The following is a 71,745-nucleotide window of genomic DNA, read 5'->3' as shown; positions in this document are numbered from 1 at the left end:
TAATTTCCTCACCCTGTAAAGAGAATCCAGCACTGCAGTAAAGCCTTACTCTCCCATCCCCTTCATAGGCATGGCAGTAGAGATAGTAAAGAACTTACATTTTCCAGTCCCACAGTACCTGATTAATCTAAGGGTGTCAGATAGCACTGTCTATTCTTGGAGTTGATCAAACTGATTCAAAATGAACTTCCTGCCTCTCAAGCCAGTGGAAGCTTGGAATAGATTTTATGATTAAAGAAATAAGGAGATATAGCATTTCACACCTGGGTGCTGTGGAGTAAAACTCATACCACTGCTTATGATTATTTGGTTATGTCTTGTTTATGGAGGTTTTCATAGTGGATTGTCCAACTGAAATTTTAACACTACACCAAGGAGCTTGTCTATTTTAAGCATGTGTCTAAATAGAGACGGTCTTTTAGAGGTGGTTAATCTGTATTCCTGTGGCTCTTCCCAGTTTATGAAACATTATTTTTTGTTTCCTCCAATAATATTATAGGCAGGGCTCATTACCTTCAATTTTAAAGATGAAGAGACAGAGCCTCAGAGAGATGAAGGGACTATCCCAAAGTCACATTGGTGAGCAGTCTTCAGATGCAGACTTTGGATTCCAAGCCCTGAGTGTGATCTCAGCACAGATTGGGGCACAGCAGGAGGCTGTGATGCTGGAGTAGATGTTGCTAATGTTACGAACCCCATAGATTCAGCCCCATGCCCCACTCTGTGTAGTCGTGAGAAGTTCCGGCAATGGAACTTCCAGGCTGCCTTTTTTCAACTGGTACCAGAAAGGGTGGTTAAGGGTGAGGAATATCAGAACTGCCTCTCTTGTGGCCTCCTGTAGGAGAAATAGCTTTTTTATAATGAAAGTATAATTTATATACAGCAAAATGCAGATACTGAGTGTACACTTTGATCAGTTTCAACAAATGCAAATACTCATATAACCCACATACAATCAAGATGTAGAACATTTCCATCACTCCAGAAACATTTCCATCACTTGGTGTCTCACCTCAATCAACCCCTGCTCTCCCAATCAGGTTTTCCTGCTAAATAACCTCAGTTCTGGTTTCTGTCCCATAGATTCAGAGAACTGCTTTCAGATATTTCTGTTTTGGTCACCTATGGGAAGGGCTAGACTGGCAGCAGGGACTGTGTCATCTCTTTTGGTTGCCATGGTCATCCTGGTAGCAGGCTGCATGTGAGCCCCTTGGATAAAGCTGCCAGCTAATGTCACTAAACAGAAGCAGTGTCTCTGTGACAACAGCTCCCTTCTGCATTCACTAGGCAATGTGACATTTAAGCAGCTTTGAGACCTCGCCTGAGGCTCTTGTTGGTTTGCCCATAACATACCCTTGGAATCAAGTTATTTTATTGAGACAAAATGAAACAGCAGCCCCATCCCATTCTTCCTCTGGGGAGAGTGGGTTATAAGCTCATAATCTACTCTGGGGTTCCCCCTTAAGGGACCGATTCCCCTGCACACAGGGCTGGGAAGACTGAGTCATGCTCTAAAACCCATGAGCGAACATCATTGTCTTCAATGGCACCCACCACTACTCCCATTTATTTAGTGGTGACGCTGTGGTGATTCTGTCTAGGTGACCTGCCTATGGAGGCCGCTTCCTTTTGAGAAGGGAAATAGGTTTGGGAAATTGAACTCTACCCAGAAGGTGGCAGGTAACTGAGTGGACTCAGACTTTCTAAGGAGAAAGACCCTGCAGCCCAGTCCTGTGTCCCATACCCGAGCCCCATTTCTAGCCCGGGAAGCTCTCTCAGGGGGTGGGGTCAGCCAGGATGGCCCCCCTCCCACCTCCACAACTGTTCTTGCGAGTTCTTCGTCTGCTGTCTTCCCACACACAGCTTGAGTGAGGCCAGTTTGTACTTGGAGAAAGATCCAGCTCATGATTTTCCCATCCTCGGCTGAGACCACTCTCTGCCCTCATTAGGGAAGGTGCTGGGAGAGGCTGCAGTGGAGCACATTGCCCAGCCCAGCTGGAGGCAGCAGCCGGAGGGAGGGATCCATTTCTCTGGGAAGTGTCCACGACGTGCTCTTATTGGCCATGCCAGTGAAGAGCAGGGATGCGGACCAGTTCATCTGCACATTCCTGGTCATGAAAGAGAGAATGGATCTAGATTATAACTGGTTTTCATTTGTGATTGCTTATCTTTGCCTCCAACTGGAAAGCTAGAGTGGGGTTGGCACTCGGCCATGGCCGCAGGGACTCTCAGCCTTTTCATAAATGCGTGGAGAGATGGGGTATCACCATGGACAGGGGGCCACGGGTCAGGTGGGGCCCAAGGACCTTACGATTTAAGAAAAAGGTTTCAGATTCTTCTTATTTCCTTGCTAACTGATAAGTCAATTTTCCCAGTTTCTTTTCTATTACCCCCATCTTATTCAAAACTGCACAGATTCAAATAACCCCACTTCATCTAGACAAAACACATAAAAAGAAAAGACAGTCTATCAAGATTCTGCTTGATTAACATCTTGGGAGATAGCTCACATGAATCTTCAGGGAGGAAAATAAATGGCTCTGAGCCTGGGCTGTGTTTCTAAGGCCGACCTTGTCACTGCCTACACGGGGAAGGCAATGGAGGGGATGAGAGCTCTGGCCCCAGCGTGATTTCAGTTGTACCCTTTACAGGACACGGCCGTGTTTCTGGCATTCAATTATGTTTGCTGTGCATGCGTGCATACACTCACACACTCACGCACAGGGCTGGAATTGAAATCATCTCAAGTGAGAATTCTTGTGATGCATTTAAGGGGCCTTGCGTTTGACAGGTTGCTACCTAGTTATGGACTAAAATCTCACCAGGCACCCCCATAGCTTATCGCCTGTCATTTCAAAACAAAGACATCCTGCTTCCCCTTTCTGTGTCACATCTCATCGGCTCATTCTCAGCAGAATCTTACTTTCATTAGGAGCTCGGTGCCACCTCCCTGACTTTCATCAGATGAGAACTTGAAAAAGAAAAAGAAAAAAAAAACAAAAAAAAACCCCAAAACCCATTCCATGTTTTGACTTGGATTCTAGGTGTTATTCTCTCAGTCCAGCTTGAAAGAAAAAAAGCCCACCCCACGACGGGGCAGGCTGCTTTCCTGTCTTCTGCCACCACACAGCCTCTGAAGTGTGTGAAGAAGAGAGGAAGAGACAATTAACACTCAGCCCAAATCTGCATTTCCTTTTTAGCTGCCATTTACACGCTGCTCAGGTTTTGAAAACCAGCATTTCATGCTACTCCCCAGAGAGCCAGCACCAGCTTCAGCAGGATCCATCTGCACAGCAGTCACAGTGCTGAAATCTTCAGCCAACCCAGAATTCATCTATTTATTTTTTATTTTTTGAAAAAATGAGGGAGAGAGGGAGGGTGAGCCGCGTGAGCCAGCGAGCTGGGTGAAAAGAACAGATTAGAATCACATTTAACACATACACTTGACCAGTCCCTGCACTGGTCTAGGCAGGGGTGAGTCCGTGGAGTTTTCCTTTGATCACCTTCTAGATTAGTGTGAGCAGCAGATGAATGAATGAGGGCCCTGTGACAACAGGGGACAGCAGGCCGCGGGGGTCGAGGCAGGAAGGACACACTGTCTGAGCCCCTGCGCTGCTCATCAGCCTGCGTGTCAGCCGGCTCTCACTGATGGGAGGGAGTGGAGAGAAACACCGCCGTCCTGGGAAGTCGCTGCTGGTGTGGGACGAGTTACAGGATGCTTCTGGAGGAGGGAGATGTGTATCATCAACTCCTCAGATCGGGCCAACTTGCTTTATTTCCTCCAGCCTGTAAAGGGTTGAGAAGTGAAGCATCATAGCTTTGATAACCTTTGTTATTTTATCATTATTATTTTTTAAATTGAATTCAACACCACAGGAGGTCACAGAGTCAATGGTCACAGCTGGCTTTTAAAAAGGGGTTGAGTCATTTTGTGATTGGTAAAACTGAGATTCAGCCTGAGATGGGGGTAATCAAATTTCCTGCTTCAAGGCATCAGTTGATCACGACAGGGGTCAGAAAGAAGTGTTTTTCTCATACAAGTCCTGGCATGAATATCTAGGTGAAGCAAAGCGAAGCAAAAAAAAAAAAAAAAAGCCAACTTTTTTTTTTGAGAGAGAGCAGCAGGGCTGAAAAGCCCAATGAGTGCTTTAATTCCATCTAGCTCTGCTCAGATGGCAGTTGTGATTATAGTGTTACAGACACATTTCCCAACTAAGCAGGGTAAGGTGGTACTCTCTGCTTGGGCCCTGATTTCCCCATGGATGGGCACAGGTGTGCTCAGATGGGGGAAATACTTCAGGGCAGGAGTAGGACGTAGGGTGAGCACATGTCAGTTGAAATAGAAAGTGGTGAGTTAAAAAGAAAAAGGTTCATAGTAGCCCAGCGTGCTCCATGGGCGCCGTGACAGATCAGGTCCAGCCACGTGCTCTCGGGGGACGAGGGTGTCTGTGGTTCTCGCAGCAGCACAGATGTGTAAGTCGGCCTGCTCAGCCCACCAGAGGCGGCAAAAATAAGATTATGATAAACAGCGTTTGTTTTTCTGGCTGTGTCCTTACTAGGTGGGAACTCCAATCCTTCAAACTCTCAAAATAGTCTTTGGAGTCGCCCGTGACAAGGATGTCTCACTTCTGCTGTTCTGAATAATGCCACCAGAGTCAGACTGCGTGGGTTCAAGTCCCAAATTCATTCAGTCAAAGTACATTTAAAAGGAGGACCCGCTATGAATGGGATGCTATCTGCAGGCTGAGACACAGCAGTTCAGGTCCTCAGGTAATGCAGGCTTCTGTGAAGGAAGACACATGTAAATAAATAAATGACTGAGTCCATCGTATTCCAGACAGAGATCAGTGCTAGGGAGAAATGTGCCCTGGGGGGTGGTTGGGGAGAATGATGCTAGATCAACTAGGCAGTGAGGGGCTTACTTCTGAGGTGAGTTTTCAGTAGAGACTGAAAGGAACAAACCATCGAGGGGACAGAATCCTGGAGGAGAGGGCAGCAGGCATGAGGCGGGGGAGCGGGGGCAGGGCGTGCTCAGTGCATCCCAGGAAGGGCGAGGAGGCCAGCTGACTACACAAGTCTAGCTGTCAAAGGGGAGGTGGCGGCTGGACTTTTCCCCCAGGGATGATTGCAGCTAGAGAAGGGAAAGGACCTGAAGGCTGAAACCCTGGGAGATTCCTACATCTAAATGTTGAGGGAGACGAGGAGGAACAAACAAAGGAGGCTGAGCTGGCCAGCTGGTGAGAGAGCTGTGTTCTGGGAGAGAAGGAAAGGAAGCATTTTAAGAAGGAAGATGTGAGCCCCTGAGTCAAACGCTACTGGAAGTTCAAGTTAGGATGAGAATTTGCCAGTGCATTTAGCAATGGCTGGTCACTGGTGGCCTTGACAAGAGCTGTTTTAGTAGAATAAAGGGAACAAAACTCTACTTGACAGAAGAGAATTGGAGAGAGTGAAGACAACCATTTTGAGGAGTTTTGTCATGAAGGGGAACAGAAATGGGGTAGTAGTTTGATTTAGATGTGAAATCAAAGAAAGTTTTTTGCTTGTTTGTGTTTTTGATCAGAGAAATAACATCATATTTGTGTACGGATTCAGTAGAGAAGGAAAAAGGGACAAAAGCAATGGAGGGTGGGCACGAAGGGGATGGGCACAGTGCAAAGTGGAGGGGTTGGCTTGAGGCAGAAGATGGACAGTTCACCACAGCCACAGGTGGGAAGGTAAAGTACGTGGACACAAGTGCAGAAAAAATGTAGATGTGATGGTAGAAACTTGTGTAAATTCTTTTTCTGATTGCTTGAATTTTCTCAGGGAAGTGAAGTTATCTGCCAAGGTAATTCCCAAGGAGGAGGAGAAGGTGTTGGAGGTTTGAGGAGAGAGAGAACAGGTGTAGTAGTTCCCGGTGGACTGGAAATACAGTGACTGCCAGGTGGCACTGGGGACCCACGTGGGGCTTGTGATAACCACTAAAGTGAGACCAGTCATCAAGGTTGTTTCCTTCGGTCCCGTTTAACCGCGCAAGTGCAGGCCTGGAGAAAGGAGAGAGTCGGCTTGAATGAGGCCAAGGGTTTTGCCAGCTGAGTACATGAAGGGAGAGCCGGCTGAGGCTGTTGAAGGTACATGCAGGGAGTAACACAACAATGGAATCTAGGCTAGGAAAGAGGGTGAAGGGGAAGGGAGGGGTGAGAGGCTAGTCACAAGGTGCCAGGAACCGTGTCTTGTCCATCCTGGTATGGTCCAAGAATTGTTGGAGCTGGGAGCCCAGAAAAGATGAGCTGGCAAGAGAGGAGGCAGCGGTCCCAGAGGGAGGTGTTGGAACAGAGTGCAGCTGCGTTGCAGTTGGTGATGTCTAGGCGGCGGCCTGGACACGGGCTCGCTGGCCGAGGTGGGTAGCAGCGAAGTCGCTGGAGCAGAGGCGCTGAAAGAGTGCAGGACTGGCACTTGGGGAGGAGCATCTCCCTGCCAGGCGGCTACCCCTCGAGGCCCCCTTCCTGCTGTGGTTTACATGGGTGGTGCCTTCTAGAGCCCAACTCCCTGAAGTTTACTTGGATGTTGAAAGCACCAAGAATTATGGTAGAAGTAGCTTTGGAAATAGTCCAACTAATTAAAATCTTCAAGGAATGTGTGGGAGGGAGGCAGCGGTCAGTAATCAGGAGGGGAGAGGGCCAGTAAGGAGGAAGCCCAGATCACCGCCTGCCTGGGGACTCTGGAGGAATGGGAGGGAAGACAGACTCCACTTGGGTGGCTGCTTGTTCTCTGTGTGTTTGTATGTGACTCTGGGGGAATTGTTTAACTTCTTTATGCCTCAGTTTCCCCAAATGTAAAATGGAGAAAGTAACTGTCCTTTACAGTTACATGGAGTCGTCCTGAGGATTCAACGAGGTAATGTATGAAATGTGATTATCGTGTGGCATACGGCCCTGAGTGGGTTTTTTTTTCTTAATTGAAATAGTTTAATCAGTTATCTGGGTCACCAGACCCCAGTATTTTTGAAGGGACAGAATGTGCACTTGGTGGGTTCTGGGGAGCTTCTCAAAGAGAGCGAGACGCAGGCTGAGACTGGACGAAGATGCCGACTTAGCCATGAGAGGTTCAGAGGGGAGGGTGAGAAAAGCAGGCCCGCTGCCAAGACGGAGCAATTAAATATGTAGAGGGCTGAGAGGCTTGACAGAAAAAATGGAAGTAAAGCATGTTTCTAATCAGAGCTGCGATGAGGGCTGCCTGGAGGCTCTATTGGTAATTGATGTGCCTCTGACAATAATTAGAAACAATTTCTGGGGACTTACACGGTAGAGTCACCTAGTGGTGTTATTTACCACGGAGGGCAGTGTCTGGAGTGAAAATGGATGTTACTGTTTCCTCAGAACCCATTAAAAGGCGACTTCATGGTGAATAGATTTTTCAAGATATTTGACGTTCACTGACTTTCTTTTTAACTCCTCTCAGTCACAGAGGCCATTACTGTAATGACAACACCTGGATTTATCTCTGTTAATGGCAGGAGACATGTGAGAGATAAGTCCTCCCTGTGCGGGCCCCAAGCTCATGAATTTAACCGTCTGCCTCCCCGAGCCGCTGAGCCCTGAGGGTTCTGGGAGTGCAGGTGGCCTGGAGTGCAGCCTCAGACCAAGAGTGACTCACCCTCAAAAGGCAAGGATTAGCATGAGTGGTGTTGCCTTTTTCCAGTGTGACCTTTATTTTATGTCACTTGGGATTAAGTGAGATAATGTATGTGAAGTGCTGAGCTCAGAGCCTAGCACAGAGCAAGCACTCAGAAAGTGTTGACTCATTAATTGTTACTTTTCTGTTTTATTCTGACAAGGCTTAGGGGCCTTCCATATTTGGCTTTCTTCCAAGCCCTGAGGGTGTGGGAGGAATTAGGGGTGAGTCAGTGGCATTATTGGGCCATGAAACTAGTGGGTTATATTCTCCTGGGGAGGCCCAAGTTTCAGTGGCTTGAGTTTTTCCTTGCGTGGGCTTTTCTTGGGGCATCAGCCTGTAGGCGAGATGCCAAGTGGTGGTTCACCAGCAGGGGTGTCACATGGGAGTTTGAAGTTAAAGCTTTCTATGTCAGACAATGTGCATTTGTCTTCTGCCCTCTCTGCACTGGCAGCCAAGTGAGAGCAGTGATGTGGTGCTCAGGGAGCGGGGCATGGAGTGCGACACCTGCAACTGTAACCCAGGCTCCAGGCCAAAGGAGCAAAGCCCACTTCACCAGGATGGGAAACAATAGTGAAGGCTTTTTGAGGTCTAAACCCTACAGATGGTTCTCAAAAAGAATGTTACTGGCATTTCGGGAGGGACGGTTCTTTGCTGGGTGGCACTGCCCCAAGCAATGCAGGATATATGGCGCCTGTGGCCAGCTGCCCAGAAAATGTTAGGAGAAGCTCTCACCTCACAGGTGCTGCAGTAACCAAAAAGGCCCCCCACCATGTCTTAACCTTCTCAGGATGGGAACCCCAGTATGAGGGACAACATGCCTAGTACATCCTCTCTGCATTACACCTGCACACCAGCCTCCCGGCCTTGGTGGGGCCCCTTCCTGCTCCTGGGTCTTGAATAGGGGAGGCTAACTGCGCGAATCTCGTGGTTGAACAAATATTTAAAGATTGCAAATGCTGACTGTCTCCTCCTTGGGGATGTGACCCTCTCTGAAAGGACTGTACTAGTCACCCTGCCCCCAGTGGGACATGTAGGTGTCTCACTTCATTACATGCCACCAGCAGAGGGGAGGATTGACTTTGAGGCTAATGAAGCTTAAGATCTGGAGTCTCTTCCAAGGCCCATGTATGGCAGAAATTTGATAAAATCCCCACATTTCAATCCTAACATTTATATGACATTATGATCATTTGAGAAGTTTGGCTGTGGGATTGAGACAGGAGGGAAAGGGGCAGGGACAACCATTAAAAGAATGACACAGCAGTGAGCACCACGATGGCAGAAGACTCAACCCCCAGTAGACCTTGAGCTGCATTATACGCTCATTGTAATACGTCAGCATGGTGAATGGCACTCCCATGGGTGCCATGACAGTTCTGAGGTTACCCATAAAAGGTCATAAAGTGGGTGGTGGCCCAGTACCTGGGAATCCCAGCCCCTTCCCCAAAGTCGTTGGTATGATCTTCCCACTCGTTAACATATGAAGTTACCAAGCCCGTACAAAGGAGCAACCCCTCACCTTGTGTCCACTCTCCCTTCTGAGTAAAATGGCCTGCATCCTGCCTATGGAACGTGTATCTCCTAGGCCCCTCTGTTGCTCTCTCTTGTCCTGGGAGATGACCCACACTTTGTCTGTGGACTGTGCATCTCTCTTAATTCACCCTACTATGGCTGGCTCTAGAATTCTTTCTTGCACGAAGCTAAGGACCCTCACTTGATGGGGCTCGTCCCAGGGACTCGGACACGGCCATCCTCTTGTGCCCCATTTTTTCCTTCACCAGAATGATATTAAGAATAGCTACAAATTATTACCAAATTATGGTGTGCCAGGCACCATATTCAAGAGTCCTGTGAGTTCATTTTTTTCATTATTATCTTCTTTACGATTGAGGATTGAGATGCAGAGAGGTTAATGCCTTGCTTAAGGTCACACAGCCAACAGGCTTAAGAGTCAGGATTCGAACTCTGACGTTTCTGATTCCAAAGCCTCTGCATTTGGCGACATGCCTCTCGAGCGGGGGAATAATTAATACGAGGGGCAGGTCAAGCAAAGAGAAGAGCCCAGGTGAGGGGGACAGTGGACATCGGCCTGAGGGAAGGTGAAGAGTGTGGCAAGTCCAGCCCAATCTGGAAGTGACTCTGTCTGAAGACAACAGCGCTGCTGCCGTCCTCGTGCTGACCAGAGTGCATGAAGCTATCAGACCCGCCGGCTCAGGAGCCAGGCAAATAGACGGAAAAAGCAGCAGCCAGCATTTCGCCCAGGGTACAGGAGGGGACCGCTGTTTGAGAAGAGTTGTTGGTAAAGATTCGGTACTTGGAGTACACGTGGACAAGCACAGGTATCAAGAGTGCACAGTTTCAGGAAGCAGTAAGCAAACTCCCGTACACAAGAAAGATACACCCCAGCGTGGACTCATATGAGGCAAGAGCAGTGCCCAGCAAAGAAGAGAATTCCAGAGAAGCCAGAAACACGTTTTCTTACCCACGACAAACAAAGGTATTTCTCCAGTTTCTTGGTGGGGAAGAGTTTGAAATGTACAAACCCCTTTAAATCATCATTCAGTGTGGTGTACAATTATGCTTAAATAAGCTATGTGCAATGTTCATTACATAATGTAGATTTATTATCAGCAACCCCCTTTTATGTCATCATAAAGAGCCACTGAGTAATTTGACAATTAGCAAAATGAGAAATGGACATGCTCTGTGAGCCGCTTGTTGGAATGTGTCTTACAGAGCCACACGCTTGGGCACAAAAGCTATCTGGACAAAGATATTTAGTATAGCCTTGGTTGAATAAATGATGGTTTAGCAGACAGTGGATAATTATGCAATTAGTAAAAAAGGTTTGAATAGATGTTATATCAAGTAAAATAAAGCAACAGGTAAAATACTCCTATTGTGCAACATGAAACACAGTCTTCTTATTTTAAAACCATTGTTTCGGTAAGTATATGCCCGCACATATTTGTGTAAACATTAAAGAAAAAAGTCTGGCAGGACCTTTGGGAGCTGAAGTCAGAAATAATAAGGAATTTTCAGTTTTTACTTTAGTCCCTTACTCAAAAGGTAGACATGATAGAATTGTGGGTGATTTTAATTTCCTTTTTGTGCCTTTTCTGTGTTTTTCCAAATTTCCTATAACGAACCTGTGTTGCTTTTATGATTGAGCTTCTTTTTTTGTGGGGGGGGATTGGTTTTTTTTTTTGATGGCTTAGGTGCATTTCATTGGTTTTCTTTCAGAAGAGATTGATTTTTATATATTTTTTGTTTTATAATTACATAAAATACTTACACACCTCAAAAGTCAAGTTTACAAGACATAATCAAAAAGTCTAGCTCCTGTCCCCATTCCCTTTACCCTATTTCCTCCCTCCCTTTTTAAGTAACTTTTCATTTAATGGTTTACCCTGCCATTGTATACAAGTGCACCTCGCTTCTCTGATAAATGATAAAGTATCTGCTTTTCTCCACATTGCTTTTTTTCACTTAACAGTACATCCTAAAGCTACTCCTCATTCCTTGTAACAGCTGCATAGAACTGCATCATGTGTTGGTACCATAGTTTATTCTACTAGTCGAGCTTCATATTTTGAAGCTTGTACATCATGAAGCTACACCTTGAAGATGTACAGGCTAAGCATATGGGTCTGGAGTCAGATCACCTGGGTTCACATCCCAGCTCTGCTGCTCTGTTGTGGATGCTGACCGTGCTGGGTGAGTTCACCTCTCTGGGACACAGTTTCCTCATTAGTAGCATGGAGATAATAAGTGTGAACGCCATGAGATTGTTGGGAGGATTCAGTGAGACCCTTTATGTAAGGGGTGTGATCAGAATTTGGGAAGTGCTGGCCATTACTGTTGAGTGCAGACCTCTCTACAGGAAAGATCAAGCTCGGAGACGCAGACAGGTACGTTGATGTTGAGCAAAGGGCTATGCTTTGCCGTCTTCATCTACTATTGGAGGGACATGACCCAACTGGAGGCTGAAACTCACCAATGAGCAAATGAAAGGCGGCAGGACCTTGATCAAGGTGCTTTTCTTCTCTCAATAAAGCCACAGGGAAGAGGTCCAGATTTGTTTGGGTTTTTCCCCACCTTTCTTGTGGTCCAGCAAGGTTTTCCTTCCTCCTGTAAGCTTCATTCCAATCTGATTTTCTGCAAATAAAGTCTGAATGTTTTCAAAGAGGACCTGCCCTTTCCTACTCCACTGGGAGACAGGGACAAGGGGAGTCCACCTTTCCCCAGGATCTGCAGTCCCTTTAGCAAATCTGGCTGCGGCTAGACCTGTCGCTGAGTCTCTCTTCAACTTTCTTCATTCTGACGCTTGAATAAATGATCAGGCTCTAGGAGCAGGTTCTGCCCATGGTGGAAATTGGTTTCTTAGAATTTACTGTTGAGCTCTAAAGCTGTGGATATTGAAAACAACTCATGGCCCTCTTTAAGATTTCTTTCAGGGAAGTCATAAGCCAGATGCGTCCACATTTTGACTGGTCAATGTAACAGGGAAGCCTCCGAGTCACTGAAAATGGTCACTTGTATGCCATCTAAGGACAACTACATCCTGAAAAATAACCCAAAGCATGAAGCTCCAGGTCCGAGGGTGGCCCTCCCTCTTGTTGGGTTAGACTGTGGCCATGCCAGTCTGCCTCTTGAGAGCCCTCACAGCTCTGAGAATACAAGGGCAGGCGCAGATGGCCAAGTGCCTCACAGTATGGCTCCAGTCATGACAGCCAGCCTCTCCTCCCGCCAACTTCCCTTCCCTGTGCTCCGCCCCTGCCCCCTAAGCTATCGCGAGAGACTCGCGCTTCTCTGACATCCTAGTCGTGTTTCCCTCTCCAAGCCTGCTCGTGTGCACCCACCCAGAGTGTTTTGTGTTGCTTCTCTGATTGGCTAATTCCAGTGCATTCTGAATGACCCAACTGAACTGTAATATGCTCTGTAATGTCTTTCTAGAGCCTTCTACACAGAATTGATTGTCTCCACTTTGGTGTTGCCTAACACTTTGTTCATATGTATCTCTCTTATTTTCTTTTAAAATTTATTAATATTTTATTTACTAATTTATTACATGATTTTATTATCTACATGTATTTATCTTATCGTGGTGGGTTGTATAGTTAATCAGCACTCCTCAAACCTCAGTGGGCAAAAGATTTAAAAGCAGCAGCTACAAGAACAATCTATTGAACACCTATGGTGTGCAGGCTAAGAACTGGAAAAATCGTGGACTACCAGATAGACGGGGCCCCAGTGTGTACCTTATGGTATTGTGTCCCCTTTCCCAGATGGGACCTCTGATTAGGTAGCTCTACCACGGAGTCTGGGAGTCTGCGTGTATTAATTAACTATAACCCCACTTGCTTCTGATTCAAGTGGTCAGAGAGACACACTTTGGGTAACAGTGTAGTAAAGTTACAGCTTATATGAATGTATTGAGTATCATTTATAATATAGCTTTGAATCCAAGTGTTTTGAGCCTGGTGTGTGAGACCAGTCAATAGCTAGTGAGTGAAGCTAACCAACCGCCTAGGACCCTCATCTCACTGATGGTTTGCGGTTCTCTTCCAGTCTTTGAATAAATGGCATAGCAGTCCCTATGCAATTCCTAAACAAGTACATGGGGGAACTCGATTCTGCAATACATGGGAAAATGTGTTAGGTGCTCTAATTGCAGAATAAAGAAAGTACTATTGGGCAACAGAAGAGGGAGAAATTAATTTTGAGTGGAATAATTAATTTATAGCTAGCAGTTGAATCAAATGCCAAAAGCAAACAAACACACACAGGTGTTCAGGATTGTTTTTCTGACACCATTTGCTAGTCATTTTTGTGCTGCCTTCCATGAGCAGGGTGCAACTGGAGATCTGTGAATGCCAATCTTTGAGACAAGGAGCTGCCAAGGAAGACTCTGATATGGTCAGAGAATTTTATTTTGCATTTCAGAAAGCTCATTACAATTATACCTGAATAGACAATATTGCAATATATTCAATTCCAAGCCCAAGAAAATCACAGTTTGGGGATAAGGCTTTGCAGAGATTTCACAATGACTTACTTTTAGAGAATCTTGACATTCCCCATAAGAAGAATGAAGTCATGCAAATTGTATGTAATCAATCAGTTCTAGAATAGTCTATTTGACCAAGCAGTGGACTTTTGGCAAGTCTCTCTCTTCCTGTAGCGGTGCTTTGGTGACTGGCTGAGGATTTAGTCACAGGAGCTAGAGAAAGACCCTGGGATTTAGCAAGAAACAACCACATTTAAACCAGATGTATTCATTGAATGTATGTATTCATTAACAAATTCTAGAACTATCTGTTGCACAACTACTATATGTCAAGCATAGCGTTAAGCACCAGGAGTCGTTACTCCACAAGACAGGCCCTGACCTCACGCTCTCGTGTACAGCCTGGGAATCTGCATGTATTCAACTATAACCCCACTTGTTTCTGATCCAAAGTGCTCTTTGGGCACAGTCTACTGGGAGTTACAGCAAAACAAACAGGTAAGTATAAGACAGTGGGACAACTCTACATTGGAGTGTGTACAGAGTGCTCTAAGAGGAGTATCTATTCACATTTGAAGCGACTGGTAAAAGTAGTTAAGACTTTGTTTCGTGGCCGCAGAAGTAGGGGCAATGAGGAATTCTTTGGGAGCGTCTGTATGCAGACTCACAGGACAGTCAGGAGAGGGAGTGCAAAGTCAGTTATCAGGGGTAGCAAAAAGGAGATTGGAGGCAGCAGTGTAAGGACTGCCTGTGGGCGATCCTTCCTGACAATGATCCTTTAGCCTGGTGTCTCTAAAGGTGGGATGCAGGTTTGCTGTGTGATAGGATGTGTTAAGGGTACTGCCCAGAGACTAATGCTCACGGATGTGAAATGGCGTGGCCCTGGAACAAGGCCTCCAGGTAGGCTGAACAGGTATCTGCCTAGTGCCCTGGGGGCTTACAGTTCACTCTTTGAGCTCTGTATTGGTGGATTCAGCTTCATAGAACAGAAATGTTCTAGTTGAATTCACGATTTAAGCAGAAATATTTCTAGATCTTAACATTAGTAGATATTTAGTGACTACAAAATTACTTGTGGACTGGAAGACCTGGCTTCAGGATGAGCTTCCAGAAATCCTTTCAGCCCCAGAGACATCTACTTCTCAGCTCTAATCAGAGCAGTTGCGTTTCTGCTGCAGGAGGTTGCTGAATTACAAAGCTGCTGACTCCAGAACACGCTGCCTCTGCCTCAGTCCACGCCAGCAAATGGTTGGCTGCTCTCTCTCCCTCCTTTCAGCTTTATCCAGGGAAAATTGAGTCTTTCTGGAACCCTAGCTGCAAGGAAATCTGGGAAATGTAGTTTTTGGCTTTCTGGACTCTTCAGCATAGGAAGGCACACTAGAAGGAGGTTAGGAAAAATTTGGAGCAAGCTAATTACAGTATCCACTACAGGTGCATATCCCCCCTAGGTCTAATCAGGTGCTATGAGGAGACAGAAAGCCCAAAGAACATACCCAACTCCCACTGCTTTAATTAATAGGATGAGGGACCTGGGGATGTAATATTGGATCCTTCGGCCCTGGAGGGTCAGGGACTTGAGCGAGCCTGAGTACTTTTTCAAAGGTTGTGGGAGCTGGAGTTGACAGGGTGTGATGGAAAGGGCCAGGCACAGGCAACAGAGTATTAAGAGTGTGATGGGAGATGTGAAAGCAGTAATGAGGGTACAGAATTCAGAGATGTAGCAGAGCCTCAGTGGAAGAGAAAGCTATTGAGATTTCAAGAGCAGGAAGTCAGGAATGGCCACCTGGATATTCTGATTAATTCTGCTAGAAGCCATGATATTGACCCATTGCTGAACTAATCAGGAGGGCATACATATACCACCCAACTTCCTGGTCACTCGCTGGTTGATTTTAGCCTCAAGATTTCCTGAGAGACAGATCACTCAATTTGATTACCTTACTGGGCAGTTTCCTTCTGAAATAGGCTTTGCCCTTGTCTCCCCTGATGGGGATTGGGTCATGAGCCCCATCTGCAGCCCAGTTTGACCCAGATTCTGAGCTAATCGTGACAGAGGCAGGAGGTGAAAGAACCCCAGCCTCATCATTCAGGAATATTCAGAATGAAAACTAGATGCCAACAGACCTGGGGTGTGGACCATCATAGATGCATTCCTTTATTCACACACTTAACCCCGTTTGTTGAGTCCCTGTCAGGCAGCAGGCTCAGGCTCTGCACAGTGATGCACGGGCGAGGAGTCTGGCTCCCCAGGTGGACGACTGATGAAAGAGCAGATCAGCAGAGAGAACAGAATGTGCACAAGCCCTGTGGCTGAAGTGCGAGTAACAAGAGGTGGCATGAGGGATGGGCAGGGCCTGACTGGACCCATTAGGGAATTCTGTCTTCTCCTAGGGGGAAAGGAAGCCATTGAGAAGGGTTTTAAAGGGGAGGCTGGGCACGATCAGATCGTATTTGTTATTAGTCTCATGTTTTATTTCTTTCTTAAAGGACTGATAGAATGGGGAGGGGCAAAAGTGGATGCTGGGAGACCAGGTAGGAAGCCTTTGCAGTGGTGGTAAAGTGAAGAAATGAAAATAAATCAGAGGGTGCTGATAATCAAGAAGAGGCAGGGATAGGACAGAGATATTTAGAGGAGGAAGATGAAAATATGAGAAAGAACCGTTGTGTTCTTTCTCTCTCCTCTAGTTATGTCAAACTATTTTCACTTTTGACTTGGTTTACTTTTTTCATATTTGTCTTTTCAACTTATATCCTTGTATAAGAAAATCAAAGGGAATAGATTTATTTGAGACAAGTTACATCACAATGTGGATATGCTTATATAGGACCTGTGCCCAAGACTTTGAAGTGGTATAAAAATCTATATTATATATAGTGCCATCATTAAGAGCGTGGATTTTGCAGACAGAATATTAGCTGTGTGGCCCCTAAAGAGCTATTTCATCTTTCTAAGCTTCAGATTCACTGTCTAAAAAATGGGGATAAAAATAACTTGGTGGGTTGCTCTGAGAATTAAATGAGATAATCCATATAAGGCCATTAGCAGAGAGCCTGGCATAATGAAACTGCTCAGTGAATGTTAACTAGCATTATTATTCATAGCTTTTAGCTGACCATCTACTAGGCAGTTGATTGATGCTCTTACAGGCCTTCAGAGCCAGCACTGAGCACTGTACAAACAGTTCTTGCATGACAGACTTGTGCACAGATTGCAAGGACTCTGAAAAGGTGGTTCAACATATTGAATTGAATCCTGCCTGTTTTCTCCCAAGTCAGGTTCTGCCTCCGAGACTGTGCAGAACTTGTTGGAGACACACTGCCTGGCGGGGAGGCTGGGGAGGGGTGGGGGCAAGGGGATTGATGAGGGGAAGACTATGATGAGGAACACAGGATTTCTGCTCCTCTTGGCTAATTTTGGCAGTGGTTTTACTGTGGTGCATTTTTTAAAAATAGGGCTCTGGTTTGTTTTCTATTTCTCATTCATTTAGTGAATAATTACAATGTGCTAAGCATTGTTACAGGTACTGGAGAAACAGCCATGAACAAAGTCCCAGCTTCCGTGGAGTTTAAATTTTGGTGGGGTTATCATGCTTGTTAGTAAATTTTATTCTCCTAGAAGTCTTAGCTGGCCCAAAATTCATCCTCCGTGATAGCAATGAAAGGAACCCATGGAACACATTGCCTGTTCTAATCCATACTGAAAAGAAAGTTCTGTTGTGTGGAGTTTGGATTCCCTTTTGGGGAATTCCCTTTTGGGGAATTCAGTTTGTATTTTGTAAGGGGGGCACCAACAGAGAAGTTAATAACCTCAAAGGACATTCTTCCTATTAGTCCTCAAAATACTCATATGCATAATGTATTATCGTCATAGATGAAGAAACCGAGGCTAAGAGGGTAAGTGATTTTCCTAGTGGAAGTGGGACTCAAGATTTAGACTTCACATCTCCTGCTTTATTTCTTTCTTTTATAAATTGAGAGTTCTTTGCTCAACTGCAAACAAATAAATTCAATGGCATTAGCCCATTTGACAGTTGACTTGCTGTTGGTGGTTGGAATTTCTGGTTAATAGCTTTTACACTTTCAGATGGACCAGTCTTCATGGAATGTGACATAGCTTAGTGGTTCCCAAATGCTAGTCCATGGACCAGTGATGGCATATGACAAAGTTGTCACCAATCTCAGGCAAATGCAAAATAAATTTAAGTTAAAGGCTGTTTCTCTCATAATCTGTCTGCCCAAACTTCCACTGTGGAATGATCATGTCAGTAGGAGGTAGTTAGGCTTTTGTTTGTTTGTTTGTTTGTTTGTTTTACATGTTACTTTACAAAATAAAAAGTTGGCAAGCCTATGTCTGTCAATTCTTTTTTGGTTAAAGTTTACCGTTTGGTAAACTCGAAAGGCTGGGGAAACCTGATATAGCTAACTAAATGAAAAATAGAAGTTCTGTTTCTGGCAATATGGAATACTAGATATTAAAAAAAACCCTTCTGGTGCAGAGCACCTAAAAAAGAATGTAAAATTGGAAAAATTATATATTTTAAAAAATGCATAGTTGTATTGGCAAGAAAGGAAAATTCCTAGAGGCCAAAAATGACAAGAAAGCAGAAATCAGAGAAAACTACATTTGGGAGAGAGGAAACAAATCTCCAGGTGTTAGCAAGGTGGAAAATAGGACCAAAGACTCTTGCCTAAAGCTAGTGTTACCAAAAGATGACATCCTTAGTGAAAACAGGAGATAGAAAAAAAAAAAAATAGTGCCTCTCAAAGGAAGCCCAGTGAATACAGCGGCCTGTCTCACCCTTGGGATACAAAGAAGGGTAAATTTCGGATCTGAGAAGTTCATAACCGTGAGTTAGTCATTGGATTTAAGGCTAGAATTCCCACTACTAATAGGAGCTGAGAAATCCCAAGGAGAGAATTCAAAATAATCTGAGTTGCTTAGTGCTTCCAGGTGCCTGATTGGAGCAAACATGAATTTTCTCCAAAAGCATGTACTTTGATTTCAGGCCTCAAAAAATTCCTGCAGTTATAGTTCCAATGAACATTGGCTCAAAATTAAAAATCACAAAATAAATGAGGAAATAAGATGTCACAGGAAGACATCAAGAGAAACATCAAGAAATAGAATCAGAACTTTAAAAACTTCAGATATTAGAAAAATCAGATACAATATATAAGATAGAAGTTTCGAAAAGATAAGAAATTACCAACAATATTTATTTAAAAAGAATCAATTAGAACTTGTATAAATGAAAAATATAAAGGCTGGCATTTGAAAGTTTCAGTTGCGTTTCAGTTGCACAGGTGAAAAGAGAGTTAATGAATGCGAAGATAGATATTTTCAGATTACTCTGAAAGCTCACAGGAACAAAGAGATTGCAAATATGGGTGGTAAATTAAAGAGAAAGGGAAGATAAAGTGAGAAGGTACAATATACACCTACTTGAAATTACAGAAAGCAGTAATAGAGATAATGGCGGAGATGCATATCCCGAGTGATAGTGAATGAAAAATTTCCAGAATTGATAAATACAGGAATCCTCAGATTCAGAAATCCTTATGAGAACCAAGCATGATAAATTAGAAAACCACACCTAGATATTTTAATAATATTAAAATGATGGAGTAGCAAAGATAAACAGGTCTTTAAAGAAGCTATAGAGAAAAGAAAAATAACCTATAAAGGAATGATAAGCTGACAGCTGATTTCTCAACAGCATCAATGGACATGAGAGGTACACATTCACAATCCTTCACTGAAAAGTAGTTAACAAGCCAAAAGTCCCCTCTAAAGAGTTACATCTCAAAAGCTCTACATTGCATTAGCTTTAAGAAAACACCCTTTCCCCTGGAAGCTGAATGAACTGCTCCAAACTTGGAATTTAAATATGAGCATTTCTCCTTTATTTTTCCAATTAGCCACTTGTTCACATGTCCCACGTGCCTCATTATTATGAAGCTTAGCATTCTTCTGGCAGTTCTTATGCCCCCTGGATTAAACTGACAAAGAACATTGAGTGCTTACTTCCAAGTGGGTTAGTCCTCTTCTAATGCCAAATGTAGCAACAAATGAAATGCAGTTTATACCACCCAGTGCAGTTACTTTTTCATTGCCATACGTATTGCTGTTGAATTTTGCCTTGAAAAATTCCATGGATATTTGTCCCACACAAAGACAAATTTGGAATTTAAATATGGACATTTCCTCTCATTTTTCCAGTTAGCCCCTTGACTGCTCACATGTCTCAAAGGCATTATCATGAAGCTCAACCTCTCCTCCTGAGAGCCCTGCTGCCCTTTAAATTGACTTGTCTAAGAACAGTGGGCACTTACTCCTAAGTCTGCTTAGTCTGCACCTGTGTGACCAGAGGAGGCTGTTCAGTGACTCTCACAGAAAGGAGACCTCTAGATGGTATTTTCTCCTCTGCTATAGGTCTCTCTCCAATATTCCTATGTTGGGCCCTTATATGTGATCGTATTTGGAGATGAGGTCTTTGGGATGTGATTAGGTCAGAGAATGGGGCCCTCATGAATGGGATAATTACCCTCATAAGGGAGACCCTAGAGAGCTCCCTTGTCCCTTCCACCATGTGAGGACACAGTGAGGAGACGGTCATCTAATGAACCGGGAAATGGTCTCTCACCAGACACTGACTCTGCCAGCACCTTGATCTTGAACTCCCCAATCTCCAGAACTGTGAAAATAAACTTCTACTGTTTATAAGCTACTCAGCTGATAGTACCTCATTACAGCAGCCCAAACCAAGACACTCTCCTAAGCTAGTAAGGTTTTCTTTACTTCCCCTTCACAGTTCACGTTCAGGAACGGACCCCAAGTGGGCAGAATTTACTTATTTCATGGTATAGCTGCCAATTGATTTTGCTAGAGAACAAAACTCACAAAATCAGTCTCTTGAGGGGAGGCTCTCTTGGGCAAATTACTTCAACTGAAATATCCGAACAGAATTTTACCTGTGGGTTATAGGTTTGTTTGTGGGAAAAGGCCACTCCTTGTTTATTTCTAAACAGGGAAACTATTTCTGATGGTATATAATCCCCAATGAAATAATGTTAACGAGTAGTCACACACTGTGAGGGAGAGCACAGGCAAATCATAAGGTAGAACCAGCGGGTATCAAACTTGTTTTCCTTACTGGAAACTACGTCTGATTGCTTGGCTTGAATATCGTATTGGAAAAAAGCAGCTCTGCTTCTCCGTTCAGAACATGAACATATGTCACAGAGTCTGAAACGAAATCCAGCATCACCAAACCCCACTCACGCGGCAGCAAACATTTAGAAATCAGCTGAGGCCAGCAGACGTGTGTGTGTATGTGTGTGTATGTGTGTGTGTACACACAACATATTGACATTAACACCAAAGTACTTTCCTTGTGATCAACTCCTAGGAGATACAAACCTGACACCTAAAATCTAACCACTTGCTAAAGGGCATTTATAAATGACTAGGGTTTGAAAGGAAATGTTCATTGAAGAGTGGCAATGCTGAATACTCAGTTTGCATGTGTATTATTCTACGTATGTGTTGACTGATTTTTAAACTACCTTATCATTTATTAAGTGTGGCCAAGTAGCTCTGAATTCTTATCTTCAGCTGTTTTTATTTTTTAAGGCATAGTAACACCAGGACTTTAAAAATCCTGTAATAAAATTCATGCTTTATGAGAAATAAGAGGAGTCACTTTTATCTCAAGGTGCCATTTTTATTAAAATATTCAAAACATTTATTGCAAAAAGAATACACGCTCTTTGTTTTTTAAAACTGCAAACAATACAGTATATATAAAGTATACTATATAAAGTAAAAACTCAAAGTTCCCTACAACCCTGATCCATCTCATTCCTCACGGATAGTCACTGTTAACAGTGTCAAGGCCATCTTTCCAGATCTAGACTTATTTCCTGCAACTTGCTCTTTTACCTAACACTGGACCTGGGAGATGTTTTAACATTGCAATATACAGAGATACCTTACTGTTCTGCAGTATATCATAGAACAGATGTACCGTAACTTCCCTACTGATGGACATTTAGATTGTTTTCAACATAAGACATTTTCAAGATATTCAAAAGAAAACAATATAAAACCTTTGTTTCATATATAAAAACAAAGTCACAGTGATATTTTTTTGTCCACATATCTGTACATTTGTGAGAACAGTTCTCTAGGCTCAATTGCTAGAAATTGAATTAAATGTCAAAGGGTCTGCATGTTTTACATTTTAATACACTGTATGCATTTTTTAAATTTAAAAATTGTTCCTAAGTTTTTCATTAGCTAAAAGTTAGCTGTCTTTTATCTGGTTTGCTGTACCTCTAGTTTAACCTCTAGAAAACTGCTGACACGGTTTAGAGAAGCTCTTCTACCTACGCATGACTAAGGAGGCTGGGAGATCACAGAGGAGAGAATTAAGGCTCACGTGGGGAGCCGGCACAGCTACAGGAGCATGAATCAAAACACGTCCCTGAATCAAAACAAACAAGTGCACTGATGTCCAGAAAAAAAATGAAACTGCTGGGTGTTCAGGGTCACCTGAAGAAAGAGATAAAAAAAAAAACAAAAAACCTGAAAGCCTTAAATAGTCTTAAAGGATGCAGTAAAATGTGCCCATTCACATATGGATCCTTATCTCCTTAAACAGAAAATAATTCTATGTGGCTGTTATTTTTAATATTCTAATTTCTTAGAAGTTTCAAGTATTTAATGTCTTAAGCCTGCCTGTTTCTCACAAAGACTTATGGTCCTCAAGATCAGAGACAATGTTTTAAAACAAAGAGTGCTTTCAACAAATCTTTATAGAGCATCCTTCAACTGCCCAACTCGCCCCTCACAGACAGATGTGAATATATATATATACACACATGAAAACACACACACACACACACACACACACACACACACACACACATATTCCAGCTCCTGGAACCAAAACTCTCAGTTCCGAGCTGGCAAGGACTGAAGTCCTGGGCAGGGACAGGATACAACAGCAGCTCAAGACTTAGCTACTATATTGCTATATATGAGACAAATAAAGGGTCCAAGCCCTTTTACCTTTCAGCTATCCTCAAAATAAAGAACCAAATTCAAATCTTCATAGGCTTGGCTTTCAAAAAGTCTGAAAGAAGCTATGTATACATTTTTCTTTTCTCTTCTACAGCACCCTCCTCCTCGTTCTTTTCCAAATATTCCTGAGATGGTTCAGTGATATAACCTATGGAGAGAGCTGTGGCAGAAGTTCTGTTCTAAATGCACGATAACCAAGAGGCTTCTCTTCTGAATGAATTCTCAGATGCCAAGTAAAGATAGTTCCTGTGGCCCTGCGGTTTTCCTTAGCAGTTATAATCGAAAGGTCTTTTCCCAGTAGAAGCGCTCTGATGTTGACTGAGGTAGGCCCACCTGCAGAAGGTCTTCCCACATGTCTTACATTCGGAGAGTTTCTCTCCAGCATGAAATCTCTGATGCTGAGTGAGGACCACAAGGCTTTCGTGTAGTCACTGCATTCAGAGCGCTTCTCTATTGCAGGGCTCAAATGTCAAGAGAAAGAAAAGCTTTCACAAGAGGCTCTTCCACATTATTTGCACTCAAAGGTTTTTTCTCTGCATGGGTCTTAGTATGCCGGACAAACACAGAGCGGTGGGCAAAGGCCTTTCCACAATCCTTGCACTCATAGGGCTTCTCTCCAGTGTGACTCCGTTTGTGTCGAGAGAGGGAATAGCCATAGTAAAAACTTTTACCACAGTCTTTACACTTATAGGGCTTTTGTGTGGCGTGGGTCTGCCCATGTCGGAAAAAAACAGAGTAGTAGGTGAAGGTCTTTCCACATTCTCTGCACTTGTAGGGCTTCTCCCCGGTGTGAGTCTTCATGTGCCGAGTTAAGGAAGAGTTGTAGTGAAAGGCTTTCCCACATTCTTCGCAACGAAAGGGTTTTTCTCCAGTGTGGGTCATAATATGCTGGACGAAAACAGAGTGGTAGTTGAAGGTCTTTCCACACTCACTGCACTTGTAGGGCTTCTGGCCAGTGTGAATCCGCTGGTGGTACATGAGGTGTGACCTCCGGCTGAAGGCCTTCCCACACTCTGCACACTTGTAGGGCTTCTCCCCAGTGTGAATCCTCACGTGCCGGACAAAGTCCACCTTTTCACGAAAGGCTTTCCCACACTCCTGGCAACCATAAGGCTTCACTCCAGTGTGAATCCGCTGATGCCGAACGAGGCGGCAATTCTTGTTAAACAGTTTCCCGCATTCTTTGCATTTGTAGAGGGTCTTCCCTGCATGAACCAAGGTGTCTTTACTTGGTTCCTGTGAATCACATTCACGGAGAGCATCTGCAGAGTCTCGCTTTTGTGAAACCCCTGAGCACAGACTATCTTCTGTGCCCAGCCCACTGGGTTCCCAGCTCATTTCCATAAGGAGGCTCTCCTTGTGGGAGGCTGTAACCGGCTTTAAGTGCCCGTCCTGCATTTCCAACAGCCCTTCCTGATCTCTGGTTTGCCCTAATCTGGAGAGCCTTCTGGCTCCGTGAGTCAGTACTCCCTGTAGCAAGGACAGGTGCTTCAGGAGAAGGCCTCTCTTCCCCGTCTCTTACCGTGCCTCAGCTGTTAGATCCACTCTAGTTTGGAAACCGCATGGCCCAGTGAGGCAAGAAGTCCGCAGGTCTCCCCAGCGTCCCTTCCCAGAACAGGGTCTCTGGGCCTGGTCCGGCTGCCGCCCTCCACACGGCAAACACTGCTGCCCCGGATGCGGCTGCAACCAGCAAGACAAAGGCCCGCGTGGTACCGGCTTCCGCGTGGCACCGGCTTCCGCATGCGCAGAGCGCGCCTCTGCCTACAGATACCAAGGAGCCCCGCGCTCAGCCGCCGCCAGGACTACAAATCCCAGAGGCCCCAGTATACTCTTTTACTTTCAGAAATTGAATTGTCAGTTACTCTGGAAGGAAGTTCACAAGTGTGGTTGGAAGTTCAACCCAGTTTGTCAGGGAAAACCTCCAAACATGCACGCGAACGTGCACGCGAGGAATTTGGTCCTGCAGGGTGTGGGGAGCGACAGGGTCTTACTTACAGCTTTATTTTTTCCGCTGACTCACATCAAGCCGTCCCCAGGGGCTGGGTGTTAAAGTCAGCTCAGCTGGAAATTCAGGATCTCTTTCCGTCGCTGATGGTACTGTCATTAGTAAAACCACACTGAGGTTTGGCCTCTCCTCTGAAAGGTCTTTCCAAAGAGAAGCTTTCCCACACCTGTCCCAAGAGATGTGTACCAGAAGGTTCACAATAGCAGACACCTGGAGGGAGCCCGGGGAAGAGGATGAATAAAGGTCTTCTCCACAGGATGGAACATGATTCAGCAGCTCAAGAGTGCTCTAGCCCTGCTACTGCAGCGGTGGAATCCGAAGCATCACAATTTACGTTGTAGAATCTTCATACAGTAGGGGCCCATCAGTGCCAAGTCCCTCTGGAACTGGTGAGGAGGGGAGACCATCATGTGGAGGATGGTGACACCGGTTGAGCAGTACCCTGATCCACTGCCCTCCTCTGCCCAAGCTCGAGCTGGTTATTAAGGTGAAGAGAGGATCCTGGAACCTGACAAGGAGAGGCTCAGTGGAAAGAAGAGGCTTAATGGTCATTGACATCAGTGAAGTGCTAGAACCTCTGCCATCTTTACTGTTCCTGGCAGCTGTTTGGACTGTTCTTCTCTGAGAATCTGACCAGCTCAAGAAGAGACCTAAAGATACTGATATTGCAGGTCTCCCAGTGAAATGATCAGGCAGGTTGACTTTCAGCGAACACTTAAACTTTGTTTCATTTGTCTGTCTCCAGTGCTTGCCAGAACTGACAACGACAATATTGAAGAGGAATGGTGATAGCAGATGTTCTTTTCCTTTTCCTGATGTAAAAAAAAAAATTCTTCTAATATTTTACAATTGAGAATGTGTTTAGTATGGATTTTGTTGGTATCGCCTGTTTGATCACCTTCATAAAATATATAAATATTAGAGAAATAAAAGACCTGGGAAAATCCAACAGAGTTTTCTCACCCAAAGGATTTGGTGGAAGTCAGGATACTGGGCAGAGAGCTCAGCTGTGTTTTCCAGACAGTAATACTTTCTCTAGGATGGGAGGCGGTAGTGGATGGCCATGACTTAGGTGGCTATGCATGAACTGGTCTGAATAGGTGCTGGACTATCTTGCCCAGACAGGTGTCCCTGTCAGTCTCAGGATGCTACACATTTGAGACAACGTTCTCTCCAGCAGTGGTTCTCCAGGTGTGGCCCTTGGTCTCAGTTGTGTCCACTTTCAAGAGTTCAGGAAAGTCTGATCACTAAACACTGGCATCATAGTCACAATGATGTGGACAATTACAAAATAAGTTGCCTTTGCTTCTTAGAAAAGTGTAATTTTCTTCTTTAGTGAATTTGTCTCTTAGTATATAGTTTTAATGATATAGAACAGTTTCCTAAATGATTGGTACTTTCAGTCATTTAAGCCACAGTAGCAAGTAACCTGAATCTCTCAGCAGGTAGTTGGTAAAAGTTAGGTCACATGAATACCTATACTATACTCAGAGTCTGCCATCTGAGAATTCTCAGGAGGGCTTTTCATGAGGGCTCATCTGTCAGCCTGGGCTACTGCAGGTGACTTAACCATTGTGAGTGTAGATTGTCACCTGCAATTTTTGGTTCTTGGACACACCTGTGGGTAGAGTGTCCACCACTGTTCGTCCGCCTCCCTTTAAGCATTATAGTCCAAGCACGAACATAGACTTTTTCTTTAGTATTAAACAAAGCTGTGAGTTTATTAAAACTTTGTTGAACACTGGGGATTGCAGAGGGACTTCCACATAGAGAATAACTTACAATAACTGGCCTTTTTCCATGGCTGTTCTTAGACCCCTTGGTTCTCAGTCTGTGCTCCTCCGGCCTCCGTAGGACCGCTTTTATGTATAGAGCCCATTCTTCCCACTTAAGGAAGAGGCCAGGTTTCCACTGCCACCCAGAAACAACTTATACATGCCTCAGTTCCCCAGAGCCTAAACCCAAGTCAAGGTTCAGAGAGAGGAAGAAATTTCCTTCTCAAATCCAATTCAGGCCTGTCTTCCCCAATTTTTGTTCCCACCTTTTACCTTTATGGATGACTTGGTGTAGTATCTACTTCCTTTAGCAGAGACTCCTCCTCCATTCACACAGTATTGGCCTACCTTGTGTCTCCAATAGTACATCCCTTAGAGTACATAATAGAGCAACATTTCTTCAAGATATCATACTTACTATTGTGGGTTGAATTGCATTCCCCCAAAATATGTTGAAGTTCTAACCTCCAGTACCTGTGAATGTGACTTTATTTAGAAATAGGATCTTTGCAGATTATCAAGTTTAAGATGAGGTCATTAGGGTGGGCCCTAGTCTAATACGGTTATGACCTGTTTAAAAAATTTCAGAAAAAGAGAGAAAGCTCTTTTCACTAAAAAGAGTGATTATCTTGGGAAAGAATAGTGCTTTCAACATATGGTGCTGGGACAGGTGGATCCACATGTGAAAGAAAGAACTTAGATCCTTATCTTACCTATATACAAAAATTAATTCAAAATGGGTTATAGAATCAAAGGTAAGAACCTAAACTATAAAACCTTAGAAGAAAACATAGGAGTTACTTTCTGTCATCTTTGGCTAGGTAATGGTTTCTTAGACGTGGTACCAAAAGCATGAGCAGCAAAAGAAAAAATAAAAATTTTTCATCAAAAATCATCAAAATTAAAAACTTTTCTGTTTCAAAGGATATCACTGATAAAGTAAAAAGGCAAACCATAGACTAGGAGAAAATATTTGTGAATGGTATATTTGATGAGGGATTTGTAGCCAGAATGTAGAAATAACTCTTGCAACTAAATAATCAAAAGACAAAAAGCCCAATTTAAATGGGCAAAGGATTTGAATAGTTATTTCTCCACAAAGGATAAACAAACAGCCAATAAACAGCACATGAGAAGATGTACTCACATCATTAAGCATTAGGGAAGTGAAAATCAAAACCACAATGAGAAAACCACTTCGCACCTACCAGGATGACTAAAATTAAGAAGACAAGAGCGAGTGTTGGTGAGCATGTGGAGAAACTGTAAACCTCATACGTCACTGGTGAGAATGTAAAATGGTGAAGGCATTTTTGAAAGAGGTCTTGTGTAGTCTTGTAGTTCCTCAAAAATTTAAATGTAGAGTTACCACAGGACCCAGAAATTTTACTCCTAGGTCTATACCCAAGAGAAATGAAAAAAAAAGTCTGCATAAAAACCTGTACATAAATATTCATAGCAGCACGATTTATAACAACAAAAAAGTGGAAACAACTCAAATGTCTGTCAATTGATTAATGGATAAGCAAAATGTGATATATCCATACAGTGGAATATTATTCAGTCATGAAGAGTGAAGTATTGATAGATGCTCCAACATGGAAACACTTTGAAAACATCATGCTATGTGAAAGAATTCAGTCACAAAAGAACACAGATTGTCTGATTCTGTCTATATGAATTGTCCAGAATACATGCATCTATAGAGACAGAAAGTAGGTCTCGGGGTGAGAAGAAGGGATGGGTTGACTGCTAAGGGTTATAGGGCTTCAAAATTTTGGGGGTGAGGAATATGCTCTAAAATTATATTGTGATAGTTGGGCAACTCTCTGAGTATGCACAAAACCATTTGAATTCTATATTTTAAATGGGTAAATTTTATGTACGTGAACTACATCTCAATAAGACTTAAAAAATAAAGAACTATATTCAAGTGTTCAAAGAATATTTCATTTCAGGCATATAGATAATAATAAAATGACCACTCATATATTTATCATGCAGCTTAAAGAAAATCCTACAGATGTCATGGAAACCTCTTGTGTATTCTGTCTTGATTCAATTAACCTAACACCACCTCTGGAAGCAGCTAGGTTGTTTACTAGAAGTGAACGTGATATTTATCATTTGTTATCATTTCTTAAGTGTTTTATCCTATTGCTACATTTGTGTGTGTGTGTATATATATGTATATATATATATATGAAAACATAGATATTTATTTATAAACAGTATATAACTTGATATTCATATATTACTCCTTTTGTTTTTAACTTTTCTAAAGGTTAGGTTGTTCAGTGTTAAATAAAACCTTGTACAGGACAGCCACAGTGTAATTTAGGCTGTGTTTCCACAAGCCATGTGCAGATCTTCTTTCAGAAGCCCCAAGAAAGGTGAAGATCATTCTGCCTACAAGGTACAGGGACAGTTAGGAAATTTCCCTCCTTGAATGACAGCTACTCCATCACTTCTACTTCTCAGTGGTTTCCACTTCTTTTCAGAGGTGTTTCAATATGGTTAATGTTCCAACAGTGAACTGTGTTTCATATATTCTAAAAAAATATGCATTTTATTTTCTCGACTTGTTCTGTTGCCAGTTAGCAGGCACAGAATAGTCCCATCACTTCATCTTAGAATCTGAGTCCCTGAGTCCAGCTCTGACAGTAAAGGATCCCGGTTCTGTCACTGAGAAGACCTGGAGCAGGTCATTTCTACCTGAGAAGTCACTGGGCATGGCAGGGTGCCCTTGGACTTCTTTCCCACTCAGTGCTAGGTCCTTCCTTCATGGGTCCATCTGTGCTCATAGGCCTAGACTCTCTGCAAATTTATCCTCTACAAACATTCAGGTCAGAGAAATCTTCCCTCACCCCATCAGGTCTGTCTACCAGACTGTGTAAAGCACGAAGAGGGAGGAGGAAGCAGAGGAACTTACAGTGTGAGTACATCCAGGGCTGTGCTGTGGACCACAACCCTCTCTCCCCTTTTTACCTGGTGCTGATTGAAGAGGGGTACAGAGGAGTCAGAAGCAGGCCTGGGAAACAGAAGAGAACTAGGTGGCACCCAGCCCTGCCAAGATACTCCCTTTCTGCTGCTGCTACCAACCCCCACACCTAATTGCCCAGTGGGGATACCACTCCTGTCCTGGGTCACATCCTACAGATAGTCTTGAATGCAGCCAGTTCCACTCCTCCCACCATAGCAGGTTTGTGAAGCTGGCCCTTTAAATACTTCCAGAAGAAGACAGTGGAAGAGAAAGGAAAAAGCGGATGTGCCCTGGGCTCTTAGCAGCAGGGTCCCCTGACCTGCAGCCTGGAAAATAAGAATCAAAATAGTGACTTTTAAAGAGACTGACATAGGTGATATATTTCAGTGCTGGCACATTTTCTGCCCTCAGAAGGAAAAAAACAAAAGCAAGTCCAGCAGAAAGGAAAGGTCTTGAAATGTTTTTAGAGGTGGGTTAAAACAGCTTTAAGCGCTGGTGGCCTTTGGATTGCTCCCCTTCCCCACCCCAGGCTCCTGGAGGAGGGAGGCCCAGGGGGAGCTTAAGATTGTATTTCAAGCAAAAGGAAACAAAGAAACAACTAAATCTCCCCAGGCACTTCTGGTGGTCTGCCAGATTTTAGAAACTTATTAACTCAATTTCCTTCTTCCTCCTGTGGAACAGGCCGCCTGAAGTAGCATCCTTTCCGGAGTCACATGTGCCTTCCTTCACCTCTGGCTGTGCTCCGCCCCTGTTTTCATTCCCTCTCTAAGTATCCCAGGCCAACTAAAATGTCCTTTCCTCTAAAAATGCGGATTCTCTATGTTAGGAATAAATTCTCTTTATATTTCCCTAGTCCTTTATTCTATATATCTTTTTGTAATAACCATTTTAAAAATTTGAAGCGCAGTTAATTTACAATGTTAGTTTCAGGAGTACAGCAAAGTGATTCAGTTATACATATTTCTTTTCAGATTCTTTTCTATTATGGGTTATTACAAGATATTGAATATAATTCCCTGTGCTATACAGTAGGTCCTTGTTCTTTATTTTTTATGTAGTGGTGTGTATATGTTAATCCTAAACTTCTAATTTATCTCTCCCCCCCATCCCCGCTTTCCCCTTTGGTAACCATAAGTTTGTTTTCTATGTCTGTGTGAACGAAAAATATTGCCAGCCGTATCAGTAAACTAAAGGATGCTGTGGCCATCAAGTCATCAGCTGCTACGCCACCCCCAACAGTGCACCCAAGGGAACTCAGGATGGAGACAAGCAGACAGCCCGGCCTCTGCCACCCCCAACGGTGCACTCTGAGGGAACTCAGAATATGAAAGACAGGATGTCGGAGCTAGATAGCTAGGTATATATCAAAGGGATGATTTCAGTGAGCCAGACTTTTGCACCTTTCCCATACAAAGAAAAGTACTAAATTCCTTAACTTGAGACATTAGATTTTTCTTCAATTAACAGTAATCATTTGATGTTCCACCTGGTCTTTGTGGCAAAACTCTTATCTATCCTGGCTCCTCTGGAACACTCTCTTAGAACGAGCTGACAGGCTACCTCCCAGGTTTGAGTCCTCAGAAAGTCCACCATATAAAACATAACTCTCAACTTTTAGGCTGTGCACTTTTTAGTCAACACTGTTTCTGTTTCGTAAATAAGCTCATTTGTATCATTTTTTAAGATTCCACATATAAGTGATAACATATGATATTTGTCTTTGTCTGACTTACTTCACCTAATATGATCATCTCTAAGTCCATTCATGTTGCTGAAAATGCCATTATTTTGTTCTTTTTTATGGCTGAGTAGTATTCCATTGTATATATAACAGTAATCATTATACACACACACACACACCCCCCACATCTTCTTTATCCAGTCATCTGTTGATGAACATTTAGATTGTTTCCATGTCTTGGCTATTGTTAGAAAATGTCTTAATTTCATTATTTTACATGTAGCTGTCCAGTTTTCCCCGCACCACTTATTGAAGAGACTGTCTTTTCTCCATTGTATATTCTTGCCTCCTTTGTTGTAGATTAATTGACCATGAGTGTATGGGTTTATTTCTGGGCTTTCTATCTTGTTCCATTGATCTATGTGTCTGTATTTGTGCCAGTTCCATACTGTTTTGACTGCTGTAGCTTTGTAGTATGGTCTGAAGTCAGGAGAGAGTTATTCCTCCAGCTCTGTTCTTCTCTGTCAATATTGTCTTGGCTATTTGGGGTCTTTTGTGTTTCCACACAAATTTTAACTTTTTTTTTGTTCCAGTTCTGTGAAAAATGCCATTGGTAATTTAATAGGGATTGCATTGAATCTGTACATTTCTTTGGGTAGTATGGTCATTTTAATAATATTGATTTTACCAACCCAAGAACACAGTATATCTTTCCATCTTTTGTGTCATCTTCATCAGTGTCTTATAGTTGTCAGACTACAAGTACTTTGCTTCCTTAAGTAGGTTTATTCCTAGGTGTTTAATTCTTTATTGATATGATGGTAAATGGGATTCTTTCCTTAATCTCACTTTCTAATATTTCTTTGTTAGTGCATTGGAATACCACAAATTTCTGTATACTAATTTTTTATCTAGCTACTTTACTGAATTTATTCATGAGTTCTAGTAGTTTTCTGGTAGTGTCAGCATTTTGGAAGTCCTAGCCACAGCAGTCAGAGAAGAAAAAGAAATAAAAGGAATCCAAATTGGAAAAGAAGAAGTAAAACTGTCACTGTTGGCAGATGACATGCTACTACACATTGAATATCCTTTATCTACTGTTATCACGTTCACCTCTTGCCTGGTGATGAGAGTAATGGTGCTGGAGCCTCGCCCTTCCCAGACCATAGCTCAAAAGAGCTGAATTTCTGTTGAATTTACCTTTCTATCTCCCAGAGTAAGAAATACTGTGCCTTGCATGTGGGCCATGAGCGTATACATTTCTTGTCCAAATTGATTCCTTTTATAACTTAGAAAAAAGGATTTTTTCAGCCTTTGACCAATTAAGGGAAGAATGGGCCTAAGATAAGACTGATCTGCCCATGCAGAAGTCTTTCAGTGCCGTTTACTGCTTCAAATAGTATAAAGCCTAACAAACAACCAACAAAACCCCCAAAACATCACAGCCAGTAAAGCATATCTACTGGTTATCTGTTTTGGGAGCCAACTTCGCTTCATGAGGCTCAGCCCTGTTTCTGCCTCGAGAGGGAGCAGTCCACTTCCAACACAGAAGCAGATCGTTCCTCCTGCCACAGTTCAGGACCAGCTCCTCCTCCTTTTCAGCTTGTGGGAGTTGCTGCTGGGCGCTGGAGCTACTTGAGGAACTCAACACCTGCCTCTCAGATGCCCAGTGGATTCTGAATTCCTTCCCCATAGCATTTGCTGTAGGGATGGATGAGTGTCTGTTTTTCTCAGAAGATATTCTTTCTGACTGAAGGTTTCCCGTGTGCCTCTTGTCTGTTCTACTCGTCTGTCACTTGCCGACAGGTTGCCTGACTCCTCAGGTTTTCACATAAATAAAGAAGTAATTAAATAAATATTTATTTGTTTATTGGCATGTTTCCCATTACCAGGCCAACAGCAAATCCTTCAGAGGTTGTTGTAAGATGTCAAATTCTCACTCTGTAACATCCCACGAAAAACATTCAGAAATAGGAAACAGAGAATGCTTCGTTGCTTCTTGGTCTAGGAGGGTTTGACAACTCAAAGTGACAGTTTCTTCACTGAAAGTGGGGGATTAAATCAAATTATCCTGACCTATGAATTTCCCCTCACCACTTTTAGGTTATCTCAGTTAGTCTGCTGGGAGACTATAGGTCATGGGTCATAGAGGTCCAAATGTGGGGAAAAAAAAAAAAGAAAGAAAAGAATAAATCTCTGGGTAGGAAGGGAATAGTAAAAAGAAAATGTTATCAGAAGCACAATTTGTTAATTTATTGAACCATAATTACATTTATAACTCCAATTTGAGATTTCAAGGGCAAATATCAGATGGACCACTGTATTCCATTTTAATTCAATATTTCTCGAGATTCCCCACCTCAAAGTTCTCAAAGTCCTTTGCCAAAAAGTCTAGTCCAGTCTTGGAAGTTTCTAAGCATCTGGATGGATGATCATACCATCTCTAAGAACTCTTTAACTCCTCCCATTCCAATTTTTCCCAATAAGCCACTCCCAGCCACAGAATGTGGTCTAAGATGAGGAAGGAGGGACACTGCACACAACCCATACTGAAGTCTAATATGGGATCCTCACACTGTGCCTTCCCATTCTGGGCTGTGCTAGCTCTTGTTTTCTTGTCCAAAACAGGTTGCTCCATGGTGCTTATCTGGGGATGCGCTAGAATTTTTTTGATCTTTGGCAGACGTAAGACTGATTTTTGCAGTGCTGGTCTCTGGAATTAGTCTCATACAGGACAGCCTCATTTATTCCAGCCCAGTCTGTTGCTCCAGACTCTTCAGAAGACAGTGCTCAGTTTTATAGGTTTTTCATTGTGCCCAAAGTTTGATATTCCTTCGTAGGAGTTGGTAGAGAATAGCTCTTCATTACTCTGAGTACTTCCCTGAACCCAGGAGCAAGCCTTCCCTGGGGAAACCTCTTTTCAACATTCTCCACAGAGAGGTCTACAACCTCTAAAATACCCAACTGGTCTGATCCCTCAGTACTTCTTAAATAGCCTTTTTGATTTATTCATTAAAGCTTCATTGATGGACTCTGGTTCTGGCCAAGATAGAATAGCTCCATTTCTCACTAGTCCTCCCTCTTTTAACTAAAAAAATTCCAGACGTAATACAGCAAACACAGGGAGACTCTGAAAGGTGGGAAGAAAATGGTATGCTACCTTGAATCTCAGGACTTGAAGAAAGACACAATGGTGAGTTCCCTGGACTTTCTTTTTGCCTCCAATATAGCCCGAACTACAGAGTACCAGAGCAGCCTTCAAACTGGAACCCCTGACAGGTGAAGACAAAAAAGGCTCCAAAAAAATTCTTCTCTCTCTAGTCAAAAGACTGGAACAGAAAGTCTTTTTGATAATACCTGGCTTACTCTGGCCAAATAGCCAATACATTAGAAAAACAGTAATCAATGTGTAGTGACAGATGGATAAAGTACAAGAGTGAATGAAGAGATAAGAGGGGAGATGTAAGCAGGGTGTACACGTGAGGAGGACCTTGAGTGCCAGATGAAGCACCTTTGTTTAAAGTCTTTGGACTTTGTTTTGTGGGTTTAGAGACATTAGAGACTTGATTTAAGAAAGTAACAACAGGCTCAGGTTTGAGTTTTAGGCGGATCACTCCAAGGGCTAATGGGAGGCAATGGCAGTATTCCAAGTGAGAGATGAGGAAAGCTTCCGCTTGGGCAGGGACTCTGGAGAAGCAGAGGTGGGGAAAGATTCCAGAAGTGCAAGGACTTGGTAATTGGATGTTGGAGGTAATGGTAAAGAAAAAACAAGGTATCCAGAATGACATCTAGGTTACTAATTGGATGACTGTGTAGATAGCATGTCATCAATGGAGACAGCATGGGGAATGAGCCTGTTTGGAGGTGGAAATGTTGAATTTGTTGAGTGCGCCTTTGAACATGGTGAGTCTGAGGTACCTGTGGGTCACCCAGGGAGAGAACTCCTCCCACACCATCAGCTGTACAGGTCAGAAGGGAGCTGGCTGGGAAGAAGAAGTAGATTTAGTACCCAATTAGCATGTCGCTGACAACCTGGGGACTCCTAGTCCTGTGCACATCAGTCAGGGATACATGACACACCCATAATTTTCCCCTGGAGCACAGAGTTATTTGGTCCAACCAGGGCCCTTTGGTCATTTTCTTTCCATGGTACTATACATCTAAGAAAGAGCCTAGAATTTTTTTTTTTAAACTGAGCAGCTAGTACATTTAATTAGATTAATTAAACTCTCAGGGAGCTCCTGTCTTAAGTTGTACTCTTTGAACAGAGGTAAGGATTTATAAGACATAAATGGGAGCAACACCACTGCCCCCAAAATACCCCTCTGATGTCTGGCTGGAGAGGGAAAGGATGAATCACTGTTGTAACACCAGGCATATTAAATGAGAGTTGAACAGGACACTAGCCTCATTTTTAGTTCAGTTGAGGGAAAAGGGAACTTTTGCCTACAAAAGAAGTGATGATGGCCAGAAACAGCCTTGACAGTGTGCCTTTCTCCAAAGATCCCGATAACCTTGAATCAGCTTGGATCACCAGGCCCCCTGCAGGGGCAGCCAGCAGCATCTAGATCCCACATCAGCAGACATCAGATTAGGAAGTCAGCGGCTCTGCTCCCAAACCTTGCAGACACTCCTTTGTGTGCAGGAGCAGGGAAAGTATGATTCACATTCGTACTCACAACCCTAACAATAAAGGCAGTCCCTGGAAAAGGATACAACTTTCCCACAAAGATGATACTAAAATGTAATTAGTTAATCATTAATACTATTACTTAATTCAGAGAAGAGATGAGGTGGTTGGTTATGAACTTAAGAGATGCCTTATGATGAGGGAGAACAGGGAAATTTTAAAATTAAGTTGGTTATTAATGATTTGTTAAGCCCCAGTAGCTTGCTAAGCTCTGCAGTTGGTGCGTTAGGGAACACAAGGATGCAAAAGACACTGGCCCTACATTCAAAAGGTCTACAGTGTGGCGGGAGAGAGAGACAGACAGGTAGAAGTCAAGTTGCTGTTAAAATCGCTCCATGCCCTTTGAAGTCGCAAAGAAGATATTCAAAGACATGAGATAGAATGCTTGTATTTATTCTGTGATTCTATTCATTTTAACTCATTTAAGCATTTTGGTTCTTAACACAGCCCTTGGAGGTTAATGAGTCGGATAACTCACAATTTACTGATGAAGAAACTTAGTTCAGACAATTCCTAGTGCATGAGGTTATAAGACTTAGAAGCGGCAGGGTCTGTGACACCTCCTTGACTTGCCTCGTGGAAATGGCTTGCTGGTAATATGCAAGGAAATAGCACTGGGCCAGAAGACGTTTTGCCTGCCCAGGGCATGGACAAGGAGGGCAAATGCAGGGCAAGGAGCAAAGCAATGACTTTTCTCTTTCTATCTGAGTTTCCCAGGCCTCCTCTGTAGATACCAATGGGGGCTCATTAACATAATAATTCAAATCTCACTCCCCTTTGCCCCCACCTGTTGGGGTAAGCTTCCTGCCCCTGGAACATTCTTCGCTAGTGATTTCTTGGAGGCCCCAGCCTGGGAAGGGGGTTCACATGGACTCTATGCCAGTGAAAACAGGCATCTCGCAGGATATGCTGTGGAAAGGGGAGAAATATTTCCTTTCTTAGTGATAAACTCAGTTATAAGAAGGCCTTAAAGTAGGGAAGGGAATAGATCTTTCAGTTTTTATTTGAAAGCCCCGCCTGTCATCAGAATCCAGGATCCAGACCATGTCTAAAGGCTGGGAGCTAGGATGGATCCAAGTGACACGTGCCACTCAGGATCTGACAACCACAGAGATTCTGAGAGCCGAGGCTTTGTTTGGAAGTCAGCCTGTCAGTGCCTTGTGCTGTCTTCTCTCTCCTGGGCTTTCCAGTCTCTTCAGCAAATAGGTTTCAGGCAGGCCTGCCCCATCTGGGTCACATAAGCCCATTTTCCAATTTTTAAAATAAAAAGAAGGGCCCAAGATGGGAGCAGGGAGAGTGGTATGCGAGATACAGAATGGCAGCTGAGGTGTGGGAGTGAGGGGTCTCAGCCCAGTAAAATAACTCAAAAAGGAAGACAGAGGGGATGACAAAATGTTTTCCAAACTCAACGAAAAGATGGGGTGGGGATAGAAACTGGGGAAGTCAGGACTCCCTGTGACCAGAAACAGCAGCCAAGCTAGTGAAGAAGGACCCACAACACCAAAGGTGGTGTGTTTGGACCCCCTAGGAAAGAATCTAAATGATTGATGAAGTCAGGTATCCTGAAAGGGACCATTTGGTTTTTATAAACCTGCATCACAGCCCCCAAGAAGCAGAGAGGAACCCAGGGACCTGAGAATAACTGTAGGGTTTATCAAGCTCTTTTCATCTGGGTCAAGATGACTGAGCAGTAGGCAGTCTTGTGGGTGATATGACTGAACTACTAACAGCTTGCAGCAGTTTTAAAAAGGGCCCCAAAGTCTTTGAGACTCTTTCCTTTGAGAAGTAGGTTCCATGTGCCCTCTTCTTGAATCTGGGCAGGTTTGTGACTGCTTTGACCAACAAAGCATGGCAGTGGAGGTGCTATGCAACTTTTGAGGCTAGGTCATTAAAGGTCATGTCTGGTTCTCTGGAGGCACCAGCCTCCATGTAAAAAATCTGACAACCCCCAGATGGCCAGGATGGAGAAGTCGTGCGACGGCTCTTCAGTCAACAGGCACAGCTAGCTCAGCCTTCCAGCCATCCCCACGTAGCACCAGACAGGTGACTGAAGTTATTCTGGGCCCTCCAGACCATCCCATCTGCCAACTGAGTGACACTGAGTGACATCAGGGAATGTACAAGGAACAAAAAACTCACTGTATGGCTTGAATTGTATTCCCCTCAAAGTTCATATGTTGAAATCCTACTCACCCCCAACCCGGTACCACTCAATGTGACTATATTTCGACATACGGCCTTTAAAGAGGTGATTAACATAAAATGAAGTTATACGAGTGAGCCTTAATTCAGTATGACTGGTGCCCTTATAAGAAGAGATCAGGACACAGACAGAGACAGAGGGAAAGACCCTGTGAAGACGTATGTATAAGGTGGCCATCTACAAGCTAAGGAGAGGCCTGTTGGCCATCTACAAGCTAAGGAGAGGCCTGTTCAAGAAAATTCCCCACAGACATCTTACTGATGTGGTAGGCTTCATCCCGCAGCATCCAATCTAGCAGAAGGAATGGCGCTCCAAAGAGCTGTACAAAGTGAACGGGTTTTAAAGACCAAAGTGAGCTGAAACAAGGACGTTATACTGGGCATTTGCTGATCAATTAAGCAGGATTACTTTTCTTATGTGGAGCGAAGGGGAGTCTTGGAACTGGTTCAGGTAACTTGTGCTGAGCAGGCAAACCTTCATCCACTGGCCTAGCCATTCTTTTCTGGGAGAGCTGGCTGAGCATTGAAAGTTAGCTAATTTTTGGTTTGCAGATATGGGGCTTAGTATGAGTGACTCCATCTCGGGCCTAATCTGGTTACTTTAGTAGGCCTCAGAAGAAATCAACCCTGCCTGCCAATACCTCCATCATGGACTTCTAGCCTTCGGAACTGTGAGGAAATTAATCTCTGTGTTTAAAGCACGCAGTCTGTGGTCATTTATTATGGCAGCCTTAGTAAACAAATATACTCACCCAGCTAAGAATTTGTCACAGAAATTGTGCAAGATAACGTAATGGCTGCTGTTTGAAGTCCCTGAGGTTTTGGGTGGTTTGTCCCACAGCCGTCGGCATGGAGCGTGCTGGGGCTTCTAAAGGGCCCCTTCTGGGGATATCGAGTTTTCTGTGCACATTGGCAACTCAGGGCAGACTGCGGTGGGCATCCTCGAAGAACCGATACCACCAGAGAGAGAGAGGGTGGAGTGAAAGGCCAGAGCCCAGACTTGGGGCTTTGGTGGCACTTGAAAACCAGAAATTTTTAACAGAGGTTTAAAAATATTTTCTCATTAGTCTGGGAAAAATAGAAAAAACTGCATACAGTGCAGCTTTATAGAGTGATTTCGTGGCTATGTCATTTGGTCAGGTGGGATTCCTTGGGAGAGAGAATTACAGTACTGGATTGCAGGCTGAGGGCCCCATCTGACCTACATTCTGATTTTTTAGAAGAGTGATTATAGCTCTGGAGGCAGGGGTGAGGTCTCATGGCCTCCACCAGGAAGCACTTTTCTTAGCCTTGGGGGATATTACATTACAGCTAATTACAGGCTGTCTGCTAAGATTTTCTAATTACTTCACTTACGTTAGTCTTGCTTTCCTAAGGAGTCCATAAATTTTTGGAAAGCATCTTGAGGACAGGGTTACACATATCTGGGTTTTCTACCCGGGCAGAGCCCAACTCGGTGGCAGCCACCTAGAAGACATCGGAGAGCAGAGGTGGGCAGAAGAACATAAGTCACTGTACGTGTGGGCGCTGGGGTCAGCCTGGTTGGGTTCAAATCCAAATTTTACTTCTTATTAGCTTCGTGACTTTGGGCAAATTATCTAACCTTTCCCAACTCATTTCCTCATCTGCAAAATAGGAAGACCAATACTACCTAACAACACCAGCTTATAAAACAGTCGGAACTGTGCCTATTCACATGGTAAATACTCACATTCAAAAACATTTTTTTTCTTTCATTTGATTCTAAAAGTTCAAGAGCTCCTACCTACTCGCTACTGTCAGGTTTGGGTTTGCATGTGGGGAGAGGAGCAGGGAGCAGAAGTTTCTGGAGTTCAGGGGTATGGGTTTTGGAGAGATCTACCTCCCAGCTCCCCTTTGTGTAGCCTGGGTGAATTTGCATACACGCACATCTGTGACATAGGCCCGTGGGGCAAAGGTTTCCAAGGCAAAGCTGTCACTGCCTCGCTCCCCATACTCTCACCCTCAAGTTGACAAATCTCAGGTGACCATCTGGCTCCTGTATTAGACTGGAAGCTGCCACCAAAGCCAGAGGACTAAACATCTACCTCGGCCCTCGCAGCAGCTCTGAGAAATTAAAAGGGAGCAAGTTAATTAGAAAATGCTTAATTAGGAAGCCAGTTCCTTAGAAGAAAGGGAATTAACTGAAAAATAGACCTTAATCAAAAGACGTGGAGCACAAAAATCTGGTGTTGGACTTGGCTTGTACTAGCTTGTTCGAGGCGACTGGGCACTTCCCAACCTTCGTGTTCTGTGACAGTGTTTTGATAGCTTGAAATCACCACTATGGGAATATTTACACCAATGACAGTGACAAAGGCTACAAACCTGGGAGTTTTTTCTTGGAGATTTTTTGTTAATCATTTACTATCACACAATTGTGAAAATCTAACTTGTGCTCCTGGTCAGATGTTCCACGTGCCTCTGTTTAGTGGATGGAGGAACCCCTACATTTGGAAGCGCACCAAAGTGTGAGTCCTTGTCACTGGCTGTGAAAGAATTCACGCAGCAGAGGCAGAGGGACCAAGTGAACAGCCACTTTATTGCTCAGAAGGGGAAATGGAAAGAAGGTGCTCGAGCACAGAGAAGGAAAGCAAAATGCTTTTGTGGGGAAAGGAAGTGCTCGAATGAGGAACTGTCAGCCAATATGACCAGCAGAGACAGCTCCAGTCGAGTCGGGCCACGTGGACTTTTATGGGAGGTGTCTGTCATCATGTCTTCCTTTCAGGTGTGCTGGAGCCCATCAGTCCTTGTATGGGCTTTTCAGCCCTTGTATGGGCTTTTCCAGTTGTCATGGTAAGCCCCAACTGTCATGGCACTGGTGGGTGTGTCATTTAGCATGCTAATACATTACAACGACTATATAATGAAGCTCAAGGTCCACTGGAAGTGAAATCCTCCACCATCTTGGACTCCATTGGTTCTAACCAGTTCTTGTTTCTTCTCATTGGAACTGCCTCCTGAGACTTAGATGAGGGTAATTGGTTTCAAGTCGAAGGAGAGGCAGGGGTATGATCCTGGAGGACAACAGCCTTGGTATCAAAAAGGAAAGTTGACTTTAACCAAAATGCTGGCAATCTGGTGGACCCGGTGATCCCCACAAAAATTGCCTCTGAAGATTCTGCTCAGCCATAAACAAGACTCAGGGCTTGGTGGGGAGGTGCTTAGCTCCTGTAGAAGAACTTAAAGATTATGTATATTCCTTCAGGAGGAACCAAGATCCTGCCCCAGGGCTGCACTATTGTTTCTTGACTGTTCTTCCGTCGTCTCTGCATTCCCTCCCTTCCCTGGTTAGCAACTCCTCGAGCCTGCAATCTGGAACTCTGGGAAGGGCAAGGAAGCTGCGTGAAGCCTATTTCCTACAAAAGAGAAATTGGGGACAAAAAGAATTTGTATCAGGGAGGGCCCATAGAATCCTACTCCCCTTTCAGCTCTGGTTCTAGAAACTTTTAGTGGAAGCACAGTCTTGCAATGTCTTGATTCCTTCAAAGCTGATGCCTCCAAAGTAATTTGCACAAGCTGAATCAGTGAGGGTGCAAAGTGAAGATCTCACACTTGTCATTTAAGTATTTATATCTGATATCTAATTTTTGTTCTATTCTCAGCTTCTGTTTTATAATGTAGAAAATACATTATTACAGACACATATAAACATATTTTATGTGAATATACACATTTGAGAGGTCACTGCTTAAGTTTAAAAAAACTGATGGTGTATGAAATAAGAAGGAAAAAATGTGGAGACTATTGTTTTAGGGTAAAAGAAAAGATAATTAATACTAAGAAATGCAGACAGGATGATTCAGGAGTAGGGCTTGTGTGTGTGTTGTGGGCATGGGGGTGACATTAGAAATGAGATGTGAAAATAAAAGGTGGAAAGTGTGGCCTCATTAGGGTGAAGTATTTAATTAATATGCAAGAAAGAAGGTGGGTCAGTGCAGGGTTTGAGGTAGTGAGATGGTTCCTCCAAGATCTGGAAGGAACATCCTTGCCAGGTGACTTCACAACTGCTCCATCACTTGGGGGGCTTGTTACAGTGGAGACTACTGGCCCCAAGCCCCTACCCCAGGGATTTGGATTCAATAGGTCTGGGATGGGGCCCAGGCAGGAATCTGTATTTCTTTCAAGTTTTAAGTGATGTGATGCTGCCTGGCCAGGTCCACATTTTAAAAACCAGAGATTTAAAGAAGAATTTAAGGATAAAGGTGGGTATTGCTGACGACAGTGCATTAGACCCAGAGAACAAAATGGGAGAGTTCAGGGCTGGGGAGGCCGGAAGGGTGGAAAATCAGGTCAGATTAAAGACTTGAAGGAAGGAAATCCAGGTGATGAGGGCTGACCTAGGAGGCTTAGACTTCTGATGCTGGTTAACATAAGCAAGAACACAAGCCGTGCTGGGCTAAGCCCTGCATAAAATCTCCTCACTGGCAATGGCCTTCACAGCAGATGTAATGGTGAGGCGGGAAGTGGTTTGGCTGGGTGGAAGGTGGAGTGAGGCCTTACTGAACCACACCTCAATTTTAACTCCTCTTTGTCCTCCTGGCAGAATTCTACATGCTCCTGGTGCTTCCTCAGGTCACGTTTCATCTCTCTTTTTTGGGGGTGTTCCATCCTCTTCAGTCTTTTGGAGGAGTTTGAGAAGGATCAGTATAAATTCTTTGTATGTTTGCTAGAACTCCCCAACGAAGCCATCTGGTCCTGGACTTTTGTTTGTAGGGAGCACCTCTCTTTTAGAAGTCTTTTCTCAGAAGCTCTGTAAAGGTAGCTTCAATTCCATAAGGCAAAGAGAGTGTGAGTCTCTTTTGTGCCAGGACGATTATAGGGCCTGACACAGTCTGACCCTCCCACCTGCCCTCCGGCCCCACAGGAGGCACGCTCTCCCTCTTCACTGTTATAGGAGCATCAGGCTTTTGGATTTACACCTGGCCTGCCTGACCAAAGGAGCAGACTCTGTGCATCTACCTGGCGAGACCAGGCGGGGCCTTATGAGTCAAGAGACCCCTCATTTACTGAGACTTCCATTATCCCTTCCCTTGAATCACAACACCGCCCACATCCATAATGTCTTGTTTTTCATAGTATATGTTTGTAAGCATTCAGTCGAAGCATGTGGAGTGTCCCATCATATTTTGGAGGTGTTGCCTAGGAGCCCACGAATCTGGGTTTGTGGATTAATACTGTCATCACGCCTCTGTCTGAGCATTGGCTGCATGCCACTGCCTGTTACTGCTTCTGCATTTGCTTTTATATTATTTAGAAATATCTCTTTGCTCTGAGATTAGACTTCCTTGCTTCAGCCACACAATTAGTCTTTCACCTTTTTCCTGATACAAATGACTATGTTAGAAACCCACCTTTGTTCATCTGCATCAGTCATTTGCATTTCTTGCCTGCCTTATATTTTAAATTATTTTTGTTTGGGTATAAAGCTTTCTAACTAGATTGTAAACTCCTTGAGTAAACTTTCTCTTCTTCACATGAACTGTAATGCCTAGCATAGCAGTTTTGCAAAGTACGTGCTCAATATTTGTTGAGTGATTGACATGAAGAAATGTGTTAGGACTGTTAGATTTGTTATGACAGCGAATCAAGCAGCCTTAGCTCAGGCTAGGAACTGCCTATCTAATACAAGGAATTTGGCTAAATACTGAAAAGCTCCTTTAATTATTATGACATTTAAAATTAATTATATATTTCCAACTGTATTTTTCAGTTGTTTGCATAATTATTATTATGCTGAATGGTATTTATACTTAAACGTTTAGTAGTTCATATAAGTGGCTGAAATTAGTAATGTTTTACAGCCAAACCAAATTCATTTTTGATTGTTCTCTTCTCACAGCCTCACTATTGACGATTCCTCTGAGGCAATAGGCACTTGAATTCTAATCACCCCATGTCATGTGCAGATCGATTAAAGGATGAAAGCCCTGCGTTCACTCCCACAACAGACAGGGGTCTCCTTATAAGGGGTCTTCTTCCTAGGCTCTTGGTCCTCATGCTCCCCCAAACTGCCAGCACAACCTGTCTGGTGCCTGGTTTCTCCTGGCTGCACTCGGATGTTTCCTGAGGTTTAATTGTGACTTTTTACTTTGAATTTTGAATTTATGGAGAAGTAGAAAGGTAATAATACCCATATTCTCATCACCTAATTATAACAATCAACTTTAAATTCTAGAGTGTTCTGAAGATTGTCTTTCACTGACTCAAAACATTTGATTGGATTAAATAAAAAATATCCCTTGTTTTTCTATTTGATTTGCATTTTTGTATTCTGTGTAGAAACACTATGCTCAGGTTGTACATGAACCAGCCATGGCTATGTTGATGTTCTTCTATGTTTCCTTTTATGCTTTGTACTTCTTTGCAGTTAAAATTGGTCTCTAACATTTTTGACCAATCTTGGTGTAAGGCAATCCTTGCGTCTTCGTCCATTGCATTCAATGCCATCTCCAATGAATGGTTGCTGAACTGTTTTGGAGAAGTTATAGAATAGCTGACATTATTTCAGTTTGTATTTCCAGAAGTAAACGGACCCAGCAGGCGTTCTAGCAGGGAACATATTCTCAGAGCAGTGTGTGCACTGTTGACCTGCACTATTCCGAATGTCCACAGGGGATTTTGCCACCTTTTCTTCATTATTAAGGATTTAAAAATTACAGACATTAATACATTTCACACTTAAAAACTTCAGTAGAGATCTCTAAAACGTTTTCCCTACGTAACCATAATGCCGTTGTTACCCTGTGTTAGTTTACCAGGGCTGCCATAGCAAAACACTGCAGACAGGGTGGCTAAAGCAACAGAAATCAATTTTCTCACAGCTCTGGAGGCTGGAAGTCCGAAAGTAAGGTATCGGCAGGTTTGGTTTCCTCTGGGGCCTCTCTTCCTGGCTTACAGATGGCCACCTTCTCGCTGTAAGACATGGTCTTCCTTCTGTCTGTCTATCTGTCTCTCTCTGCCCAAATGTCCTCTTTTTAATAAGGACAGTAGTTGTATTGGACAAGAGCCCACCCTAAAGGCTTCTTTTGACCTGAATCAGTTCTTTAAAGACCTTATCTCCAAATGCAGTTACCTACTGATGGGGATTAGGACTTCAGCGTCAGAATATGGGGTCGGAGGGGACACAATTCAGGATATAACACACACTTAACAAAACTAACAGTAGTTTATAATATCATTAACGCCAAATCCATATTTGATTTCTTACAATTGTCCCCCAAATGTCTTTGTTCAAACTAAGGGTCAATCAAAGACCATGAATTGCATTTGGCTGTTATGTCTCTGAGATTTTTTTTTAAATCTAGAATAGTCCTCCTCCTCTCTTTCTTCCCACGACAGTGTCTTGTTGAAACAGCTTGCCCTACGTATTGCACTTTGCTCTGCTCTGTAGTCGGGGGGAACTGGACTTGCTGACCTACGTGCTGTACTGGGTTCCCTACAGACTCGAAGTTAGGCCTAAAAGCCTGAGTAGATTCAGGTTACACATTTTAGGAATGAATATTTCATGGATGACATGTACCCTTACTATTGGGTCCCATTAGATGGCCCAGCATGTCCTGTTGTTCAGCTTCAAGGGGTGTTTAGATTAGTCACTGGGATAAAGCAGTTACATTGTGACCAGAAAGCAATCTGTGGCGCTGCCTTAGCCCCTTGGAACATCTCCTTTCCATCACATTTCACTGCATGATTTTAGTTTCCATTGGTGATCCTTAACTAAATCAACCATTTCATTAGGGTTTACAAATTTATTCTATATTTATTAGCTGAAATTATTCTGTAAAGAAGTACTTTCCCTCATCAACTGGGACTGTTTACTTATCCTTAAATACAGTCCAAGTGGAAAGACAGGGTAAATCCTTTTAACTTTAATTACCAAGTTTTAGAACAAGGTACTGGTGTAGTAACCCCTACCAGTAGTGACCATCGAGGTTTGCTTTGTTTAGAGTTTTCTGGTTTTGGAGTGTCCTTTATAGATCTGTGGCCTTTAATCTATTCTTAAAGCCATTTTTCTTCTCTGGCCTCTAATTGCCACGAGTTTGGCCATTTGTGACCCCTGCAAGTTGGGCTGGCCAACAACTTTGTTATTGTATCTTTATTTCAAAATTATAATACTACTGAATGACTGGAATATATGTTTTTATACTGAAATATATTCCACTTAGTAAGTACAAATACTAAGTTTTAAACTCAGTTGATTATTTTCTCTGTGTGACTGCTTTAGTAATTTTAAATGTGGTTAGATTAATTTGTTTCTTTTTCCCTTCCACTTTTAGGGATGGTTTTTTGTTTTCATTATTATATAATATGCTTCTTTTGAATATGTGAAACAGTTACAAATCCCCTCCTCCCCACCCTCTCTCCTGTTACCTAATGGTGACCGATTTTTAAAATTAATTTCTGATCAATTCTTACAGTGTTTGTTATTACAAACATAGGCAAATTTGTACTCATATTCTTACTCCTTTGTGCCTCTTTCTGCAAAGGTTGCCTACTATACCCACTTTTTGGCACCATGGTTTTTTATTTAGACCTTCTGGAGATCACTACCTAGCAGTACACTGAGATTGCTTTCATTCTTTTCACAGTTGCCTAGTTGTCAATTTTGTGGAGTTACCATAGTTTATTCAATAAGAGACTGGGTATCATAGTTATTCAGCCAAGAATTTATTGGATTGTTTCATGTTTTTGTTGTTGTTGTTAGTGAATAATGACTCTCTAACTCAATGAATAATTTTGTGTATGTTATTTCCTATTTGTGCAGTTATGTCCTTAGAATATATTTCTGAAAGTAGAATTCCTGGGCCAAAGGGTAAACACAGCTGTGATCTTGATAGATGGTGACAAATTCTCCTGCAAAGGAGTATGATTTTTTCATTCCTAACAACGATATATGACAGCCTACAGCATTACCGATAGAATATATTGTTAAAATTTTGATTTTTGCCAGTTTGGTAGGGAAGAAATGGTATCACGTCACGATAGTCTTAATATTTTGCTCTCTCTTTATGACTGGAGTGAACTTTTCATATGTTTAAGGAACATTTGTATTTTTCTATGAACTGTCAGTTCATGTATTTTGGTCTTTTTCTTATTGATTTCTAGAAACTCTTTATGTTAAGGAGATGAATCATTTGGTTATGAAATAAGTTCCAGTATTATTTCCTAGTTTGTCATTTGTCTTTTGACCTTTATGCTTTTTTTTTAAAATGCAAAAACCTTTTTTAACACAAAAAAACTTGAGTCAAATTCCTCACCAAGTTGTATTTATTGATTCCAGATTTTAAGTCATAGTGAAAAAAGGTCTTTTCAACTTTCAGATTTTAAAGGAATTCACCCATATTTTCTTTTAGTATTTCTATAGTTTTATTTAAAAGTGTATTTGAATAGCTGATTCATTGGAGTAAAGTTTTTTTATACGGCATTTATACATTTCTTGTTAAATTTATTTCTAAGTATTTGATCTTTTTTTTCCTATTATTATAAATGGGGGTTCTCTTCTGGAATATTTATTAACTGGTTAATGACTGTATACAGGTAGACTATTTATATTAATTATATATCCTGCCAATTTTACAGAATTCTATTGTCTATGATGTTGTCCCCATTGATTCTCTTGTGTTTTCTATGCATATAAGCAACTATAACTAGAGACAGTTTTAAATCTTTATTTCTAATGCTTAAGCCTCTAACGGCTTCTCTTAATTGAATTGGCTAATATTTCTAATAAGTTGTTAACTAGTTGTGGTTAATAGCGAGTGTTCTTGTCTTACTCCTGACTTCAGTGGGAATGCTGCTAGTGTTTTCCCATCAAAAGAGATGTTGGCTTCAGGGCTTGTGTGTGTTTGTGTGTGTGCGTAAATATGTTAAGAAAGAATTAATTTTTTAGGTTTTTTTTTCTTTCTATCAATTATAGGGATTGAATTTTCTTTTCAGCTTCGGGAAATAACCATATGTTTTTTTCTATGTAGATCTAGTACTTAAAAGATTTCTTAGTATTGAATCATCCTTGTAATCCTGGAATAAACTCTACCTGCTCATTATGTATTTTGCTTAACTTGCTATTGGCATCTATGACAATATTTTATCTAGAATTTTCCCCTCGATATTTGTAAGAGATTAGGATCTGATTTTCTTTTATCGTGTGCAATTGTAATCATTTACAACAATTTGAAATTCACTTCATAAGATGAATTTGGAAGTTTTCCTTTATGTTCTATAGGTCTGTATATTTTAAGTAACATTGAAGTTATTTGCTCTTTAAAGGTTTGTTATAGTCCCCCTATGAAACCATTTTGGTCTGACATTCTTTTTGTTGGTGGAAGGAGATCTCTTGATGATTCAGACTTTCTTTGAATGAAATGTTCACATATATTTGTATCCCAATCCTACTTGTAGCGGATGCTGAGGGCTGCAGGTAGTAGGAAGCAGGAAGTGAGTTTTCAGGGGAAGAGAACACCTTTCCCAAGGCAGATGGGACTGGGGCGGGTGGGGGGGGGTGCGGTTGATAGTCTAACGACATCTAGGATCAGGGAGGGCAGGTGCGGGAGCGACGTGGGTGGGCGGAGGACTGAGAAGAGAGCCATAGGAGAGGCTTCAGCTGAGGAGGGAAGATCAGCTGCTTCCTCCCAAAGACTTTTATTCTGGTTGCATTCCAACCTCTCCTGGGAGTCTCAGTCCTATTTTCACAGCTGGGAAGGCAAAGGAAATTTCCCATAATCCACTACCCTCCTTGGCAGCCTTTGTTGGGAAGGTCTTCCGAGTCATCTCACCCGAGGGACCTTGGACAAGCAAGAGCCGTCCCACCCCCACATTCTCCCCATTTGCATTCTCTTGTGAGCAGTTTCAGCCAAAAAAACCACATGGCTCCCAGACTTATTAAAGAGTCTCAGGTCATAGATATTCCTTTCATGTTGAGTCTTTGATTTTCTGAGGAAGCTTTCTCCACAAGGGGCTTTGGAACAGCCCCTTGTTGCCTGGGTGGCTCCTCTGGGGAGTGATTTTGCTATGGCAAAGGGCGGATGGGCTGCAGGAACACAGGGCAGGCTCTTCTGGGCACCTGGGTGGCCATGTCCCCTTCAGTCCCAGGTTTCCTGTCTCCCTGCTCCCTCAGCCATCTATGGACCTGCAGGGGCCAGGGGCCTCTTAGTCCCCCTCGGCCACAGCTCAGCCTCTCGCAGGGGACACTGGTCTGTGAGACAGAGAGTGGGCACTTGGCTGCGAAGGTCACTGCCTCTGCAGCAGCTGGATCTCTTGATAAGAGGTGGGAAGAGGATGGGGAGACAGTTGGGACATCCTTGCTGCTCCTGCACCACTTCTGAGTCAGAGGGAAGACTTTGGAGAAACTAAAGTTCAAAGACACTGACTGCTGAGAGACTGGTCTATGCCCTGAGAAAACCCTGTGTTGTGTTTCCAGTGTATGGGTCACAGGCCTCCCGGGAAGTGTGAGCACTCTCAGCCCCCTTGGCCCAGGGCTGTGACCCTTGCTAGGCCACAGGCTTCCACCTGGAGCCCCGGCTGTGGGCTCAAGTGGGGCTTGCCAGGCCAAGGGAAGGCTGGGCTGTGAAAGGACTTGCGAGCCGGGAGCTCATCTCATATTCTAAGCCAGCACTTCTTCCCCACTTACGTGCAAATAGAGTCCCTTCCCCAGCGCCCACACCCAGCCCCGTGCATCAAGGCTAACCATACCTATCCACCCCACAAACCTCAAAAGTTAGGGAGAAAAATATGGTGGCTCCTTTTAGAGCTATACATAGAGATGTGTCTGCACCCTACTGACCACACATGTTCACACTGTGCTGCAGGGGCGGCCCACTGGCCCCAGAGGCTCGGGGTGGTCGGGAGCTATTGGTCCAGACCTGCTCCTCGCAGCTCACCGCTCAGCTCTGGTTGCAGCCACTTTTGAGCTCACGATGTTTCCAGCTAGAGTCCCGGAAGGAGGCTCTCAAGGGGACTTTTGGAAGCTCCCCTGGCGAGACTCTTCCAACATTCACCTTCTTCCAAGGCCCCCTCAGGGTCTGGCTGGTACAGTGGTTACTGTTCTGCGGTAAAATTTTATCCTTGTATTCGTATATCAGATGCATAAGCCAGAATGAAGAGGCCGGTAGAACTCTGGCCTTGGAGTCCGGAGCCCAGGGCTTTACTCCCGGGAAAATGCCTGCCATAGATGGGAGTCGTCCTGTCTGCTGTTCCTTTCACCTCCTTAGTTAATAGGATTATCAGTTCTGTCTCTGATGTGTTGCCTTCCTCTGTTCCAGGCATTGTGCTAAACACCTTACCAGACGATAGTTCACTGATCCTCACAACCACCCTATGGGGGGAGGGCAGTAAGGAGAGGACACTATTGTGCTTATTTGCAGATGAGGAAACTGAGGCTTAAGGAGGTTAAGTAATTTCCCATGGTCACCAGACCAGAATGAATTTGGACCCAGATATTTTTCATCCCATAGAGTATTAATCACTAACTTCATATGTCTCTGGAGAGCACCATGGATCAAAATGGACTTGACCACGTTCCTCTTTGGACTGACTGCTTAGAAACAAATAGAGCAATTCTTTAATCCAGTCTAAGTTTCTTTGGCTTTCTCTTTATACAGTCGTCCTTCAGTGTCTGTGGAAGACTGGTTCCAGGAGCCCTGCAGGTGCTCAAGTCCCTTATATAAAATGATGCAGTATTTGCATATAACCTACGCAAATCATCCTGTATACTTTAAATCATTTATAGGTTACTTATAATACATAATAGCATGTAAGTGCTATGTAAATAGTTGTAAGTACAACATAAATGCTATGTAAATAGTTGAAGGTACATGACAAATTCAAGTTTTGCTGTTTGTAACTTCCTGGATTTTTAACTTTATTTTTTATTTTAGATCTGCATTTGGGTGAATCTGCAGATGCAAAACCCTTGGATACAGAAGGCCAGCTGTGTAAGACAGGTCCTGCCTCTGTGGTTTCTACCCGCCTCCCCTATAGAAACAGAGGCTGTAAGTTTTTTATAGTCCAGACCCCAGATACCATCTCTCTCTCTGCTCTATTCCCGGGAACTGCTCTAGGCTCTCCCACCCCTGGCTCCTCTGCCTTGGCAATCAGTTTTGGAAATACTCTGCCAGTTCAATCTCTAGACCCACATCAGGGGGACATGCATTAGGTCTTGTAGCTCCTTCAGCTGCAGGCTCTGTGGCTGTGGCGAAGGGGTGGAGGTGATGTATCTTGATGTGAGCCTCGAAAGACAGGTTGGATTGGGGTAGGCAGGAAGACGCTGATGAGGCATATGTTTTCTAAGGGACTGGAGGTGGGGTGTGGAGGGTGCATGGGTCATGGTGCAGAGCTGGGGATGAGCAGTACCCAGGCAGAGGGGGACACTAGTTTGAGATGGAGCATCCTACAGAAGAGAAAGAGGACAGGAACCTGGATGGTAAGGAATGCTCAGGTGCTCAGCTAGAATGAGACGCAGAGCACCAGACTTTGGATGTTCCTCCTGGCAGAGCAGCAGACTTTTAAGACATATGCCATGGTGCATGCCCAAGGTGGCAGTGGCGAGCCCTGAAGGCAGATGACTGTGCACCCTCCACTTCCTCTCCTCAGTGTGGCTTCACTGGAGAGCAAGCTTTGACTGTGGCCTGTCTGAGGGGCTGTGATTATCTACCCTCCTATCTCAGAGCCTAGTGTTGAGTCTGGCGCTTCTCAGGCACTCAGGGACTTTCAAATGAATGAAGGAACAGTTAGAAGAAGGGAGGGAGGGAAGCAGGAAGGGAAGATGGGTGATCAGTAGGACTTGGTGATGCACTGGCAGCTCCACGCAAATGTCAGCGAATCCCAATCCAGGGTCAGGAACGGAGGCTCGCCCTTTTCTACCTCCACAGATGTCACGGGGTCATCACACACAAGGAAACTCATTCTTCTGATTCTACTGGGTCGTGGAGACTAAGCCTGCATTCGACAACCTCTCAGTCCAAATAACCGAGACAGAAGAGGTAAGAGTAAGGAGAAGGGATCTTATTTCCTTCGGGGGAAAGTTGCTTTGTTTGAGATAGACTTTTGTCCCACCTGTGTCCTGTTCCTGAAGTCAAGGCCTCTTGTTCCATAGTTCATTTGACTTCAAGTGCAGATCCTGGCTTTTAAGAGCACAAACTTAGGTTTCTCTTATCACTACACACTCTTTAGCAGGATGGAGTTGGGGAGCCCAGTGCACCCCATCAGGAACAGGCTCTCCAGAGCCAAGGGCCCTACATAGAGGCCCTTGAGCTCGTTAGATGAATAAAGGCTGACGAGACAAAAAGTACATTGAGATAGAACTTAAAAACAGTAGATTGACTAATAGTAATCCAAAGACCAGTGTACCTCTAACCACATTTTTGTTTATTTTTCAGTGTGTTTCCTTCATGGTCTTTCTTGTGGCTGGCCCTGTGCAGTTTGTGTACTTGTTGAGAGCTTTGACTGTCTTTGACGCTGTTTTTGCTGAACTGGGTTTTTCCGAGACCCTCTCTCCTCATAGGCTCAGTTTCACCCTGCCATCTGCAGTCGGCCAGTTTCGGTGGCAGAAGAGGCCACAACTGCTTCCTGTCGGCCTCCTGGGCAGAAGCATGCAGTGGTGTCTCCTCCTGATCTGGGCCCAGGGGCTGAGGCAGGCTCCCCTCCCCGCCTCAGGTAAGGCCTGAAGTCTAGCCTGGAACTGAAGGAAAAGGGAGAGTGGCTGGAGCAATTATACCTCATCTGTCTGGGGCAGGAAATCCCATTTTCAGAGTCGGGTGTCCCCTAGTGTGAGAAACGGCAGTCTCTGAGAAGGAGGTGCCATTCTGCCTTGGGTGGCGGATGAAGGACTTGGGGTTGGGAGGTGCCTGATTGGCTCAAGAAAAGAAGCAGGAGGGGGACTGATGAGTTTGCTGGCAGAAGTTCACTCCTGCTTGTCTCCTTTCTTCTGTCCTTGAGGAAACTTCTAGAAAAACATTGTATGTTCTCTGTGGATCAAAAATGTCTTCGTCACAGTTTCCAGAGATCCTACTGGTATAGACTGAGTTTAAGTTACTCTATTTCCTTCTATTTAAAAAATCATAAACGGATGTTTCTTGGGGCGTTTCTTTCTGTTTAAAAACTGTGATATAGTTTGGTTTTCATTTTGCTTTCTGAACCATCTGGGGGGATAGGGGTCAGTGCCCAGGAGGGTGGCTTTGCCTGGGAGAAACAGGGCTGCTCTCCAAGCCTCCTTTCCTTTGGATTTCCTGGCTTTCAGAAGGTTTTTCCAGGTGCCCCAAATGGCAGTTACCCAAAACAACCAGGTTCTACTTCGAAGGATAATGTGCCCAGCACAGAACTGGCTGTTGGAAGATACAATAAAACAGAGGCAGAGGCTGACAAGGGCTTATATTCTAGGTAGAGAGACAAAGTAAGTGTGTGGAAATAATCAATATGCCCATCATGGAGATATATTCCAGAAGAGTATCCTGAGAGGGTGAAGTGCTACGCTGTGTAGCAATTATGGTCTGTGCGGGGTGGGGGTGGGGTGACAGGACAGACTGGAGAAACTGTCATTCCAAAAACCAATTGTGGCTTCTAAGCCCCTTGGAATTTCTACAGGAAGTTTCAAGACCCGCTGTTAAAAATGCATGACGGAACAGAAACAGGTTCACAGACATAGAAAACAAACGTAGGGTTACTGGGGGAAGTGGGTAGGAAGGAATAAATTGGGAGTTTGAGATTTGCAGATACTAGCTACTATATATAAATAAACAAGTTTCTACTGTACAGCACAGGGAACTATATTCAATGTCTTGTAGTAACCTATAATGGAAAAGAATATGAAAACAAATATATGCATATATATGTATGACTGAAACACTGTGCTGTACACCTGAAATTGACACAACACTGTAAACTGACTAGACTTCAATTAAAAAAAAAAAGTACGAAAAAAAAATGCATGCTTTTCTCCCTTCCCTAGGCTCCGTGACAGGCAGAATAGTAACGGGGAACATTTCTGCAGAGGAAGGTGGCTCTGTCACCTTACAGTGTCACCTCTCCTCCACCACTGCCAAAGTGACTCAAGTTAACTGGGAGCAGCAGGACCAAGCCCTGGCCATTTATCACACTAACCTGGGGTGGCACATCGACCCAGCCTTCACAGAGCGAGTGGTCCCAGGCCCCCACCTGGACCTCACCCTCCGGTCGCTGACCATGAATGACACAGGAGAGTACTCCTGCATCTATCACACCTACCCTGACGGGATTTACAAAGGGACACTCTTTCTGGAAGTCCTACAAAGCTCAGGTATGTCGCCTTGAGCTGGGTGGCTGATGATCCTTGTCCCCTAGGCGAGAAAATGCATTCCTGCTGAACACTGCAGAGTGGGGCCTCCCAACACTGGTTCACGTTCAAATTACCAGGGAGCTTTTAAATGATACTGATGCTGGTGCCCCATCCCAGACCAGTTGGGTCAGAATCTCTAGGGCCAGGGCAGGTTGTGTTGGGTTCTAAAAACAGCCCCGATTTGAATGTGCAGCAGGTATTGTGAACCACTGTTTTGGGTAAGAAGCATGTCTTATGTTTATTTGTTGGGAAGACCAGTTGTTCTGGTCATTGGAGAAGGGTTCTAGTTAATTAGTTTAGCATCAATTATGCAAATTAGAGTTAGCCCCTAAATTTGTAAAGGATTAGAGCCTAGTGTTTGCTAAGCATCAATGCACAATAATTTACAATTGTGTGGTATTTCATAGTTTCCAAAATGCTCTCCCCTTCATTAGCCACCTGGACACTGAACCCAGTCGTCTGGAGGGTGGGGAAAGGATTGTTAAATCGTGACTGAGAGACAGGATAGCAGAGTGGTGGTGAGCTCAGACTCTTATGCCAGACAGCCTGGGTCCAAATCCTGGTGTTGCTGTTGACCTCAGAGAGGATTACTGAGCTTCTCTGCACAGGGTTTTTCTCATCTTTGAAATGAGGAAAAGATGTAAGACCTTATAAGGTGCTAACATAGGACTGAATTACTTACTGAAAGAAAATGCCCTTAGAACAGCCCCTGGAACATGGTAAGCATGATGTTAGCTGTGAATATGACTCCCTGATTCCCATTTGACTGTCTGGTGGAGGTGGAAGCTGAGGCTTGGCAGCGGCTCAGAGCAGCAGAGCTGACAATAACACGGGTGTTCTGGTTCCCCTCAACCCCACCCTCAGAACTGCTATTTGCTGCCATTGCTTGTGTTGGAGATTAAGTTTTATAAGTTAGCAAAATGTGTGTAAACTGAGAAGATAAAACTTACCTTAAAGTTTCTTCTCAAATGCTACCTCTTCTGGAGCCCTGACAGAGGCCAATGCAGCAAGTGGGAAGAGTCCAGATCCTCCTCTGGTTCTGCAGATGGCCCTCTGCCCCGCTCTGACCCCCTCCAGCTTTGCTCTTCGTCAGCCCTCCTTCCCGACCTGTGGCCAGGCAGGAGACTGAGTCCTCAGGGCAGGAGGAACACATTCTGGGGGATTTGGCTCCCCCTTCCCGGTCCCTGTGGGTACCGTGGGCATTGCCCTTTCCTAAGTGATCTCTTGCCTTAACCATCTTCCTAGAAACCTAAGCCCTATGTTAGAGAGAAGAGGGCCTGGCCTCTGCTACACCCTTCTCTCGAGACTGCCCTAGACCCCCGGGTTCTGCCCGAATTCCTGGGAAGGAGGTGGGGATGGGATGAGGCAGCCTGGAAACCTTTCCACCCACAGCGCAGTGCGCATCCTGACAGTTGTCCTGTTTCCCTCATGCTCTCCTTGGGTCAGGTACCACTCATCTCTTCAAAACTCCCTTCCTGATTCTTTCTCCTTCCATTTACATTTTACATCTTAATGGAAATTCATTTGTTTGTGCTTTAATTCATGTCACGGACATTTATCGAGCACCTGCTGGGTGCCAGGTGCTGGCGAAACAGAGAAGGCAAAGCTGCCCCCTGACTCCCTCCGGGGTCTCCCAGCCTGGCTGGAGTAAGAGTGACAGGCTTAAGGGGAAAGACTTACGCTTTTTTCCTTCTTTGTACTTTAATATTAATTTAATTTTTAATTAAACTTTTTTTACTAGTTTGATTACAAATATGAAGTTCAATAAAAGAAAATGTTCATTTTCTGTTTTTTTCTGGATGCAGTTTGTTTCACTTCATGATGATTATGAAGTGAATATGAAAGTGATTTTGTCAAACAGAAGAGGGGAGTATGAAAAATGGTCTGCTCTGGTGTCAAGTGTACACCCCTCAAGAAATCGTCTTTGATTTCATGATGGGCCAGGTAGATGCTCCACTGTCCAAAGAGCTGGGCTGAAAAACTCCAGACCTGTGGTCAGAGAAAGGCCTGGCCAGTCTCCACGCCCGCGCCTGGACACTGAGGCTGCCCTTTGTTTCTGGCCTAGGCTCACTCACCTTTACCTTGTCTTCCCTCTAGTGGCTGAGCACAGCGCTGGGTTCCTGGTCCCTTTGCTTGGAGCCACGGCCACAGCGCTGGTGGTCATCTGCACAGCAGTCATTGTGGTGGTCACAGTGGCCCGAAAGGTAATGACTCTGGCTGCACATCCAGTCCTGGACACCCCACCCCTGCCCCCTGGTCCTTCCATGTCCCCTTTCTGTCCAGAGAGAGATCCAGGTGTGATCTCCTCCACTGCTCTTTGTGTCTTCTTCACGGTCCTCCTTCTGCCCTTTAGTGGCATTGTCTCTGCTCTCCTTCCGCCCCTCCCTTGTCTGGGAGCCCCTGAAAGATTGGATTTATATCCTCCCCATCTTGCTGTCACCTGCAATTCCTGCCTCCTGCCTGTTGCTTGAGCCATTCCTCTGAGAGTCTGATTTATCTGCTGTCAGTTTGTTGCAACCTTGCATCTGTGCCAGGGTTTTTGAACATTTGCTTATTCAGTTTTAACAACCCTTTAGTTGTGCTAGGCTACCTAGCACTTCTGTTGGATAAGAAATAAACGCTCCAAAAATTTAGGAGCAAAAGGTACATAGCAAGATCAGGAGGTTGTAAATCCTCTGTTACTCTAGCTTAAGAGATCACGTGGCTAAAGAGTACTGGATGGGGAACTGGAAGCTTCTAATCTCAGCATCAAGTGTGTGACGATAGGGATGTTGTTTAATCTCCCAGGTCTCCCTTCTTGACCTATAAAATGGGGATTACGATTCTGCTGGCTCTCTGTCACAGAGCTGTGATGGGCAGGTGGCACATTGCATGTGAAAGCTTTGTAAACCATGAAGAAACATACCCATGTCCTTGTGTCATAACTAGAAGCTGCTGATTAGGATGAGTGAAAGAATTCCTGCTCCTTGTTGCGTCTGCCCTCTCGGGCCTTTAGGGCCATCCCAGGTGCCTTCATTCAAGTCACTAAAACATTCCGGGGAATGTCAGCCTTTGATTCCCAACGGTGTTTTCCACCTCATTCCAGATCCTCCTCCCCAGTGCCTGACTCACTTTCCCTCCAACTCTGGTTCTGCTCAACTAACAACTCAACTCTGCAGCCCCGCTTTGCTCTCTCTGGACTGGTACTTGGTGCTGTTACTCCTGATGTAGGTGGGTTTGCAACTTATCACCTTGTTTTCTTCGTGTTTGTTTTGCCTGTATTATTCCCCCCTCTACTCTTTCTTCCTGTTTTTTGAATTAAGTACTTATTATTAAAAGGATCTGTTTAGTAATTATGCACTTTTCCTTTTCTTTTAGTGGTTATGCTAGAGATTACAAAATAGATCCCTGACTTATTAAAGTCCAATATGTATTAGTACTTTTATCATTTCTTGGATTTAGCAGAAAACTGAGAACACATTATCTCTTCACCTACCTCCCCAACTTATTGCTGTTGTTGTCACATATTTTAGTTCTCTCTATATTTTAAACCCCAAAGAAATGGTAATTGTCTTATGAGTCAATATTCACTTAGATCTACCCCTTCTGTTGCTCTTCACGTCTTCCTGTATGTCCTGTGTTATAACTAGGGTTGTTTTCCTTCTGCCTAAAGAATATCCTTTAGTATTTCCTTGAAGGCAGGCATGCTAGTGATGAATTATCTTGCTTTTTGTTTGTCTGAAAATATCTTAATTTTTCCTTAATTTAAAAGTGATGTATTTCTTTTGCTGGGTATAGAGTTCTTTGCTGGTAATTATTTTCTTTCAGCACTTGGGAAATATTGTTCCATTGTCTCTGGCTTCTCATATTTCTGTTGAGAAATTATATGAGAGTCTTATTTTTGCTCCTTGGAAGATATATTTTCTTTTCTGGCTCTTTAAAAAATTTCTTTCTCTTTGATTTTCAGTGATTTTCAGTAATTACACAGTGCTATAATTGAATAAAGCTATCTGTGTATTTATTCTGTTTGGGGTTTGGAGTGCTGTTTGAATTTGTGGCTTGATATCATTTGTTAGTTTTTGTCATTCTTGGCTATTATCTCTTCATATATTATTTCTCTATCCTTGCTTTCTTTTCCTTCCAGAATTCTAATCACAGGTGGTATTTTCAACATTTTCACTTTTTCCCACGTCCCTTACCCTCTTTTTTGTATTTTCCATCCACTTGTCTCATCAAATGTTTTCTTTGGACATGCCTTCCAGTTTACTAAATATCTTCTTTGATGTATCTAATCTTCTGTTAAATCCATCTGTTGAGTTCTTCATTTCCGTTATCATATTTTTCAGCTCCAGGACTCCTATTTTGTCCTTTGTTTGAATAGTTTACAGTTTGCCAAAATTCTCAATCTTGTTTTGAATTCTTTGAAAACATTAATCATAGTTATTTTGAAGTCTGTGCCTGATAATCCTATTAATTGAGTTCTCCGTGGGTCTTTTAATATTCTCTCCTTTTGCTTGTTTTTTGGACCCATCTTCTTGACTGTTTACTTTTCATTGAGTGCTGCACTTACTACATGAAAACTAGTAGCAGTAACTTGGGGTGTTAATATCATCTTCCTCTAGAGAAGATTCCTTTTTGCTTCTATCAGATGACTAGTCTGCAGGTACTAGCACTCCCGTCACTTTAATTAAATCATGGTGAGAAGATTTAAAACTGAACTTAATTTCTGGTACTTCCTTACTTGTAGTGGGTAGTCCTTCAGGGTCCCGACTCAAGCCTGTGGTATTGCCAAGTCTCCTCTCCTTGGTGGTTTCTGAACTCCAAATTTTGTCCCTCCATCTAGAATCTCTGTAGCTTATCTGCCTCTCAGCTGTAACTTTCAGGCAATTTCTCTAGGAGAAAATCTCCCCAAATCCTCATCTCACCCCTCTGGACTTCCTATTCCTGGATCTTGCTCCCCAGCCCTCAGATTTCTCACTGATTTGGTAGATTTCTGATTACTACAAATAGATGTTTCTAATATTTTGTTCAGCTTTTCCAGCTGTTCTCAATGGAAAGGTTGTTTCAAAGCAACATAGTTCTACCAGAAGCAGAACTCCTATTTTTTTTTTTTAAATTGAAGCCTAGTTGATTTACACTGTTGTGTTAGTTTCAGGGATATAGTGAAGTGATTCAGTTATACATACATATATTCTTTTTTCACATTATTTTCCATGGTAGGTTATTACAACATACTGAATATAGTTTTTTTTGCTATACAGTAGGACCTTGTTGTTTAACTATTTTATACATAGTAGTTTGTATCTGCTAATCCCAAACTCCTAATTTATCCCTATAACTCCCTTTCCCCTTTGGTAACTATAGTTTGTTTTCTGTTCTGTGAGTGTGTTTCTATTTTGTAAATAAGTTGTTTATATCATTTTTTTAAGATTCCACATATAAGTGATATCACATGATACTCATCTTTCTATGTTGGACTTACCTCACTTGGTATGATAATCTCTAGGTCCATCCATGTTGCTGCAAATGGGATTACTTCATTCTTTTTAATACACGAGTAATATGCCATTATGCCACACGCACACGCACACACACACACACATATACACATACACACACACACACACAAATCTTTTGTGGGTCATCGGGTCTCTGTTGCAAGGATACAACTCTGCCATCGCAGTGTGAAAGCACCACAGACAATATGCAAATAAATGAGCATGGCTGTGTTTCAATAAACCTTTATTTATAAACACTGAAATTTGAATTTCATATAATTTTTGTGTTTAACAAAATACCATTCTTCTTTTGAAGTTTTTCAACCACTGTAAAATATAAAATCTATTTTTAGCCCATGGGCAATACAAAAGTCCCTGGTGCCCTAGGTTTGACCTATGGGCCTTAGTCTGCCAATCCCTGATTTAGTAGGTTGTATTGGGAAAAGCTCTGTTTTTCCCTCTTCTCTACTCTTGGCACCACACAGAACACTTCTGACACCAGATGTGTGGGTTTATTCCCACACCAAGCAGTTCTTTTGCACAATCTGGGTGTCCTATAATCAGTCCATTTCTGACACTACCTACTTGGAGTCAACATCAGATCCCACAAGTTAGGGGCTCAGTCCTACAAGACTACCCTCACTTCAGATGCCAGTTGCAAGTCTGACCGACTGGCTATAAATTGAGGTTCCCACAACCCCCTCCTCAAATTTGACAATTTGCTGAGACAGCTCACAGAACTCAGGGGAACACTTCCTTACATCTACCAGTTTATTATAGAATAAAGAATTTGATAAAGGATACAGGTGAATAACCAGATGAATGAGACACATAGGGGTGAGGTCTTGAAGGGTCCTGAGCACAGGACCTTCTGTCCCCATGGAGCTGGGGGTGCCACCCTTCCAGCATATAGATGTATTCAGCACCTCCACATCCCATACTTCAGGGGTTTTTATGGAGACTTCATCGCATAGATGTGATTGGTTATTTGCTCATGTTCCAGCTTTCCCCCATCTCTGGATAATGGAGGGTAAAGCTGGAAGTTCCAGGTGGCGATGCCCAGTCTCCATTCAGGAATCCACTGAAAGTTACCTCACTGGACCAAAAGACAGTCCCGTCACCCACGATAGCCCAACGGATTTAGGAGCCTGGTGTATGACATCCATATCACTCAGGATATTATAGGAGTTTAAGGCTCTGTGTCAGAAACTGGGGTTAATAAAGACCAACTATTAGCAGGAACTGGAGGTAGAGACCAATATATATGTTTCTATTATTTCACGTGGGTCCATTATAACATCCCCACTTCTCTGAGCATTTCATTTCTTCCATAGTTTTCCAAAGCACTGTTGGCGTCTCTGTTGACAGCAGTGTCCCAGGGCCCTTGTGAGGGTATTAAACCTTGAGTTGTGGGATGTGTCCCAATAGTAACAAATGATCCCTCACCCAGTTTTAAGTTCTACTCACCCAGCCCTGATCCCTCCCAGACATACTCTCCCAGTTCCGCCGTGCGTGTTAGCCAGGTCCTTTTGTTCCACTCCCTCCTCCCTCAGCAGGCCCAGCACTCCCTCAGTTACTGCAGGCTGAGATTTTCCCTAATTTTGGGCCAATGGCCAGTAGGGGAGGTGGAGGCAGGTCCTGACAGGGCCCACCTGCCATCAAGGGGAAGGGGCCACTTCTGCAACTTCGGATGGTGGCTCAAGGCTCTCAAGTCCATTTACCCAGAGATCCTCCTCTTAGTCACAGAGATCCCTCCTTTCCCACCAAGACCCTGATTTTGACATAGGAGACTTACCCAGGCTTAGAATTCAGCCTTCTTTGAAGTTCTGTCCCTCTTATAATTAGGTCCTCTCTCTGGTCAGCAGTGCTACAGCTGCATTTCTTTAAATGCTGCCAGGGAGTAGCTTTGACTCTCACACTTTGCTTTCAGTTGCTGGTAGATGTGTCACAGCCTCTTCTCAGTACATCAGTGGAATTAAGTAAAAGCTACCCAATCCTTTAGCCCCCAAAAGCACTATCTGCCCCACGCTTCTCAAATGTCGAGATGTCTTACCAGCTCATAATCTACTCCCATCTGTGTCCCGTCCCATTTCACACTGGTGATGGGTTTCACATTCCCATTCAGCTGGTGAGGGATTCCCCTCCACAATCCCACCCTTCGAGTCTGTCTTCTAGGGCCATTCCCAGGGGCAGCTATTTGAGATCAGATCCCAGAAATAGAGCATGACGTGAATTCTGATGAGCGTGACTTATTGGGATGGGCTCTCAGATGGAGGGTAGTGAAGGAAGCGGGGTAGGGCTAAGGGGTGTGGTCTCAGCTGGAGATGTGATTGAAGTAAGACTTGTTTGCAGATTTGCTCAGACCTTGAGGAGGGAGCTGGCCTTTTGAAAACCCACCTCAGTCAGTCATTGATTGCTGGCTGCTTGTCCAGAGAGATCCAAGAGAGATTCTCCAGAGGAAGAGCAGCTGTGAGCCACTCACAGCTTAGACTCCCCGTGTCTGGGGATTGGGAGCACCGGTCAGGTGGGGAGGAGATCTGAGCTGGGCACCAACAGCTTTCCCTGCAGCCCCCAAGAGCCAGTGGACTGCATTATTCAGGAGGATGGCCTTTGGAATCAGACAGAACTAGGTTTTGGATCCTGGCTCTGACACTTGGGTAACTGTGCCACCTAACTTTGCCGAGTCTCAGCTTCTTCATTGGTAAAATGGGAAGAATTATGGTTCTGCCCTATTTGGGTTGTAGAAAAAGTTAAGTCAAATAATTCATGTAAGCCAGCTGGCATTTTTCCTGGCATGTATTTATTAAGGTCTTATCATTATCATAAAATTTACTGACTGTAGCACTTCATGATACCTGGTGCTCAGTAAACAGTTATATTGCATAGATTGATCATGACTGAATGAATGATTATTTCTTGCTAAGCAACTACTGAGAAAACTGCTCCCAGGGGACCTTCTGTGAGGGAAAAGAGAGATGGGTGTGTCCTGCTCCAGGACAATGACTACCAGCTGTTGTCAGGTTCTCCAAGAGGGCCATGTTGGTCCTGCAGACCTCGATAGCTCCCTCTGGTCCTTTAGAACAACGTCAGTGCATTAACCCCAAACTTGTTTTATACACTGATTACAATGACAGGGTCCCCTTCACAGTCATAGAAAATAAACTTATGGTTACCTAAGGGGGAGGTGGGGGAGTAAATTAAGAGTTTGAGATTAACATATACAATATATACTATATACAAAATACATAAACAACAAGGACCTACTGCATAGCACAGGGAACTATATTCAATATCTTGTAATGACCTATAATGGAAAATAAAAAGAATACATGTATGTATACGTATAACTGAATCACTTTGCTGTACACCTGAAACTAACCCGACATTGTAAATCAACTATATTTCAATTAAAAAACAAAAAAGAAAAAAAAACAATTATGAAGTTCCCTACACAGGATGGGATGGAAACAGAACAGCTGAAAGACCCCCTCAGGCACGTTTACGGTTCCCAGAGGGCTGCTGGAAGCCAAAACAGTCCTAAGATTCAAAGGCAAGGGTAGGCAGTCTAAGAATGCAGATGAGAACACACCAATCCAAAAGGTCGCACAGCTCTGAGACAGACTTGAGCATCTATAGGATTAAAATGGAGAGAGTTGCATCAAGGGATGTAGTGCTTCTTTTAATTACAGCACCAGCGTGACCTACAATGACCCTCCTTTTCTTCACACTTACAGTTAAGGTACAGCCACTTCTACTGAGAAGAAATGAATGAAACAGTAGGTGAGCCCAGCTCAGCCTGTGGTGTGGCCCCACCCCGAGTCTGTGACACGTGTTCACGGCGCCCACCCGCGCTGCCCCGGCCACCCTCCCGCTCGCACTCTGCTCGTATTCATGCTCTGCTGCGCTTGACACCAGCCGATGAGGATGGTGCCGGTTCCTATCCCGGGAGCAGTGGGCTGAGCAGAATGAAGTTTGGCTGGTGTTTGTTGTTATTTCCCAAGCCTGGGTGTGGCTCTCTGTGACTCTGCCGTTTGGACGTACGGAGGGGCTGGCTGACCCGCTCTAGAGCATCTGCGTGAAGGCTGAGAGGATGTCAGCTTTCCATGGCATGTCATTAGGCGTTTCTTCTGCCACCCTGCTTGTGCCTGCTGTTCTTTCATTCTCTTGCTTCTGGGCACAGCCCTCACCTGTGACGCTGTCATATGGATGTGATGACTGGTTTCACATCCTTGATTTTCCAGAATAGGTTTCACTGTCTGTCCTACTGTCCCATAAGTGCAAATGTACTTGTCTGACCATGAGTCTGTCCTTTGATTTGGAAAATTCTGTTCATTTAGATTTGGGACTGAGGGGGAGAGAGTGCAAATGAGAGCAAGCAAGCAAGTGAGAGAGAGACTGTGTGTGTGTGTGTGTGTGTGTGTGTGTGTGTGTGTGTATTTCACTCCTAAGACATATATTGAGCATCTGTTATGGGCTCTGAGGTTACAAAGAGGAACATAGCACAGATCTTTCCCTCGGGGTAGCTCACAGTTTGGGGCTTGGAAGAGACAGAAGGGTAAACAAATAAATTCCAGACAGCACAGACTGTTACCACGGAGAACACCCAGGCCCACAGTGGAACACACAGGAAGGCTGTAACTCTCCCGGAAGGGTCTGAGACATCTTCCTGGACGTGTGCTGCAGATAGCTGAGTCTGGAGGAATGAGTAGACAGCTTTTCAGGGAACTACAGGGAATGGACAACGGGGGTAGCATATACAGCATCGGAGAGGCAGGAAACAGTGCCTGGCATATGAGAAGCTGCAAGATGAGAGGCAGCCTGGCTGAGACGAGCACGGCCTGGAGTCTGACAAACCCAAGTCAGGATTGGTACGTCAACTGCCTGTGACTATCAGCTCATTCCAGAGTAGGAACTTCAATAGGGCTGTTGCTGAGAAGACACAAAGAAACTAGCCCACTTTGTGCTCCTAGCAGATTCTCAATAAATGGTGCCTCTCTGGCATCCAGGCCCTATACCAGAAGTTGGGGTGCTGGCTGGAGAAGCACTCAGGAAATGAAGCTGGAAAGGTGTGTGACCAAATCACAAAAGGTGTTTTGGGAGGCATCACACACAGTCTCCTTGTGGGGCATATAGTGAAATGATAGCCTTTCTCTCTGGAAGAATGAACCTTACACAATCTTTTTTATACAACTGAAGGTGTTTGAAGTCCATGTTGGCTGTTACAGGAGGTTAAGCACCCTCCTATGGACAGTGGGGGCCATTGACGGATTTTAGGCACAAGTGTGGCATGATCTAACTTCCATTTTTGAAAGATCACACTACTGGTGGCCGTGTGAAGGTTGGACTAGAGGTTAGACGGAATCTAAGACCCGTGAGTCTAGGGGTACAGGTGAGTGATGAGACATGGAAGTAGAGATGGAAAAGAGGGAATCAATTTCAGAGCTGCTTAGGGATAAAACTGGATAGGATTTTATGGCCAATTGGAGTTTGAAATTGATCACCATGTTTCTGGTTGCCTGGTGCCATCAATCAGGACAGAGAATGCAGGGACAGGAGCAATGATAGGAGCAGGCATGGTGGGTTCTCTAGAGACAGATTGAGCCTGAACTTGTGGGTGGTGAGGTGGGGTCTGGAGCTCAGAAGCCTGGGATAGTTTGGATAAGATTTGGGAACCCTCAGAGAACAGAAGGTGGTTGTAGATGGACATATGGATGGGGTGTTGAGTGTGAGAAGGCAGAGGTGGGAACCCGGAGGAACCTCTTTACGTTGGGAGCTGATGTGTAAGCAGGATAAAGAGCAGGCCTGGCTGCATCTTTAGATGTGGCTTCACAGGTGGCAGAGAAGCAGGAGAGCATGCCACCATGGGAGCCAGGAAAGGAGAGCATCTCAGAGAGGAAGCTGTGTCAGAGGCAGCAAGGAAGGAGGACGAGAGAGTTGGGACTGGAAGCTGCCTCCCCAGGCTCAGTGTCCAGTAAGTAGTGAGGGGGTTGGGTGGGGGCTCAGCGTACGAGCAGCCGGGGAGTTTTCAGTGGAGCAGTTAATACCGAAATCTAGCTGTGACGGGGTGGAGAGATTAAGAGTTAAGAAACTGGTGTTGGTAAGAACACAGCTTTGTGTGTGTGTGTGTGTGTGTGTGTGTGTGTGTGAGATAATAGGTCATCACAACTATGGATCATGTTGGGGGGGGGTGACTTTTTATTTTTAATGGAGGGACTGGGGATTGAACCCGGGACCTCATACATGCTAAGGGCGCGCTCAACCACTGAGCTATACCCTCCCCCTTGAGGAGTAACTTTGAATAACATCCCCACATTTGTTTGTTTGTTTGTTTGTTTCTGGAAGAAATGTCTCAGAATGCATTCTGCAGAAGGCAGCCTCGGGACGTCTGGGCAGGAGGAGTGGCGGCCCAGGGCTCCGTCATCCCCCGGCAGCTGTGTCCGGGTGGAGGCCGTGCCCTCCGGCCTCGGCAGGGAGCAGACGGAAGAGGACTACGCGGAGCCGCACGACTACTTCAACGTCCTGAGTTACAGAAGCCTCGGGAGCCTCAGCTTCCCCGCCGAGACCAGTTAGCTCTGGGAGGCATCTTGTAGGAGACACGGCCCGGTCTTTGCTATCACAGATGGACGACGCGCATCTGCACATCGCAGCTCCGTCTGCGCAAGCACGCGCGCGCGTGTGTGCAGACATGTGTACGTGCGTGTGCCTCTGTGTGTGTGTTCAGTTCAGTGAATGTATGTCGTCCTCTCCTCTGTCTGCATCTCCTCTACCTTTCCCTCCATTCCATTGTGGCAGACCCAGGTGAGGAGCTTGTATCTCGATTATGAATGCAAAGTTAAAAAAACCCAAACAACACTTGACCTGGCTTTGAATCTGGCAGCTGGAGCAGATCCTGCGGCTCTGGGAAATTCATTCCCCCTGCAGCACTGGGCAGGGTTTGGGGCTGCAGGGCCCCTCACCTCCTTCCTCACTGCCGTTTTCATGGGTATTCACACATTCCAGGCATTTTTATGAATAAGGCACACTGCCAGCTTCTGTGGGGGGATCAGAGGATGACTAAACCATCATCTCATCTTGTAGGTCTCAGCCCTGCAAGAACTTACAGTTAAGTGGGGAGACAACATTTATAGGAAAAGATAGTGAGGAGGTAAGGATCCAGGACACAGGCCTTTGGGAAGAGATGTCAGCTCAGGGTGAGGTGGCAGGAGAAGCTGATCTGTGGTGAAGTGGCCTGGGAGGATGCAGGGAACAGAGGCTGGGCTGTTGAGAGCAGGAATTTGGTCTAGAGAACTCAGAGAAATTAAATTGGGAGCTGAAAGTCCCCCATGGAACACCCTGGTACCAGGGAGCCAGTAAGACTTCAGATTTTATTCTCTGGGCAGACAATTCAAACCTCCTCTTGCTGGATTTACACCAAGTCCAGAGATGGCCTGATACAGAGGACTCTGGGCCCTTCCAGCCACGTGCACTAGGGGAGCCCACAGAAACGGTGCACGTCCACTGTGGGGCTGGAGCTTGGCCATTGGGCCGCCGTCCACCTCCTCTCTATCAATCTGACACTGAGCCTTTGAAGAAAGAATCTGTCTCCTACCAAAAGGAAAATCTGGATTTTTAAAATAGGGACTCTTCCTAGGAAAAAAAAGGAAGGCGTTTAAGATACGGTGTTTAAGATACAGAATTTAAGAAAGGAGCACCCTCCAACCAGCTGCCCTAAGCCCTTGAGCTCACCCCCCGCACCGCGTTGTGCTGGGGCTGGAGGGGCATCTGAGCTGCTCCTGTCTGTTTACCTGCTGTGCAGGTTTCATCCTCCCACTGCCTCGCTTAGAAGAATGAGGGAGGTTGGGTTTCCAGGAGACTGATTTTCTTTCATGGGCTCAGGAACTGAAGAGGATGCGAAAACACGGTTAGAATAGAGCACTGGCCTGCTCCCTAAGAATTAGGCAGGTGAAATGAGGAGACAATTCAACTCCTCCTCCTCGGATTTTTATTTTGATGTTTTTCACTTCTCTACCAAACAGGTATGTAGTTAGGCGCAGTGAGCTGAAATCCATCCAGAGCACCAAGTCCTTTGGAAGAAAGGTAGATATATGTCAAAATGCTGTTATTTGCCATGGCAGTTTGCAGTATTTTTCTTACAAAATCAGTGCAGATTGATTGGGTGGAGAACACTAGTCACAACTTGGAAATGAACATGTAATGACAGAAACGGAGTGGTGTTGATATGGAGACGACGTATATCCGGCTGAGGCTGGACTGAGAGTTGGGTGTTATTTAACCTGATGATAGTATCAGGGAAAGATTTACAAATGCCGTTTGGATGGTGATAAAAATACAAAAAGCCCCATAGATGTTGTAAATGGATCAGGTTACTAAAATGAGACTGAATTAGACAGAAATAAATTTTAACGTGGAATTCACTGAACGAGACTTCCCTCGGAGAACCATAGAGGAAAGTCCCCCCAAAGCCGGACTCCGGGAGGTTCCCGTCATCCTGTGTGGCTGTCAGGCGCGTGAGAGGTGGGCGGTCCTGTTGAGATGGGCTGTGATGGACGTATAAATACACACCAGATGTTGAAGACTTAATAAGAATGTCAACTGTCCACATTAGTAATTGAAAAATATTGATTGCATGTCAAAATGATAATATTTTATATCTATTGGGATAAATAAAATATATCATTAAGCTCAATGTGACCTGTTTCTTTTTCATTTCTGAATGTGGCCACTGGAAAATCTAAATTGTGTATGTGGCTTCCATTGTATTTTCATTGGACAGTGTGGCTTTAGACTCTGAGCCCCAGCCAAGGTGGTACCTGGGGAGAGTGTCTGTCTCTGACTGGTGGGCTCTGTCTCTTCCTCTCTTTCACTCAAAATAGGGTTTGAGGAGAATTTTCCTTCTTTTTATGTCTTTTGAGAAATCTATTCGGAAGAATCACAGGAGAGATTGAGGTGGGGGTGTGTGTCTACACTTTGTGCAGACAGGAAGTGTTCTTAAGTGCTCTTGGATGCCCTCTTAGACTGCATAATGGGGAGGGGAGAATAAATAAATCAGTAAATGAGCTTTTGAGGAGGAATATATTTACTGACTCCCTACCCCTTATTGCTCCACATTCTAACCCTGGGCATACAGAGTCTGATCTGTAACCCAAAGAATTATACTGAACAAATATGAGAAATGATGAGTCATGGAACTTTGAGGTAGACGATCTCCATGAGTGGACAGGACTTTCTCATGCAGTTTTGTCTCGTGACTTGTTCCCTCTCAGTCCATGAGCCTCTAGAAGTGAGTCACCACACACTCAAGTTCAGACAGATTCCATCAGTGCTGAGTTGGATGGGCAGGGTTGCCATGTGTGCTGCGCCTGAATGGCAGTATTTACACGTGCTCACATACCCCACAAGGAGGAGGGGGTCAGCAGCATGGCTACCAACTCTGAGGGTGAGTCCTGTGTTCAGTCTTCTGGTTCTTCCCGGTCCTGCAACATGGTTGTAACTAGGAATCCCCCACATCCATTCCGAAGCCCTCCTGCTAAGAGACATAGGGGAGCCTTATGTGTGTAAGAGCCTGAGCTTTCTGAAAGTCAGAATTCTATACTTTGATGTTTGAGAGAATCTTTTTATTTTTTTGCATAAGGCAGAGTATAGGACAGTACTATCCAATAGAACTTTCTGAGATGATGGAAATCTTCTTTATCTGTGCTCTCCAATATGGCAGCCACTAGCCACACATGGCTACTGAGCACTTGAAATGTGGCTAATGTGACTAAGGAACTTAAATTTTGTTTAATTTTAATTAACTTAGATATTGATGGCCACATGTGACAGGTGACTAGTCTATTAGACGCCACATTTCTAGTAATTGCCTTGCACATGGAGACAACACAGAGAGGTGTGTCTACAAGCCACTGGATGGATCTACAGATGTTATGCATTTGAGATGGCTACCACCAGGAAGAAACATGAGATCTTCTTCCATTCTCCTGTGTCCTTCCTTTGAGCAAGACAAAACATGATGCTAAAAGCAGGCTGTGCATTTATTTACTCAGACTCCTCCCCAAAGGTGGCTGAGGCAGCTAAATGGTTCACGTAAACAGGGCCAGAACTGGTAAGAAATTTGCAACTCGCAGGTGTTACTGCAGGAACAGGCTTGTTTCACAGGCCTTACCCTGGACTGGAGTCATTCTGACTTCCTGTCAGACTGTCGTGAAGAAGTCTGCTTCTGATGCTGAAAGTCTAGCCGATTTTACAGAGATCAAAAGAGCAAGAGCTGCGGTGCGCTGAGGATTGGGAGTCGGGATACTTGCCCAAGTGCTGAACGCTGCTGCTTAGCTTCATGACATTGGATAAGCCACTTAACCTCTTGATCCTCATTACAAATGTTTCCTGACCTGTAACGTGGTAATAATAATATCTGCTTTATATGGTTCTTGGGAGATGAAGGAAGATAATGCGCTGAGTCTTTGTAAGCTGTAAATGATGAATTAACGTTATTATTGCGCCTGGCACTGCTTATGATGCCACAGAGGTCCCCGGGGGGCAACAAACGTTGTTGGGATTTAAAGAACACTGAGAGGTTCCAGATACATCCTTGAGGTCTGCAAGCCTCTGTAAGTCTTGAAAATTTTTTTGTGTTAAGTGAGATGATAGTCTTTAGAAAAGTCAAACATGTCTTGGACAGTAGGGCACCGCCACTGTCTGTAGTCTCATACTCGTGTTTGTAATTAAGTTGATTTCAAGATGTGGAAGCTTAATTCGTAAAAGATTAATTTGCTCAAGGAAGGTGGAGCAGTGGGAGATTCTGCAGCGGTTGAAGTTCTGGGAAAGCGATGGGAGAGTTGTCTGCACTTGGCCACACGGCCGTGTAGGGCTGCTGCTCGTGGGACCTGGGTCGGAGTGGGCAGTGGACCTCCCTTTGCAGACAGTGACTTTGAGGAGCAGGCTACATGCTGTATGAGTCCATGTATATGACATTCCGGAAAAGGCAAAACTATGGAGACAGGGGAGGTGTCACTGGTTGTCAGGGGCTGTGGGGAGGCGAACAGAGGGGCTTTAGGGCAGTGAAACTACTCTGTATGATGCTATAATGGGGGGCACATGTCATTATAAACTTGTCCAAAATCATAGACTATACAACCCCAACAGTGACCCCTAAAGTAAACTATGGACTTTGGGTGATAAAAAGGCCTCATCCAGTACATTAAATTCATGTCATTTTACTTGTGTTTATTTTTAGTTTAGTTTTATAATTCTGTAAGAGGCATAAGCATAACAGGTTTACCTGGTTTTATGTTGGAGCATATTTAAGAAAGAGTTTAATGGAAATAAATGTTCTGTTAAGTCTTGATTAATGTATTACTAAACATTATAGTAAAAAGAGTTGCAGGCTTTTCCCAGGGGGAGGGGTCTGTGAGAAGTTTTTTTTTGTCTTTACAAGTACATACATTGCTCAGGTCTAAGAAACACTGGTGTGGTACACATATCATTGCATTTCAGAAAGCTTGACTTCAAGCACAAGTTTATTAATTGCTTTATATTGGGGAAAGCACATATTTCTGAACTTCCATTTCTATAAACTAGCATAATAATGTTTCACAAGGTAATTGTAGGGATGGATAAAGCATGTGAAAGAGAAACTTTATAAACTGTTAAGAGTCACGTGAGTAGCCTACGTGCCATTTACTACCTTTCTAGCCCATGTAGAAACCATAACGCCACATTTCCAATGGGCAAGGAAGAGGCCTCGGGAGTCTGTGGATGAGGCTCAGAGAGATCAAGGACTCCGGGGGATGCTGGTTGGCATTATTAAGATGTTGCTAAGATTCACAGAGATCAAATAGGGGCAGATCATGCATCCTGAAAA

At 44.0% G+C, this 71,745-nt stretch overlaps 2 protein-coding genes across 2 annotated transcripts; one reads left to right on the top strand and one right to left on the bottom strand.

Moving 5' to 3' along the window:
- Nucleotides 1-21,369: 21,369 nt before the first annotated feature.
- ZNF80 (zinc finger protein 80) lies at nucleotides 21,370-24,384 on the bottom strand. The gene has a single exon (XM_031680341.2). It carries the CDS (start codon nucleotides 24,147-24,149, stop codon nucleotides 23,214-23,216), a length of 936 nt encoding a protein of 311 aa, XP_031536201.1. The 5' UTR covers nucleotides 24,150-24,384; the 3' UTR covers nucleotides 21,370-23,213.
- Nucleotides 24,385-52,489: 28,105 nt separating this feature from the next.
- TIGIT (T cell immunoreceptor with Ig and ITIM domains) lies at nucleotides 52,490-66,658 on the top strand. The gene is made up of 5 exons (XM_072967427.1): nucleotides 52,490-52,754; nucleotides 54,046-54,372; nucleotides 56,509-56,615; nucleotides 65,575-65,577; nucleotides 66,231-66,658. The coding sequence occupies exons 1-5, from the start codon at nucleotides 52,490-52,492 to the stop codon at nucleotides 66,456-66,458; spliced, it is 930 nt and encodes a 309-aa protein (XP_072823528.1). The 3' UTR covers nucleotides 66,459-66,658.
- Nucleotides 66,659-71,745: the final 5,087 nt, after the last annotated feature.

The sequence above is a fragment of the Vicugna pacos genome, chromosome 1 (assembly GCF_048564905.1).
Source record: "Vicugna pacos chromosome 1, VicPac4, whole genome shotgun sequence".
NCBI classification, from domain to species: domain Eukaryota; kingdom Metazoa; phylum Chordata; class Mammalia; order Artiodactyla; family Camelidae; genus Vicugna; species Vicugna pacos.
Note: the sequence above shows the minus strand (reverse complement) of the source record. Positions and strands in the feature narration are given on the sequence as shown.

What these genes read in the sequence shown, in the direction of transcription:
- ZNF80 (XM_031680341.2), bottom strand. Translation starts at nt 24,149, where the DNA reads ATGCAGGACGGGCACTTAAAGCCGGTTACAGCCTCCCACAAGGAGAGC.
- TIGIT (XM_072967427.1), top strand. Translation starts at nt 52,490, where the DNA reads ATGGTCTTTCTTGTGGCTGGCCCTGTGCAGTTTGTGTACTTGTTGAGA. An exon ending in GGCTCCCCTCCCCGCCTCAG is followed by an intron (nt 52,755 to 54,045) that starts GTAAGGCCTGAA and finishes TCCCTTCCCTAG; the next exon opens with GCTCCGTGACAGGCAGAATA. An exon ending in GGAAGTCCTACAAAGCTCAG is followed by an intron (nt 54,373 to 56,508) that starts GTATGTCGCCTT and finishes TCTTCCCTCTAG; the next exon opens with TGGCTGAGCACAGCGCTGGG.